The 72,089-nt window shown below is 43.1% G+C and overlaps 1 protein-coding gene across 1 annotated transcript; it reads right to left on the bottom strand.

Moving 5' to 3' along the window:
* Positions 1–36,208: 36,208 nt before the first annotated feature.
* On the bottom strand, positions 36,209–63,197 carry LOC138645949 (cytochrome P450 2W1-like). The gene is made up of 9 exons (XM_069735427.1): positions 62,993–63,197; positions 59,363–59,525; positions 58,574–58,723; positions 58,091–58,248; positions 56,778–56,951; positions 56,245–56,392; positions 55,950–56,134; positions 39,161–39,302; positions 36,209–38,659 (listed from the first exon to the last, which is right to left on the bottom strand). Exons 1-9 carry the CDS (start codon positions 63,170–63,172, stop codon positions 38,472–38,474), a joined length of 1,488 nt encoding a protein of 495 aa, XP_069591528.1. The 5' UTR covers positions 63,173–63,197; the 3' UTR covers positions 36,209–38,471.
* Positions 63,198–72,089: the final 8,892 nt, after the last annotated feature.

Raw genomic sequence — 72,089 nt, 5'->3', positions numbered from 1 at the left:
CTTTTGAACCATAAACAGCGGCAGAGGCGCCTGACCTGGGCTACAGAGAAGCAGCACTGGACTGTTGCTAAGTGGTCCCAAGTACTTTTTTCTGATGAAAGCAAATTTTGCATGTCATTCGGAAATCAAGGTGCCAGAGTCTGGAGGAAGACTGGGGAGAAGGAAATGCCAAAATGCCTGAAGTCCAGTGTCAAGTACCCACAGTCAGTGATGGTGTGGGGTGCCATGTCAGCTGCTGGTGTTGGTCCACTGTGTTTCATCAAGGGCAGGGTCAATGCAGCTAGCTATCAGGAGATTTTGGAGCACTTCATGCTTCCATCGGCTGAAATGCTTTATGGAGATGAAGATTTCATTTTTCAGCACGACCTGGCACCTGCTCACAGTGCCAAAACCACTGGTAAATGGTTTACTGACCATGGTATTACTGTGCTCAATTGGCCTGCCAACTCTCCTGACCTGAACCCCATAGAGAATCTGTGGGATATTGTGAAGAGAAAGTTGAGAGACGCAAGACCCAACACTCTGGATGAGCTTAAGGCCGCTATTGAAGCATCCTGGGCCTCCATAACATCTCAGCAGTGTCACAGGCTGATTGCCTCCATGCCACGCCGCATTGAAGCAGTCATTTCTGCCAAAGGATTCCCGACCAAGTATTGAGTGCATAACTGAACATTATTATTTGTTGGTTTTTTTGTTTGTTATTAAAAAACACTTTTATTTGATTGGATGGGTGAAATATGCTAATTTATTGAGACAGGTTTTTTGGGTTATCAGGAGTTGTATGCCAAAATCATCAGTATTAAAACAATAAAAGACCTGACAAATTTCAGTTGGTGGATAATGAATCTATAATATATGAAAGTTTAATTGTAATCATTATATTATGGTAAATAATGAAATTTAACACTATATGCTAATTTTTTGAGAAGGACCTGTATATGACAAATGCGTCGTAAAATGCAGTATAACGCATACCGGCGCATGTCCATGCGCCTCCCATGTTAAAGATAGGGGCGCATGACGCATGCGTCGGTATGCATCGACGACGCTGCGCCCAGTAACGCAAATGTGAACGTAGCCTAAGCAGTGCGCTAGATTCACCTGCTCCCCGTTCCACCATCACCAGCCGCCGCTGCGTCTTCTACATCCTCTGCACTGATGCTGAATCACTGAGATGGTCATTCCAGAACCTTCCCAAACTCATTTTTTTTTTTTTTTACAGACAGGGCAAATAAGTGTCCTGTTTTTTTCCGGACTGTCCAGGAATTTCTGGATGGTTGCCAACCCTGTTCTGTTCTCAAATCTTGGGAATCGTTCATATACAAGAACAGAATCGATTTCTCTTTGAACTTTTTCTGAAAGTGTATAAAACACGTTTGCTCCTTGTTGGCAGATCTGGTTACTGATTCCACAAATTTACAGCCCATTCATGAAAAAGCTGCGTACACTGACTCTGAACAGCGGCACAATGTAATTCATGAATGTAACCGAGTATGCCAAAGCTTCATGAATGTAACCGAGTATGCCAAAGCGGAATGTGCTCCCGTTTTTTGCTACCCAATCTTAGAACAACATGATGTAGGAGCAGAGACCCTGATTTCGGTGATGTTTTTTTGCTTTTTTTAAAGAATGTTTTTGTTAAAGTTTTTCAGATTACAAAAACACATAATGTGTATAAACAAAGGAAACAGAGTAATAAATGGTTGATTTGACTAAAGAGAAACCTTTCTATATATAAACTTTATGATATAAGTCAATGACGTAATATAAATTACTGTGAAATAGGTTAATGAACAACAAAGTAAACTTTAACAGTAGCATCAAATTAAGTGCCAATAACAACAAGTGCCCATGTTTCCTCCTCTCTCCCATCAAGGAGAATTATAGTGATTGTGGAGGAAATAGTAATAGAGGAGCTCCTCCTTGTGGTGTTCGGCTTTGTTTCTCCATGTCACAGACATCACCTGTAGTGGAAAACTAAGGTAACATTATCGGCGGATCTTCTATCAACAGCCTTTGTTGAAACCATGAAGTTGGTCCAAACCTTTCTGGCGAGGATTTGCGAATGTGTTGACGTAAATGTTCTATAAAACTCTCCCAAATAGCAAAGAAATGTTGAATTCTTTGTTCCTTTCGAAGAGACACCTCAAACCAGTCCATCTTCATCAAAAAGGCAAGTTTTTCCAAAAACAATTTGTATGGAGGGGGTTGCAGACTAAGCCATGTGTGAAGAATTGTTTTGGATCCTGCCGCTGCTACCATGTGTAAAAGTTTCCATACACGAGGATTGCATCAATATGTCTCAGCATCCAGATATCCGAAAATGGCCCACATGGGACCAAAGGGAAAAAGGTAGAACCAAACTGATTATGGGCATATACGTTTAGTAACATGTAATTGTGGTCAGCAATGTCTACAGCTAACATAATAAATCTGCCATGACGTTCAACTAATTTGTCCTGTGTCGTGCAGGGAAGACCCTTGCGAAATGGGATAGCCACCTCTCTAGTTTTTGAAGAATAATCTGCCGAGTAGCAGGCGTCAGTGTTGACAAAGTGTGTTACGAAGGCACTCTCTAGTTAGCACTATCAGCCAATTATTTCTTATTCCCCTAAGACCCAGCTGCTAGAACATACATTATAATGATCAGCAACCATCGTTTTGTTGAATGTAAGCAGACAATTGACATCTTCCAGTATCCGTTGTTTCAGATGCTGCGCATCTCATATCTTCACAGCATAGACAATTGCCTTCAGATGACCCCAAAGCATCTGAAACAACGGATACTGGAAGTCTGTGTTAGCATTTTTTCTGCGGTGTTGCTATCAAGTCGCCCGCCTAGGCAGTGGGGTACTTGGTACCGGGTCCGGTTGCAGTTAACAGGGATTTCACAGTGGCTGCGACCCGGTCTGTGGCCCTGGGCGCTCAAGCTGATGGGGAAAGGTCTTTTAAGGGTTGGTGAATAAAGTTTGTGTTTATGACGCCACCCGTGGTATTCAGTCAGTAGGGACCGACGCTGCTTAAAGGGGTCCACTGGAGTGAAGTTATGGCAGCTAGGTGGTACAACTTCCCACAGGTGAAGTAGGTTCCCAGGGCTCCGGGTGTGTAGGTGAAGATGGTGAACGGTGTGGTATAGAACGGGGACACAGGTTTGCAGTCTTTACCTGGTTTACTAGTTGGTAGCATGTAACAGTCCATGGTACCAGCAACAGGTGATGATATGGTCCGGCCGGCCTAGAGGCAATAGTGGATCCCTCTTCCAGATGAGGTCCGTAAGCCTTCCTACTCGCGCTTGTATGCGAGGTCCCTGCTGCCTGTAGCTTGCCGGCAAAGTCCTCTCTATTCTGTCCTGGGACAGATACCTGTATGATGGGCAGTGTGAGCCTTTTTACAGGGTCTCTATCACGATCTGGGCTCATAGAGTACTGTGGGCAATCACATACAGTTCTATGCCCTCCGGTTCTGCCGTGTGACCTGGAGTACAATACCACCTCGGGCTCCCGATGCCTGGTTCCTGTGCTTTGGCTCTGAGGGTGCCCGATCACAGTTTCCCTCTGAGCCCCTTTCCTCTCCTGTCCTTCTTTCCTCTGATGCTTCACTGACAGTCAACCCCTCGGGTTATATTCCTTTCCCGGAGCTGCAGCTCAGTCCTGGCTGCACGGCTTCACACTCTCTCACTCTCCTTCCTCTCACCTCACTGTCTGCTACAAATACTGATGTAAAATGCTGATCAAATACTGAACATGTGAATGTGGCCTTAAAACGATAAACAATTTGATGGGAGTACTTCTTTAAAAACAATCATACATATCTGTATCCCTTTATCTATAATGGGATGTGTTTAGATTCCATTAGGATATCTGCCAAATAATGGAAACTTTAATTGAAATTAAACAGCCCCCATTATAGTTAAGTCATATTATTTTCCATGACTGTCCTTGTGCCTGACATGCAGAATATAGGACGTCAGGGCTGAATATCGCTATTTATCCCTTGTATTGTGTAAATGGTCCACAAACAATGACTGTTTCATACCTAACTTTGAAAACACACTCTCTACTATTAAGCCACACCCCTAGAGTTCATCACTATTTTTTACTTTTGTGAGTATGTTTTTGGTGAAAAAGAGGGGGTACTTTAGGGATCCTTTTACCTTAGTCTCTAACTCATTCATTTACTTGGGTGCTGAGGGTTCATCAGGGTGATGGTGGGGGTGTGGTTAGCTTCATTTGCCTATAGCACCAAAATAATGTACCTTGTCCCGGACCTGGCTGTGAGTGACAGCTCAGCCGCCCTATGGACAGCAGGGGTGTATCGGGCTGTTAGTTATGAGTTTCAGATTTCTGCAAGTTTTTTCCATCCCGGATAATTGCCAGGCTATTTAGCTGGCTGACAATGTCAGATCATTGACAATTGTAGCTTCAAGCTCAGTGGCGTGTTGATGCTGTGCACGGTATTTTGTTATTCTGATCTATCATTGCCGGACCAAGGATTTGCCTTCGACTACCCGTTTGAATAATCCCTTTGCCTTTAAAGTATTCTGACTTTAGTTACCAGACCATGGACTTTGCCCCTGACTATCTGTTTGTCTTATCCCTCAGTCTTTGACATACCTGTCTGGCTTTTGCCCTTGAACCTCTTGACCACTCTGCTTCGCGGCTTTTCAATGAGTAGTGAGTAGTGTCACAGGATGAAAGAGAGTGAAGTGATAATGGGTCCGATCATTATTGGGGGTTTTGTTTTCTTGTGTAATGGGTTTACCATCTAGGTCTACAACTTGAATAAAGGTACCGTCACACATAGCGACGCTGCAGCGATACCGACAACGATCCGGATCGCTGCAGCGTCGCTGTTTGGTCGCTGGAGAGCTGTCACACAGACCGCTCTCCAGCGACCAACGATCCCGAGGTCCCCGGTAACCAGGGTAAACATCGGGTAACTAAGCGCAGGGCCGCGCTTAGTAACCCGATGTTTACCCTGGTTACCATCCTAAAAAGTAAAAAAAACAAACGCTACATACTTACCTACCGCTGTCTGTCCTCGGCGCTCTGCTTCTCTGGTCTGGCTGTGAGCTCCGGGCAGCCAGAAAGCAGAGCGGTGACGTCACCGCTCTGCTTTCCGGCTGACCGACGCTCACAGCCAGAGCAGGAGGAGAGCAGAGCACAGCGCTGGAGGACAGACGGCTGTAGGTAAGTATGTACTGTTTGTTTTTTTACTTTTAGGATGGTAACCAGGGTAAACATCGGGTTACTAAGCGCGGCCCTGCGCTTAGTTACCCGATGTTTACCCTGGTTACCAGCAAAGACATCGCTGAATCGGTGTCACACACGCCGATTCAGCGATGTCTACGGGGAGTCCAGCGACGAAACAAAGTTCTGGACTTTCTTCCCCGACCAGCGATCTCCCAGCAGGGGCCTGATCGCTGCTGCCTGTCACACTGGACGATATCGCTAGCGAGGACGCTGCAACGTCACGGATCGCTAGCGATATCGTCTAGTGTGACAGTACCTTTAATCCTGTGGCCTTCAGGGTACAGACTTCAGATTTCTGTAGGACACTGCAATCTGCTACAGGGTCCACCAGACACTCTATTGTGGTAAAGGGCATATCAGAGAGGGTAAAGTGAACAAAGGCATCACACCCCTAGTTTCAGAGATGACTGGTAAAACTGGAAGCCCTTCATGTCAATTGATCCTTTCCTGCAGTTTTTTCTTTGAGGCCTTACTCTTGCTTCTAGAAGTGGCCCAGTTCATCACAATTGTAGCACCCCACCTTACTGATGTCCACCCTTCCAAGGAACACCGTTTTTTGCCCAATCTTTCCCATTGTTTGTTTATATGCATTTTAAACACTATTACCTTCTGGAATTTATTTTCCTCCACCTCTTGAACATTCCTTTGAATTGAACTAGCCAAACTCAGTGTTGGGACTGACATCTCATGCCAATCAGCATGATAAAAAATTAATGAGTCTCCTTATTCAATCCAGACACCAAGATCAACATTTTTCCCATTGGTCCTTCAGGCTCGCTACTTTCTCCTCAACTGCCTGCCTAGATCTCACAAAGTAATCCTCAACTGTTTACTTCGCCTTTTGATGAATATTTGTCACCCTTACCCAGGACTGGGGAGCGAAAACCTCTCCAACTTTGCTTTGAATATTCCAATGCTTTTTGAGACAAGTTTTTTTGCTCAGTTGGGTTAGATGGCAGAATGAGTCTTGGGAAGATGGCAGAAGCATCAATCTGACCATCTATTGTTTTAATTTTCTGTCACAAGTCTCTCCATGTGGGGTGGTAACTGACTAATGTTATGCAGCTCATTTGCAAACGCATGTGAATTGCTCTTTGGTTGGTGATCTATGAGAGAAATCCCTTCACTTTCCCAGGTGTCCACAGAACATGTTGGGTGATTCTCCTAACTGGCTAACCATTTATACAAGGCATAGATTGTTCTCTGACAGGATAGGCAGAGGCCTAAGTTGACAATTGTGTCTCAGTCATCCTGTCTATCTCAGATTGTTCTCTGACAGGATAGGCAGAGGCCTAAGGTGACAATTATGTCTCAGTCATCCTGTCTATCTCTATCTATCAAATAGCAAAGAAATGTTGAATTCTTTGTTCCTTTCGAAGAGACACCTCAAACCAGTCCATCTTCATCAAAAAGGCAAGTTTTTCCAAAAACAATTTGTATGGAGGGGGTTGCAGACTAAGCCATGTGTGAAGAATTGTTTTGGATCCTGCCGCTGCTACCATGTGTAAAAGTTTCCATACACGAGGATTGCATCAATATGTCTCAGCATCCAGATATCCGAAAATGGCCCACATGGGACCAAAGGGAAAAAGGTAGAACCAAACTGATTATGGGCATATACGTTTAGTAACATGTAATTGTGGTCAGCAATGTCTACAGCTAACATAATAAATCTGCCATGACGTTCAACTAATTTGTCCTGTGTCGTGCAGGGAAGACCCTTGCGAAATGGGATAGCCACCTCTCTAGTTTTTGAAGAATAATCTGCCGAGTAGCAGGCGTCAGTGTTGACAAAGTGTGTTACGAAGGCACTCTCTAGTTAGCACTATCAGCCAATTATTTCTTATTCCCCTAAGACCCAGCTGCTAGAACATACATTATAATGATCAGCAACCATCGTTTTGTTGAATGTAAGCAGACAATTGACATCTTCCAGTATCCGTTGTTTCAGATGCTGCGCATCTCATATCTTCACAGCATAGACAATTGCCTTCAGATGACCCCAAAGCATCTGAAACAACGGATACTGGAAGCCTGTGTTAGCATTTTTTCTGCGGTGTTGCTATCAAGTCGCCCGCCTAGGCAGTGGGGTACTTGGTACCGGGTCCGGTTGCAATTAACAGGGATTTCACAGTGGCTGCGACCCGGTCTGTGGCCCTGGGCGCTCAAGCTGATGGGGAAAGGTCTTTTAAGGGTTGGTGAATAAAGTTTGTGTTTATGACGCCACCCGTGGTATTCAGTCAGTAGGGACCGACGCTGCTTAAAGGGGTCCACTGGAGTGAAGTTATGGCAGCTAGGTGGTACAACTTCCCACAGGTGAAGTAGGTTCCCAGGGCTCCGGGTGTGTAGGTGAAGATGGTGAACGGTGTGGTATAGAACGGGGACACAGGTTTGCAGTCTTTACCTGGTTTACTAGTTGGTAGCATGTAACAGTCCATGGTACCAGCAACAGGTGATGATATGGTCCGGCCGGCCTAGAGGCAATAGTGGATCCCTCTTCCAGATGAGGTCCGTAAGCCTTCCTACTCGCGCTTGTATGCAAGGTCCCTGCTGCCTGTAGCTTGCCGGCAAAGTCCTCTCTATTCTGTCCTGGGACAGTTACCTGTATGATGGGCAGTGTGAGCCTTTTTACAGGGTCTCTATCACGATCTGGGCTCATAGAGTACTGTGGGCAATCACATACAGTTCTATGCCCTCCGGTTCTGCCGTGTGACCTGGAGTTCAATACCACCTCGGGCTCCCGATGCCTGGTTCCTGTGCTTTGGCTCTGAGGGTGCCCGATCACAGTTTCCCTCTGAGCCCCTTTCCTCTCCTGTCCTTCTTTCCTCTGATGCTTCACTGACAGTCAACCCCTCGGGTTATATTCCTTTCCCGGAGCTGCAGCTCAGTCCTGGCTGCACGGCTTCACACTCTCTCACTCTCCTTCCTCTCACCTCACTGTCTGCTACAAATACTGATGTAAAATGCTGATCAAATACTGAACATGTGAATGTGGCCTTAAAACGATAAACAATTTGATGGGAGTACTTCTTTAAAAACAATCATACATATCTGTATCCCTTTATCTATAATGGGATGTGTTTAGATTCCATTAGGATATCTGCCAAATAATGGAAACTTTAATTGAAATTAAATAGCCCCCATTATAGTTAAGTCATATTATTTTCCATGACTGTCCTTGTGCCTGACATGCAGAATATAGGACGTCAGGGCTGAATATCGCTATTTATCCCTTGTATTGTGTAAATGGTCCACAAACAATGACTGTTTCATACCTAACTTTGAAAACACACTCTCTACTATTAAGCCACACCCCTAGAGTTCATCACTATTTTTTACTTTTGTGAGTATGTTTTTGGTGAAAAAGAGGGGGTACTTTAGGGATCCTTTTACCTTAGTCTCTAACTCATTCATTTACTTGGGTGCTGAGGGTTCATCAGGGTGATGGTGGGGGTGTGGTTAGCTTCATTTGCCTATAGCACCAAAATAATGTACCTTGTCCCGGACCTGGCTGTGAGTGACAGCTCAGCCGCCCTATGGACAGCAGGGGTGTATCGGGCTGTTAGTTATGAGTTTCAGATTTCTGCAAGTTTTTTCCATCCCGGATAATTGCCAGGCTATTTAGCTGGCTGACAATGTCAGATCATTGACAATTGTAGCTTCAAGCTCAGTGGCGTGTTGATGCTGTGCACGGTATTTTGTTATTCTGATCTATCATTGCCGGACCAAGGATTTGCCTTCGACTACCCGTTTGAATAATCCCTTTGCCTTTAAAGTATTCTGACTTTAGTTACCAGACCATGGACTTTGCCCCTGACTATCTGTTTGTCTTATCCCTCAGTCTTTGACATACCTGTCTGGCTTTTGCCCTTGAACCTCTTGACCACTCTGCTTCGCGGCTTTTCCATGAGTAGTGAGTAGTGTCACAGGATGAAAGAGAGTGAAGTGATAATGGGTCCGATCATTATTGGGGGTTTTGTTTTCTTGTGTAATGGGTTTACCATCTAGGTCTACAACTTGAATAAAGGTACTGTCACACATAGCGACGCTGCAGCGATACCGACAACGATCCGGATCGCTGCAGCGTCGCTGTTTGGTCGCTGGAGAGCTGTCACACAGACCGCTCTCCAGCGACCAACGATCCCGAGGTCCCCGGTAACCAGGGTAAACATCGGGTAACTAAGCGCAGGGCCGCGCTTAGTAACCCGATGTTTACCCTGGTTACCATCCTAAAAAGTAAAAAAACAAACGCTACATACTTACCTACCGCTGTCTGTCCTCGGCGCTCTGCTTCTCTGGTCTGGCTGTGAGCTCCGGGCAGCCAGAAAGCAGAGCGGTGACGTCACCGCTCTGCTTTCCGGCTGACCGACGCTCACAGCCAGAGCAGGAGGAGAGCAGAGCACAGCGCTGGAGGACAGACGGCTGTAGGTAAGTATGTACTGTTTGTTTTTTTACTTTTAGGATGGTAACCAGGGTAAACATCGGGTTACTAAGCGCGGCCCTGCGCTTAGTTACCCGATGTTTACCCTGGTTACCAGCAAAGACATCGCTGAATCGGTGTCACACACGCCGATTCAGCGATGTCTACGGGGAGTCCAGCGACGAAATAAAGTTCTGGACTTTCTTCCCCGACCAGCGATCTCCCAGCAGGGGCCTGATCGCTGCTGCCTGTCACACTGGACGATATCGCTAGCGAGGACGCTGCAACGTCACGGATCGCTAGCGATATCGTCTAGTGTGACAGTACCTTTAATCCTGTGGCCTTCAGGGTACAGACTTCAGATTTCTGTAGGACACTGCAATCTGCTACAGGGTCCACCAGACACTCTATTGTGGTAAAGGGCATATCAGAGAGGGTAAAGTGAACAAAGGCATCACACCCCTAGTTTCAGAGATGACTGGTAAAACTGGAAGCCCTTCATGTCAATTGATCCTTTCCTGCAGTTTTTTTCTTTGAGGCCTTACTCTTGCTTCTAGAAGTGGCCCAGTTCATCACAATTGTAGCACCCCACCTTACTGATGTCCACCCTTCCAAGGAACACCGTTTTTTGCCCAATCTTTCCCATTGTTTGTTTATATGCATTTTAAACACTATTACCTTCTGGAATTTATTTTCCTCCACCTCTTGAACATTCCTTTGAATTGAACTAGCCAAACTCAGTGTTGGGACTGACGTCTCATGCCAATCAGCATGATAAAAAATTAATGAGTCTCCTTATTCAATCCAGACACCAAGATCAACATTTTTCCCATTGGTCCTTCAGGCTCGCTACTTTCTCCTCAACTGCCTGCCTAGATCTCACAAAGTAATCCTCAACTGTTTACTTCGCCTTTTGATGAATATTTGTCACCCTTACCCAGGACTGGGGAGCGAAAACCTCTCCAACTTTGCTTTGAATATTCCAATGCTTTTTGAGACAAGTTTTTTTGCTCAGTTGGGTTAGATGGCAGAATGAGTCTTGGGAAGATGGCAGAAGCATCAATCTGACCATCTATTGTTTTAATTTTCTGTCACAAGTCTCTCCATGTGGGGTGGTAACTGACTAATGTTATGCAGCTCATTTGCAAACGCATGTGGATTGCTCTTTGGTTGGTGATCTATGAGAGAAATCCCTTCACTTTCCCAGGTGTCCACAGAACATGTTGGGTGATTCTCCTAACTGGCTAACCATTTATACAAGGCATAGATTGTTCTCTGACAGGATAGGCAGAGGCCTAAGTTGACAATTGTGTCTCAGTCATCCTGTCTATCTCAGATTGTTCTCTGACAGGATAGGCAGAGGCCTAAGGTAACAATTATGTCTCAGTCATCCTGTCTATCTCAGATTGTTCTCTGACAGGATAGGCAGAGGCCTAAGGTAACAATTGTGTCTCAGTCATCCTGTCTATGTCTTTTTGTTTGTTTGTTTTCAGGTGATCCAAAATTCTTCTTCCACTCCATAATAAACTCTCCCTCCCCCAGGAATAGATATCTCTCGCCAAATACCTGGGGTATGATGGGAAGAGAAAAATTCAGGGACTGCAGCCTTCATTTTTTTTACAAGTAGGGCAAAAAAATGCCAGTTTTTACGGACTGTCCTGTTATTTCTGGACTCTTGGAAGCTTTTATCGGTGGATGTGGAGATAGCCTGTTGCCTAGAGATCACATGGGATCTGGTAGAGAAGAACTTGTGTGGAGGCTTGAATATCTGTGTCTGTTTGCACATAAAAGTGCCATGGTCAGGGGCCTAATGGTTAGTTTGCGGCTGTCCTGAAAGCTTATATAAGGGAGATAGGGCTGAATATGTGTAAATTTCGGTACCACTCATTCCATAGGTTCTGGAGACACAGATGATTGTGGTGAGCGCTGCACTCGAGCTCTCCCACAATCATATTACACAAGGGAAATGTGTTTACTGCAGGCGTGCAAGTGACCCTCTACAGCTGTCAGTAATAGAGGGGGTCCTGTTTTGGATAATAAACCAACATGATCACAGCTGTTCCAAATTAAAAGAAAATTAGTTTATTACAATTAGAGTTTGTTCACCCAACCATATAATATGGCCAAGAACTATCCAATGTTTTATCAGATAGCACTAGGCACAATGTTATACCATGGGGCAAAACAGATCTGTAATTTTTTTCTCATCCTAATTCGGCATGAGAAAAAAAAAATCACAGCAATGCCAACTGGTCACCTCTTGATGGGCACCATCAAGAATGTTCGTGAAGTGACCAGATAAAGTCCATTATCATCCTTCAGCTTGGTTCAGCTGGACGTGGTTCTTCTTTAGCACATGATGTTCATGAAAGAGTCACAAAAGCATTTTTTTACTAAGCAGATATTCTACTTCTTGTTCAAATTGATTTTCATTGGAAATGTTTTAATTATTATACAAAATGGAGATAAAGAACATGAAGGAAAAGAAAAGGAAAAATATGGGGAAACAAGGGAAAATAAAGGAAAATGGGAGAAACAACTATCTCAAAGAAATAACAGTTCTTCTATCTCTGATACATGTACCAACAGATATTAAGATCAAGAATAAGACAATGGAATTATCATTTCTTTCGCAGTATCTCACCATTTTGATAGTTTCATTGTCACATATTATGTAAGCTAGGTAACTATGTTCCTGATCAGGGCAGCCAAAAGGAATTTCAGGGCCCCATATTGACAAAATTTTCAGGTTCCCTTGAGACTCCGCCCTGGCTCCATCCAAGTTCCGCCTTCATCCCTCAAACTTTCCACTGTGCCATCGCCCACCCTTGGAAAAACTCTTCGCCCCCCTCCCCCCCGTTCTCATCAATCACACAGTAACAGTTCCCATGGAACCATATCACATACATAACCATCAGCTTTTGTTTTGACCAACAGATTTTTTAAGCCTGCCACCACGACAAGGTAGACTCTTTTGGCAGGGCCCTACTCTACTCTACTCTAACCTATTGAACATTTCTTAAAATATCCAATACTCTTTTTAGGTATGTATATATATATATATATATATATATATATATATATATTTTTTTTTTTTTAAGGGACACACAGTAACAGTTCCCATGGAACCGTATAACATACAGTCATGGACAAAAATTTTGAGAATGAGACAAATATTAATTTTTCCAAATTCTACTGCTTCATTTTTTCTAATGGCAATTTGCATATACTCCTGAATGTCAGAGTGATCAGCTTAACAGCAATTACTGTACTTACAAAGTCAATATTTGTCCAGAAAATGAACTTTAACCCTCAAAACACATTTCATCATCATTGCAGTCCTGCCTTAAAAGGAGCAGCTAACATCGTTTTAGTGATTGATCCATTAACACAGGTGTGGGTGTTGATGAGGACAGGGCTGGCGATCAATCAGTCATGATTAAGTAAGAATGACATCACTGGACACTTTAAAAGGAGGCTGGTGCTTGGTATCATTGTTTCTCTTCAGTTAACCATGGTTATCTCTAAAGAAACACGTGCAGCCATCATTGCACTGCACAAAAATGGCCTATCAGGGAAGAGTATCACAGCTACAAAGATTGCACCTCAGTCAACAATCTATCGCATCATCAAGAACTTCAAGGAGAGAGCTTCCATTGTTGTCAAAAAGGCTCCAGGGCGCCCAAGAAAGACCAGCAAGCGCCAGGACCGTATCTTAAAACTGTTTCAGCTGTGAGATCGAACTACCAGCACTGCCGAGCTTGCTCAGGAATGGCAGCAGGCTGGTGTGAGTGCTTCTGCACGCACTGTAAGGCGGAGACTCTTTGAGCAAGGCCTGGTTTCAAGGAGGGCAGCAAAGGAGCCACTTCTCTCCAGAAAAAACATCAGGGACCGACTGATATTCTGCAAAAGGTACAGGGAGTGGACTGCTGAGGACTGGGGCAAAGTCATTTTCTCTGATGAATCCCCTTTTCGATTGTTTGGGACATCTAGAAAACAGCTTATTCGGGGAAGAAGAGGTGAGCGCTACCACCAGTCTTGTCTCATGCCAACTGTAAAGCATCCTGAAACCATTCATGTGTGGGGTTGCTTCTCAGCCAAGGGAATTGGCTCACTCACAGTCTTGCCTAAAAACACAGCCATGAATAAAGAATGCTACCAGAATGTCCTCCAAGAGCAACTTCTCCCAACTGTCCAAGAGCAGTTTGGCACCTAACAATGCCTTTTCCAGCATGATGGAGCACCTTGCCATAAAGCAAAGGTGATAACTAAATGGCTCATGGAACAAAACATAGAGATTTTGGGTCCATGGCCTGGAAACTCCCCAGATCTTAATCCCATTGAGAACTTGTGGTCAATCATCAAGAGACGGGTGGACAAACAAAAACCAACAAATTCTGGCAAAATGCAAGCATTGATTATGCAAGAATGGACTGCTATCAGTCAGGATTTGGTCCAGAAGTTGATTGAGAGCATGCCAGGGAGCATTGCAGAGGTCTTGAAGAAGAAGGGTCAACACTGCAAATATTGACTTGCTGCATTAACTAATAATAATCTTTATTTTTATATAGCGCTAACATATTACGCAGCGCTTTACACACATTATCATCACTGTCCCCCGATGGGGCTCACAATCTAAAATCCCTATCAGTATGTCTTTGGAATGTGGGAGGAAACCGGAGTGCCCGGAGGAAACCCACGCAAACACGGAGAGAACACTCTTTGCAGATGTTGTCCTGGGTGGGATTAGAACCCAGGACCCCAGCGCTGCAAGGCTGCAGTGCTAACCACTGCGCCACCGTGCCGCCCGTAACTAACTCATTCTAACTGTCAATATAACCTATTGGTACTCATAATATGATTTGCAATTATATTTCTGTATGTGATATAAACATCAGACAAACACTAATAAAAACCAGAGGGCAGCAGATCATGTGAAAATATAATTTTGGTGTCATTCTCAAAAATTTTGGCCATGACTGTATATAACTATCAGCTTTTGTTTTGACCAAAAGATTTTCTAAGCCTGCCACCACGACAAGTTAGACTCTTTTGGCAGGGCCCTACTCTACTCTACTCTAACCTATTAAACATTTCTTAAAATATACAATACTCTTTCTAGGTATATTTTTATGTATTTTTCATTAAGGGAATGTGCTACATACATTTTTTAAACCAATTGAAATCAGAATGTGATAATCTTTTTTAGAATCTGTACTTCTGATTGCAGATTCTGTTTCCTGTAAGCTGCCTGTTTGGAGATAAGGACATTGGGCATATACATGGATATATATATATATATATATATATATATATATATATATATATATATATATGTGGCACCCCTAGGGGTATTTGCCACAAAAATAGTTACTGACACTAGACACAAATACTAAAATAGCAAAACTGCACTACCACCTCCGGCCAGAAGGGGGAGCTCCAGAGACTCCCCTTAATCCATTCTGGTCTGAGAGAAGAAATGGCAGTTGGGCTAAGGAGCTGATAGTGAGAGGTCATACAGTTGAATTTCTAACAGCCCTATGACGGTTTCCAGGCCCAAATCACCGGCCTGAGGAGAAGAGGGACAGAGAAAAGGGACATTGTGAGAACCGGGTAGCATTAATCACTACCCAGAACAGGCGCAAAGACGGATACCGGATCCGTGGCTGTATTCATTATATATAATACAGCAACCGGAAAAACATGAGGTGATATCAGCTTCACTAGGGCCGGACGCAGCAACAGACACAGAGTTCAGCGGTACTCCCGGAGGGGGTAAGCCGATAAAAGGACTCGGGTTGCCCGTCGAACCAGGACCCGGAGGGGACAGACTGGGCCGGCAGCCAGTTCACATACAGCAGCAGGGCCACACAGAAATTGCGCACAATAAGAGGTGAAGACCCCGGCAGGGTCAAAGTAACTCAGAGTTCCCATACAGACTCCGGTGACAGGACTGGTTGTAAATCCTTTTATGTTAAAGTAAACTGGTTAAACGTTTCAGTGCCTCAGTCTTTCATTTGGACAATAGCCATCTATCCAGGATTGGGATCATCGCCGCTGGGAGAACCTGCTGCTGATCAAGTAAGTGCCTGTCCCCTCACGATACCCCTTACACTGTGCATTGCCTGAGGCCACAGCACCGGGTCAAGCCACCCGTGACATCCCCCTCAAGAGACAGACCCCATTGGTCCGGTGCTGGGTACCCCGGTCTCCTGGGCGTCACAATTGGCGTCACGAACAGGATCTAGCCAGCCCGTATACCGGGTATTGTGTGCCGTGATTGGAGCCCAAAACTGTGAAAACTTGGATGAAAAATCTTGAAAATTGACTTTATTAAAGAAAAATCCATTCCCCATTGAAAACTATTGAAAGTGACTTTTCCCCATTGGTTATAATGGAGTAAAGATGGCCGCCATCCCCTGAGGTAATCACTTCATAACCGTTAGGCACGAGACTGTTAATTGAGCTACGCCATCACCTGAGCCCCAGTCTAACTGAAAAACTTCAGAATCCGCCATTATAGAGCGCGCGGCGGGCGGGAGCAGCAGGGGGCGTGTCATTGTGGGCGGCACCAAGCTGAGCGCTCTGACGTCAGAGCAAGGGGAAAACCGATCCTGCTGCACAGCGGAACGAATCTACACTATCCCGACGGAAGCGGAGGACCGGAAGGGTCCGGATTAACTAAGGGGGCACAGTATGTCGCAGCACGGAGACGTCGCAGCACCCGGCGACGCTAATGCAGCTGAAAGACAGAGTGTCGATAGAGAGTCCAGCAGCGCAGCGGTGCAAGGAGTGGCGCCCATCATGCCGGTGCTGATGCCATATACCCCAGGTGGCCCGTGGCTTCCAATGTATGAAGGTGAGCCTAATACCCTTGACAATTTCAGAGAAAAGATGCTGGCCCATTTTGACATGTTCCCCATGGGTGAAATTCAGCGTGTTAGTCTCCTGATGATGCAGTTAAGTGGCCATGCTAAGCGAGAAGTCACAGCATGGGCAGCTGATCTAAAATGCACTGTTGAACGCATATTTGCTGGATTAAAAGCTACATTTGAAACCACGGCCAGCAGCAAAGCTAAAATACGATTCTTTAATTGCAAACAAAAAGCTAATGAGGGCGTGAGAGACTTTGCCTTAAACCTGCAGGAAGCCCTTAAATCACTTACACTGGCTGAACCCATTTTTAACACCGGAGCGGATAAACTGCTAAGAGATCAATTTATTGAGGGACTCTACACCCCTTCTCACCGGCGGCATGTGAGCATGCTTGTTTTTAAGAACCCTGAATTGACATTTGCCCAATTAAAGGAGAGCGCTATACGTCTCCAGCTGGCAGAAGCACCTCGGGATCAGGATCCTGCGCAACCCATGGCAGAGGCACCTCAACAACAGGGAGTGCCAGTGACATCAGCTATGTCTGGGGCCATTGCTAAGCCCCTGGGGCCCAGTACTAATGAGGCTCTTCAACAAAAGCTTGACTCTTTAGCTGATGTTGTTGCTTCAATGGCTAAAACCATGCAGGAGATGAGAGGACACAAGATGGAGTTGGCAAACTGTAGAGAGGATGTTCCATGGATGAGACCCCGGAGATACCCGACATGGAGAGGACGACCCCGCGACTGCTACCAACCGGATGGACAGCCCATTTGCCGCCGTTGCCAGCAGCCAGGCCACTTTGCACGAGATTGTGATTTAAACGGGAATCCCCTGGGAATGCGGGCCGCTTCGCAGGAATGAACTTTCAAGGCCCAACACCCTGGCACGACAGGTACATCGGAGGACGACCCATTATCCCTATTGTGCTGGACGGAATTCCCCTCAACGCTTTGCTGGACACAGGTTCCCAGATTTCATCTATACCGTATATCCTTTATAAGAGGTACTGGGCTGATGCAGATATTGATAAAGGGCCCTCTGATGTTGAACTAGATACAGTGGGGCAAAAAAGTATTTAGTCAGTCAGCAATAGTGCAAGTTCCACCACTTAAAAAGATGAGAGGCATCTGTAATTTACATCATAGGTAGACCTCAACTATGGGAGACAAACTGAGAAAAAAAAATCCAGAAAATCACATTGTCTGTTTTTTTAACATTTTATTTGCATATTATGGTGGAAAATAAGTATTTGGTCAGAAACAAAATTTCATCTCAATACTTTGTAATATATCCTTTGTTGGCAATGACAGAGGTCAAAAGTTTTCTGTAAGTCTTCACAAGGTTGCCACACACTGTTGTTGGTATGTTGGCCCATTCCTCCATGCAGATCTCCTCTAGAGCAGTGATGTTTTTGGCTTTTCGCTTGGCAACACGGACTTTCAACTCCCTCCAAAGGTTTTCTATAGGGTTGAGATCTGGAGACTGGCTAGGCCACTCCAGGACCTTGAAATGCTTCTTACGAAGCCACTCCTTCTTTGCCCTGGCGGTGTGCTTTGGATCATTGTCATGTTGAAAGACCCAGCCACGTTTCATCTTCAATGCCCTTGCTGATGGAAGGAGGTTTGCACTCAAAATCTCACGATACATGGCCCCATTCATTCTTTCATGTACCCGGATCAGTCGTCCTGGCCCCTTTGCAGAGAAACAGCCCCAAAGCATGATGTTTCCACCACCATGCTTTACAGTAGGTATGGTGTTTGATGGATGCAACTCAGTATTCTTTTTCCTCCAAACATGACAAGTTGTGTTTCTACCAAACAGTTCCAGTTTGGTTTCATCAGACCATAGGACATTCTCTGAAAACTCCTCTGGATCATCCAAATGCTCTCTAGCAAACTTCAGACGGGCCCGGACATGTACTGGCTTAAGCAGTGGGACACGTCTGGCACTGCAGGATCTGAGTCCATGGTGGCGTAGTGTGTTACTTATGGTAGGCCTTGTTACATTGGTCCCAGCTCTCTGCAGTTCATTCACTAGGTCCCCCCGCGTGGTTCTGGGATTTTTGCTCACCGTTCTTGTGATCATTCTGACCCCACGGGGTGGGATTTTGCGTGGAGCCCCAGATCGAGGGAGATTATCAGTGGTCTTGTATGTCTTCCATTTTCTAATTATTGCTCCCACTGTTGATTTCTTCACTCCAAGCTGGTTGGCTATTGCAGATTCAGTCTTCCCAGCCTGGTGCAGGGCTACAATTTTGTTTCTGGTGTCCTTTGACAGCTCTTTGGTCTTCACCATAGTGGAGTTTGGAGTCAGACTGTTTGAGGGTGTGCACAGGTGTCTTTTTATACTGATAACAAGTTTAAACAGGTGCCATTACTACAGGTAATGAGTGGAGGAAAGAGGAGACTCTTAAAGAAGAAGTTACAGGTCTGTGAGAGCCAGGAATCTTGATTGTTTGTTTCTGACCAAATACTTATTTTCCACCATAATATGCAAATAAAATGTTAAAAAAACCGACAATATGATTTTCTGGATTTTTTTTTCTCAGCTTGTCTCCCATAGTTGAGGTCTACCTATGATGTAAACTACAGACGCCTCTCATCTTTTTAAGTGGTGGAACTTGCACTATTGCTGACTGACTAAATACTTTTTTGCCCCACTGTATATGGGCCAGTAATGGTAAGTTGGTACCGAAACTAGGATTCAGGGAGATGACCATAAAGATTGGTAAAGTAGAATTGAAGAAACAGGGTATAATTGTTGTTGATGTTGACCGGCGGAACTGTGAACCCACTGTATTGATAGGAATGAATGTGTTAGAGAACTGTTTTTCCGAAGTTATTTCTGTCTTACAGCAAATTGCTGAAACTGCCCAATCCTGCCAGCAGAGAGTTCTCCGAAGGGAAATAAAAGTATTGATGTTAAGGCAACAGGTAGAAGTTGCAGGTGGAGAAATCGGCAGTGTGAGGGTAAGTGATCCGACATCTATTGTAATCCCACCAAAAACAGAAATGCTGGTATGGTGTAGAGCATCCATTGGTACTAATTGACGAGATTATCAAGCCTTAATAGAACCAGTGTACACCGACAGCAGGCCCACTATACTCACAGCACGAGGGGTAGTCGAGGTACACCGAGAACGAGTGCCGGTACGACTTTTGAACTGTGGAGAGGAAGAGGTCACTTTGCCAAGGTATGCTACAGTGGCAAAGCTATATACTGTTGACAACAATGCCATCACAACCATTGAGCCCTTAAAACCAACCTGTCAGGTGGAAGGCAACGGCTCAGACGGAGAATTAGAGGATTGGTGCCAACAGCTACACGTGGGCATAAATTCAACACCTACCCATCAAAAACAAGGGGTGTATAGGCTAGTGACGGAATATGAACAAGTCTTCAGTAAACACCCATTGGACTTCGGACGGATAGAAGGGGTAGAACACACAATCCCCACCGGTGACCATCCCCCAATAAAAGAAAGATATAGACCCATACCGCCCGCTCACTATCAGTGTGCAAAAGATATGCTGAGGGAGATGAAACAGGCCGGGGTAATAAGAGACAGCTGTAGCCCCTGGGCGGCCCCTCTAGTGATTGTCAAAAAAAAGGACGGAACCATGAGAATGTGCGTAGACTACCGGAAGATTAATAACATCACCCATAAAGACGCCTACCCCTTGCCTAGGATAGAAGAGTCCTTAACTGCTTTGAAATCTGCTAATTATTTTTCCACCTTAGACTTAACAAGCGGGTATTGGCAAGTCCCTGTGGCTGAGAGAGATAAGGAAAAGACGGCATTCACCACACCAATGGGTCTATGTGAATTTAATCGCATGCCGTTCGGACTCTGCAACGCATCCGGTACCTTCCAGCAGCTGATGGAATGCTGCCTCGGACACAAGAACTTTGAGACCGTCCTCCTGTACCTAGATGATGTGATCGTCTACTCAAAGATTTACGAACAACACTTAATAGACCTGGCAGAAGTGTTCGAAGCCTTATCCAGGTATGGCATGAAAGTCAAGCCATCCAAATGTCACCTTCTCAAGCCAAAGGTACAGTACCTGGGACACATCGTGAGTTCGGAGGGAGTAGCACCAGATCCCGAGAAAATAAGCGCCATAAGGGATTGGCCAAGACCTACCAGCGCAAAACAAATGAGACAATTCCTGGGATTGGTGGGTTACTATCGCAGATTTATAAAAGGATTTACCAAGTTGGCAGCACCCTTGCAAGACACCTTGGTAGGGCAGACGAAGAAACCTTCAAACCGAAACCCTCCTTTTCAGTGGAACGACGAAAGGGAAGACTCCTTTGAACAACTAAAGAAGGCACTAACCGGAGAAGAGGTTCTGGCATACCCAGATTACCATCAACCTTTCATCCTGTACACCGATGCCAGTAATGTGGGACTAGGAGCGGTGCTGTCACAAAAGCAAGAAGGTCGGGAGAAAGTCATCGCCTTTGCAAGTAGAAAGCTCCGGCCTACTGAAAGAAATCCAGAAAATTATAGCTCCTTCAAATTGGAACTACTGGCAGTAGTTTGGGCTGTGACGGAACGTTTCAAACACTATCTGGCCGCTGCAGAATTTATTGTCTATACTGACAACAATCCGTTGACCCACCTGGACACAGCCAAATTAGGTGCGTTAGAACAGCGATGGATAGCCCGGTTATCTAATTACAACTTCAAGATCAAGTATCGAGCAGGTCGCAAGAATGGAAATGCCGATGCCCTATCCCGGATGCCACACTTGAGAGATGTAGAAGAAGAAACGGGGGAGCTTGAAGAAATTGAACTACCAGCCTTCCATCATCCCAAGGCAAAACATCATCAGTCAAGTACCTATCAGAAACAACAAGAGGTGAATTTTAATCCGTTAGCACACCATAGATGGGCTGACACCCAAGACAGCAATACGGCTGTGAAGTTGGTGAAGGAACTGTTAACTGAGCAAAGTGCATATCCCGATGAGGATGCCCCAGAAGAGACGCATCAACTCTGGAAAGAGAGAGGCAAAATGTTCCTGTATCAAGGGAAGCTCTGTAGAAGGTACACCAATCCGAAAACACATGAATTGGTTTAGCAGATTATCGTGCCTAAACAAGATGTCAAGATGGTCCTCGAAGCTTACCATAATGGTGCTGGTCACTTCGGTTGGAAAAAGTTAGAAGTACTTCTAAGAGAAAGATTTTATTGGGTCGGGATGAGAAAATCAATCGAACAGTGGTGCAGAAATTGTGGCCCGTGCAACCTCAGAAGAAACGATCAAAAGAACCAAAGAGCACCACTGCAGCCCATAATCACCAAACAACCACTTGAACTTGTAGCCATAGACCACGTGAAGTTAATACCAAGCCGGTCCGGCTATGTCTATGCCTTGACCATCGTGGACCATTATTCACGTTTCTTGGTAGTAGTACCCGTAAAAGATCTGACAGCAAAAACAGCAGCCAAAGCGTTCCAAACGTACTTTTGTAGACCCCATGGATATCCGGAACAGGTTCTCACCGACCAAGGTACAGCCTTTGAATCAGAGATCTTCAGAGAATTCTGTAATATGTATGGTTGCAAAAAGATCAGGACGACGGCCTATCATCCACAAACAAACGGCTTATGTGAGAAGATGAACCATATTGTAATAGACCTACTAAAGACTTTACCTGAGACAGAAAGGAATCAATGGCCAGAGAAATTGCCTGACTTGGTGGATCTGTATAATCATGTCCCGGTGAGCTCCACCAACTGCACCCCAGCTTATCTTATGCGTGCAAGACCCGGCCAATTACCAATCGATCTAGAAATGGGAATTCTGAAACCAGACGCAGAAGTTCAAGACTCCAATTGGGATATCATACGGCAAAAGCAGTGTCGCCAAGTGCAAGAGAGTGTGGAAAGAAGCCTTCAGCAAACTAGAGAAAGACAAGAGCGAACTTTCAACCAGAATGCTCTAGCGACCCCATTAAGACCGGGTGACCAAGTGCTCAAGAGAAATCGTCGAACCAATAAACTGGACAATCAGTGGGAAGCCGTACCCTACACAGTTTTACCAACAAGAGTGGATAATCCTAAAATGTGTCTCATTAGCAAAAACGGAGGCTTAACATCTGTACTAGTGTCAAGAGACAATCTTAAATTATGCCCGGAAGCATTGAAAGAGCCAGACGTTGTCCAGCCAGAACCAGAAGTTATTCAACCCATACAGGTTCAACCAGTAAAGGAAAAAGAAGAGGAAGTGTATCACACCTGTATAGGAGACTTTCCCAAAACCCTACTAACATACCATGGTGCAGTAGTGGTTCCCATGGTGGCCTTTTATCCAACACCGAACCCAATACCAGAAGTCCCAAGACAGGAAGAGGTTGACCCCGTACTACAGGAGGTTTCAGGCCAGGAAGAACAGATTCCTGAAAAGAGTAATCCCATTCACGGTGGACTTGCCAACTCCATAGTTATGGAATTATCTTTAGCAGAGCGGGCAGATACTACATCCGCAGTAGACAGTAGTACTCCACATGAAGAGATACCGCTATTACGTAGATCACAGCGTAGTACCCAGGGTCAATTACCGGCCAGGTATGCAGATTACCAACTATAAAGCTCATAATGTGAATTGTATATATGTTATGCCGTATATAGTTAAACAGAAAATGTAGTATAGTCATTGTTATCAGTCTGCAACGTTTAAGCCCAGTACCTACAGAGACTTGTCTGTATGAACTTCTTGCATATTCTTGAACTTGTTATCAGCCCGGAGGCACTAAATCAAAGCTCCGGAAAGACTGCTTTTTGAACTTTGCTTTTTGCTCTTTTTGAACTTTCTTTAGACTTTATATTGAGTACCTTCAAGGGTAGAACTGTATTAATGGACGCTATTTGAAGTGACTTTTTACAGAACTCTATTTTTGTTTCCTTGAGTGGTTTTTGTAACTTTTCATTTTTAAGACTCTGTACATATTAATTGTTATTTCAAAATGTTATCGTCCCACAGTCCCGGAGTACTGTTCTTAACTATGGGGGAATGTGGCACCCCTAGGGGTATTTGCCACAAAAATAGTTACTGACACTAGACACAAATACTAAAATAGCAAAACTGCACTACCACCTCCGGCCAGAAGGGGGAGCTCCAGAGACTCCCCTTAATCCATTCTGGTCTGAGAGAAGAAATGGCAGTTGGGCTAAGAAGCTGATAGTGAGAGGTCATACAGCTGAATTTCTAACAGCCCTATGACGGTTTCCAGGCCCAAATCACCGGCCTGAGGAGAAGAGGGACAGAGAAAAGGGACATTGTGAGAACCGGGTAGCATTAATCACTACCCAGAACAGGCGCAAAGACGGATACCGAATCCGTGGCTGTATTCATTATATATAATACAGCAACCGGAAAAACGTGAGGTGATATCAGCTTCACTAGGGCCGGACGCAGCAACAGACACAGAGTTCAGCGGTACTCCCGGAGGGGGTAAGCCGATAAAAGGACTCGGGTTGCCCGTCGAACCAGGACCCGGAGGGGACAGATTGGGCCGGCAGCCAGTTCACATACAGCAGCAGGGCCACACAGAAATTGCGCACAATAAGAGGTGAAGACCCCGGCAGGGTCAAAGTAACTCAGAGTTCCCATACAGACTCCGGTGACAGGACTGGTTGTAAATCCTTTTATGTTAAAGTAAACTGGTTAAACGTTTCAGTGCCTCAGTCTTTCATTTGGACAATAGCCATCTATCCAGGATCGGGATCATCGCCGCTGGGAGAACCTGCTGCTGATCAAGTAAGTGCCTGTCCCCTCACGATACCCCTTACACTGTGCATTGCCTGAGGCCACAGCACCGGGTCAAGCCACCCGTGACATCCCCCTCAAGAGACAGACCACATTGGTCCGGTGCTGGGTACCCCGGTCTCCTGGGCGTCACATATATATATATATATATATATATATATATATATATATATATCACTAGATTGTGGCCCGATTCTAACGCATCGGGTATTCTAGAATATGCATGTCCCCGTAGTATATGGACAATGATGATTCCAGAATTCGCGGCAGACTGTGCCCGTCGCTGATTGGTCGAGGCAACCTTTATGACATCATCATCGCCATGGCAACCATTATGACATCTACGTCGATACTGTGCCCGTCGCTGAATCAGAAACGCGGGATTTCTACGTCCTTTATGACATCATCGTCGCTGTGCCCGTCCCTGATTGGTCGAGGCCGCCAGGCCTCGACCAATCAGAGACGCGGGATTTCTACGTCGATACTGTGCCCATCGCTGATTGGTCGAGGCCTGGTGGCCTCGACCAATCAGAGACGCGGGATTTCCAGGACAGACAGACAGACAGAAAGACAGACAGACAGATGGAAAAACCCTTAGGCAATTATATATATAGATAAGACAGTATAGGGAACTCTATTTCCTTGGGAGAGTTTTCTATTTATGTTCTTATGTTTTAGTGGCATGCAGATGTCATTGTGTTGGAAGGGGGAAGAGGTGAGCTGTGGCACTACATACTGTGAGAATGGTGAATTCTGTTATCTCTCATTGTAATCCTGCCTGTTATGATAATGAGGTGACTACTAATAAGGGATCTCTTTGGGACATGTCAGTCCATTAGAAAAGCTGTTTCTGTTTATTGTTTTATGATATAAGGGGTGACAACCTTTAAAGTAAATTCTTGCAAAACTTTAAACTATGATTAAAAGGATTAGCAATTTTCTGGTTATTGTTGAGGAATGTGATTGAGATGATAGGGCTCTTACTAATATGGCCTTTCTTGAATTTCAGCACCAAACATGAAATATGGGAAATAGAAATACAGGCTATGCTGAATTTCTGCACTAAGTGCCTTTTAATCATCCCACAAACACATTGGTTAACAATAACCAGAGAGTCGTCACTGCCCAAAACATAAAAGCTTCAAATCATAACACATTCCCGCTAAATATTTTGCTAACTAAATCTAATTTTCATAAGAGTCATTTAGTTTAAATCCTTTGGTCAATTACATAACGTGAAAAATTACAGTGCCAATAACAAAAGAGATATTACCTGTATGCCCATATTAATAGGTCATACACATCTTGGCGGTGACCGATTCCCTTTAAAGCATAAACACACATATATTAATTCTTATCTATCTAATAGGATGACGACAGCTGTCCAGACCTGTATCCCACCACAAGTAACACTTCGGAGTAATCCCCGGAGTATGAAATCATCCTTCCTATGGTTACATTCAGGGGTGGACAGAGGCAGACATGTTATTGGTGCAACTGCACACAGGTGAATAGGTAAGGGTACCCATTTTCACCTCCAAAGCAGAGTTAATTGTGGGTTATGATGAGTTATTGGGCTGATTATTAGCATAAAGACGGAATATAACATTTCTCCACAACAGGACCATTAACATGAGGCATACAGTTAGGACTAGCTTAACATTTCTATTACCTGTATGCCCATATTAATAGCTCGTACACATCTTGGCAGTGACTGATTTCCTTTAAAGCATAAACATATATTAATTCTTATCTATCTAATAGGATGACGACAGCTGTCCAGACCTGCATCCCACCACAAGTAACACTCCGGAGTAATCCCTGGGTATGAAATCATCCTCAGTGAGTCAGTGACAAAGCAAGAGGCTACACGCCTCCCTTTGCTCTTAGGGTATTTACTCACCAAGGAGTACTGCTCAAACTGTTGGGGTGCAGCTATGGGACCCTATTTTCAGAGATGATGTCCTCCACCCAAGTCTCAAAAAGCTGAAAGGGTCTTCAGGAGAGGTGGGTAGTTGAGCTAGGCTATCAGACGGTCACCTCTGTAGCTGTAGTGTTATCCTTCCTATGGTTACATTTAGGGGTGGATAGGGGCGGACATGTTATTGGTGCAACTGCACACAGGTCAATAGGTAAGGGGACCCATTTCTACCTCCAAAGCAGAGTTAATTGTGGGTTATGATGAGTTTTTGGGCTGATTATTAGCATAAAGACGGAATATAACATTTCTCTACAACAGGACCATTAACATGAGGCATACAGTTAGGACTATCTTAACATTTCTATTACCTGTATGCCCATATTAATAGGTCATACACATCTTGGCGGTGACGGATTCCCTTTAAAGCATAAACACACATATATTAATTCTTATCTATCTAATAGGATGATGACAGCTGTCCAGACCTGCATCCCACCACAAGTAACACTCCGGAGTAATCCCTGGGTATGAAATCATCCTCAGTGAGTCAGTGACAAAGCAAGAGGCTACATGCCTCCCTTTGCTCTTAGGGTATTTACTCACCAAGGAGTACTGCTCAAACTGTTGGGGTGCAGCTATGGGACCCTATTTTCAGAGATGATGTCCTCCACCCAAGTCTCAAAAAGCTGAAAGGGTCTTCAGGAGAGGTGGGTAGTTGAGCTAGGCTATCAGACGGTCACCTCTGTAGCTGTAGTGTTATCCTTCCTATGGTTACATTTAGGGGTGGATAGGGGCAGACATGTTATTGGTGCAACTGCACACAGGTCAATAGGTAAGGGGACCCATTTCTACCTCCAAAGCAGAGTTAATTGTGGGTTATGATGAGTTTTTGGGCTGATTATTAGCCGGAATATAACATTTCTCCACAACAGGACCATTAACATGAGGCATACAGTTAGGACTAGCTTAACATATCTATTACATTTATGCCTATGTTAATAGGTCATACACATCTTGGGGGTGACAGATTCCCTTTAAAGCGTAAACACACATATATTAATTCTTATCTATCAAATAGGATGACGACAGCTGTCCAGACCTGCATCCCACCACAAGTAACACTCCGGAGTAATCCCCGGAGAATGAAATCACCCTCAGTGACAATGTAAGAGGCTACACGCCTCCCTCTGCTCTTAGGGTATTTACGCATCTAACAGTGCTGCTCAAACTGTTGGGGTGCAGCTGTGGGACCCTATTTTCAGAGATGATGTCCTCCACCCAAGTCTCAAAAAGCTGAAAGAGTCTTCAGAAGAGGTGGCTATTTGAGCTAGGCTATCAGACGGTCACCTCTGTAGCTGTAGTCATCCTTCCTATTGTTACATTCAGGGGTGGACAGGGGAGGACATGTTATTGGTGCAACTGCACACAGGGCAATAGGTAAGGGGACCCATTACCACCTCCAAAGCAGATGATATTGTGCGTTATGGTGAGTTATTGGGCTTCAAAGGGCTCATATATTGTTCTTGCATAGGGATCCTCTTCTGTCTGTGTCTGCCAGTGGCTCCAATGTCTAATTAATTTTCTGCAATGAGAATCACATCACATTAATAATTTCCAGGCAATCAAGCTCAATACAATCAATCCTATCACTACCATTATGGGCTTTAGCAAAGTTGAGAATATATTGTTTAACCCAACTCTGATAAACCCCATCCAGAAAAAGGGATTCCACCCCTCCTTGGATATATCTCTAGCTTTTTGTTGCAGCTCCTTTACTTTATCCATGTTTCTCTATTGAATCATGGGCATCTTTAATCTAGGAGCAGCATTCTGAATCCTGACCTATAACAGCACAAGTGCCCCCTTCAATTGCTAACAGGTAGTCAAGAGCCATTCTCTTCTGAAGGGCCACCATCCCCATTCGGTGACTTCAGAAGTAGAACTAGTGGGGGGGGGGAGGGGCGAAACCAACAATCAAAACTTTTGGTGAAATGACAAATAAGAGCTAATGTGGGTGGAGCCAACAACCATAATATTCTGTGACATCATATGACGCATCTAATGGGGGTGGAATCAACATTCTAAGACATACTGTAACAAGCAACAGCTCATGTGGGCCGAGCCAACAACCACCACATTCCTTGACCTTATATACTAGACATCAAACAATATGAATCCTACAAATATGGGGGAATATTTGAATAGTTTCACTACATATGGAGCTAATATGTATATACATCAGTGTTGTACAAGAATTTCCCAATATTGGTTGGATTTATATTTTGGATCTAGACTACACATTACTATAATGTCTCAATAACATCCAACAATTACATCATTATCTCCAGGTTACATGTGTTCATGTTACAGGATATAACTAGAATATCCCAGATTTGGATGATTCTATAACGACTCATGGCCTAAAAATCAAGAAGTCGTCATGTTCCAGTTATGGCTGAGGGGATTATCTCAATTATAACTAATCTATGGACCTGATGAGCAAGAAAGTCAGAAACCAATAAAATATGATGGATAATCGGGAAGTCATTGTCATTTCTGTACTTGAAGATAAATCCCGTCACATCCTATATATCTCTTTACTATTGGAAGAAATGCTGTAAAACTTGGACATCACCTAATCTGAGGGGTTCACTATTTGTTTTGGACGTGCTTGTATTATATAGAATACAGACTCCTTAATGAATAAAAAATAAATGAGAAATAGATGATAGAAGAAAATGTAGGACACAACAAGAGATGACATAGAGACGACTTACCTCTCTCTCCGCTGTCTGCAACTGTCAAATGGAATGTTGGTTCTGCGGCTCCTTACACAATGTGTGATGTCATAATGCAAGGGGGCGGAGCCAGAAACCACAACATTCCATGACATCATCAACAGGAGCAGCAGTTGTTATTTAAACGGACCAGGCAATACAACCAATTCATTACCATGTAGATGAAGTGAACTCTAATTATCCACCTTGACCTCTTAAAACTTTTTTACACTGTCATTATTGCCATACAATGTAATTACAGAGTAGTTTCTACTGATTTGAACAGTGATAAATCGACAATAATAACCCATTTATGCCAGTATTACAGAAGATTAGATTATATGGATGGTTGGATGGGGAGGTGGACATACTACTGTAGGGTAAATGGCCAGTAAATAGGAGAGGACACCATAGACAATGTTACTATAAATTCCAGGGTTACACAATTAATTTTCCCAAGGGGCTATATAAAAGACTGTGGCAGTTGTGGAGGGCAGAACCAATAGGCTGAAATTAATTCTGAAATATATATATATATTCCACTGGCGCTAGACACAAGGTTCTCTGGGGGTTCTAGCTGCCTGTTTGGGTGACAACAACCACCTGCTGTCGAGACGTAAAAATTAGAATAAAAATAGTAAAAGTCCAAAAAGGCACTCAGACACCAGTCACTATGCAAGAAGTGATAAAGCGAGTCCGCAAGAAAAAAGAACGTATGTCGTCACATAGACGTATTCCGAGGGCCAGTATACAGGAAAATACCGCGCGTGGAACCTCGCTGTGGGAAAGAATATTTAATATCACCGGAAGGTCGAAGATGTGGAAACAACTACTGTAGGTCCACACGATAAGGGTATAGATTAGGGCAGCGGTGCGCCAGTGGTGTCACCAAGAGTCCGGTGAAATTACAGGAGTACAAAGTGAACATGAAAAATTGCATATAATAACTCAGATAAAATATATATGAGGTCCCTAGGTCACCACAGTGAATTTTACCAATGATCTGGTACCTTAAGTGCCACTACTAAAAGTGGTATAAGAGCGGTATTATTCCTGTATACTGGCCCTTGGAATACGTCTATGTGAGCACATACGTTCTTTTTGCTTGCTGACTCGCTTTACCACTAGCTGCAAAGCGACTGGTTTCTGCGCGCTGTTTTGGACTTTTACTATTTTTATTGAAATGAATTCAGCTCAGTATTAATATTAACATGATAATTACAATTATTATTTTATATTAATAATTATTGCATAACTTAATATTGAGCATAATTAAGTATGCTGACACTCCTTCATACCAGATGAGCTCATGTACAGCTCCCCTCTATACCTCTATATACTGTAAGAGCTTCCTACATACAGTATGAGTCCTCACATAGCCCCTCTACATACATTGTTAGAACCCACATAGCTTCTATATATAGTATGAGCCCCTACATAGCTTCTCTATATTCAATATGAGCCCTCACATAGCCCTCTGTATATATTATGAGACCACACATACCCCCCTATATACATTATGAGCCAGAGGTGTATCTAGAAGTGATTAGAAAGGGTTCTCACCACTGCTTGATACTTGATCAAGCATCGCGGGGCTTGGTTACACTAGTTACTCGATCGATCGAGTATCACGGGTCCTCAAGTGCCATTCTCAAGTCCCCTCCCCACATGTTTCGCAGCTGTTAGACAGCTAATAAACATACGAGAATTGTCTGCCATACACAGTAATGCCATAGCCTTCTTGGCTACTGGTATCACTGTGATTGGACGGCCGCATTGCGCCATTGGGTCTTATATAAGACCCGATCATGCGATGCTCAGCACAATCTCCTCTGGAAGCATTTAATGGAGAGTTGATTTAGGAGGGAGAGCTTAGATTAGAGCAGGCATATCATGTCGGGTTTGAGAAAGAGATAGGAAAAGTCGGCAATTGAGTTTCCTGCTTTTAAGCTATCTAGTGCTGTATGAAATATTAATATATATACATATATGTGTCTCACTGACATATATACAGTATATATCCTTATACTATGTGTAGACATTTATCTTAGCTGTTCTATTCTAACCTGTCAGTGTGATTTTACTCTACACCGCACTGAATTACCGGCTTTTCTCTCTAACACCGCTGCGTATTTCTCGCAAGCCACACTGTTGGTCCGCGTGTAATCCGTATTTTTCTGGCCCCCATAGACTTTCATTGGCATATTTTTTGCGCAATACGGTGACAAACGCAGCATGCTGCGATTTTCTACGGCCGTAGAAGCCCGTATAATACGGATCAGTAAAATACGGATGATAGGAGCTGGGGCATAGAGAAGCATTGTACCGTATGCAATCCGTATTTTCAGCACCTCTCTTATGTCCGTAAAACACGCTAGTGTGTGGCCGGTCTAAAAGGAGCAGGTATCAGGTGAAGAAAAAACAAAAAAAGCCACAGAAAACTGCAGCTAGGTATATAGTTAATAAGCAGCAGCAGGCAGTAATGGAGCTTTGGGAGGGATGCAGTGGGAGCAATGGACGCACATACAGTGCCTGCAGGCCTTGCACTGATGTGGATATGCTGTGCCCTGCCTACCTAGCGCTGCAATCTCGGGACCCACGAATTAGCCCTAAAAAGGACTGTTGGTTTCTCAGGAGTTGTGGACTGAACAGTTGCGGACCTGCACTAACTATTAAAACCACGATTCTGACCCTATCTCAACAGCAGCTCTCCCTACACTCGCTGAATCCGGCGGCGCCAGGTCACTTATACTCGGGATGATGCTGTGCGGCCAAACCAATCAATGCACGACCCCAACAAAGATGGCTGCGGCGTTTCATGACCTGGCAGACAATACCTGCAGCGTGATTAGGTCTCTAAAGTCCGCCAAAAACGCTGGGTGGAGACCCCAGTTCCCGCCGAGTAATCCCGAAAATGCTCGGTAGTGATACTCGGGCGAGTTACGAGTAGTGGCGAGCACGTTCGCTCATCACTAACAGCTTTCAATTACACCATTAATTTTATCCTATAATATACTAAAAAAAAAATGGGTAAGGAATTTCCAGTTTGGTGAAATTGTTAAAAAAAAAACATAATTCGTCCATTTTTTCCATTGCTTTTTCCTTAGTTTTGTTTTTACAGCATTTACTACGTGCTGAAAATGACCTGGCAGTTTACTTTTCTGGTGGAAAAACAAACAAAACAGAACTTTGCAAAATAAATTTGATTTGTGTCGCCATTTTCTGAGATCTGTAACTGTTCTTTTTCTTTCGATGGACCTGTGTTGGGAGGTTTTTTTTTTTTGCATGGTGAGCTGCAGTATTTATTATGGGGTCCATATGATCTTTTGATCTCTTATTATTGGTTATTTGTGAGAGGTACGGCAACTTAAAAAATTGCAATCCTGGCTTCTGCATTGTCTTTATCCTTAGGACGTATACCGTAAGGGTTAAATGATTTTATAACTTGATAGAAAAAAACAAAGACAGAAACATAATGATTAAATACCCTGCAGTAAATAAACATCATAGTGCATGAAAATAATATACAGTACATAGATAACATGTTTTTTGATAAAAAAGAAAATGCAAAAGTATTTCCATCACTTCACGGTGACCATAATTGGGGCAGGTATGAACTGGGATATAAACTGGTGTGCATGCAGCCTGTAAGCGCACGTTCACACTGGCCACTGAATAGAAAAAAAACAAAGACAAACATAATGATTAAATATCTTCAAAATCAGAATTTTGCAGATGTAGCAACACCAAATATCTTTGTTTTCTTTTTTTTTTAATTGTAATGACTTGAATGTTTTTTTTTTCTAATATTTCTAAACTTTTATTTTTTACTTTATAATTTATTTTTAAGTTCTCAAATGTGACTTGAACGTTCAACTATTTGAACACTTGTACTATATGCTGCAGTGTTTCTGGGACACCGGCCAGGGCCTTGGGGTACTTGGTACCGGGTCCGTTCTCTATTAAAGGGGTGATCACAGTGGCTGCGACACGGTCCATGGCGCTGGGCGCCCAAGTGAAAGGGAAAGTCTTTAAATGGGTTTTGAGAATAAAGTTTGTTCGTGGCGCCACCTGTGGTATTCGGTCACAGATAACCGACGCTGCTTAAAGGGGTCCTCTGGGGTGATTTTATGGCAGCTAAGATGGTATAACTTCCCACAGGTGAAGTTTTGTTCCCAGGGCTCCCGGTGTGTAGACGGAGATGGTGAGTGGTGCAGTAAGAAACGGAGGACACAGGGTTGCAGTCTCTTTACCTGGTTTACTAAAGACTTCAGGCAACCACAGTCCAGGGCACCAGATCACAGGTACAGGCAGGGTCCGGCTGGCTTGGAAGCGAATCCAGAGTCCCCTTTACCAGGTGGAGTTAGAAGCCTTCCTACTAGCGCGGTGGTGTAGTCCCTTGCTGCCTGTGGCTTCTGTCAAGGTCCTCACTGTTCTCTCTGTCCTCCTTAACAGATAAGACACTAACCTGTATGACAGGTGGCTAGAGACTTTTTACAGGGTCTCTATCACGACCCGCGCTCTCTGCGCCACTGTGTCTTCAGGTGTTAGGACTTACCTGGTAAAAAGAATCCTCCTTGCCTCCAAGCGTGATATTACCCTCTCCGAGAGGAAGGCAACATCAATGTAATAACCGGTTTCCTGAGGTGTTATACTATCATTGTGTCAAGAGTGGGAGAAGAGTGTTGCATTGACAATCCAACACAATGGGCAGCACTTTGAATACGTTTTATGAGTGGTCATAAACTTGTAAATAACTCATGAAAGAATAAAGTTACGTTAAAACCAAGCACACCATTGTTTTTCTTGTGAAATTCTCAATAAGTTTGATGTGTCACGTGACCCTCTTCCCATTGAAGAAAATAATGTTGGATCCACAATGGCCGACTTCAAAATGGCCGCCATGGTCACCACCCATCTTGAAAAGTTTTCCCCCTCTAATACACTAATGTGCCACAAACAGGAAGTTGGTAAGTTTATATCACCAACCATTCCCATTTTTTGGGGGTGTATCCATATAAATGGCCCACCTGTACAGTGTGGATCACTATATGAGGACCATAATACTGTATGAAAAACAATGCGGTGCCCATAATACTGTATAAAGATATATATTATTCCCATAACATTGTATTGAAGATTATGTGGTTCTCATAATACTGCATGGAGGACTATGTGGTGCCCATAATACTGCATGGAGGACTATGTGGTGCCCATAATACTGTATGGAAGACTATGTGGTGCCCAAAATACTGTATGAAGGACTATGTGGTGCCCATAATACTGTATGGAGGACTATGTGGTGCCCATAATACTGTATGGAAGACTATGTGGTGCCAATAATACTGTATGGAAGACTATGTGGTGCCCATAATACTGTATGGAAAACTATGTGGTGCCCATAATACTGTGTGGAAGACTATGTGGTGCCCATAAAACTGTATGGAAGACTATGTGGTGCCCAAAATACTGTATGAAGGACTATGTGGTGCCCATAATACTCTATGAAGGACTATGTGGTGCCCATAATACTGTGTGGAAGACTATGTAGTGCCCATAATACTGTATGGAGGACTATGTGGTGCCCATAATACTGTATGGAAGACTATGTGTGCCCAAAATACTGTATGAAGGACTATGTGGTGCCCATAATACTCTATGAAGGACTATGTGGTGCCCATAATACTGTATGGAAGACTATGTGGTGCCCATAATACTGTGTGGAAGACTATGTGGTGCCCATAATACTGTGTGGAAGACTATGTGGTGCCCATAATACTGTGTGGAAGACTATGTGGTGCCCATAATACTGTATGGAAGACTATGTGGTGCCCAAAATACTGTATGAAGGACTATGTGGTGCCCATAATACTGTATGGAGGACTATGTGGTGCCCATAATACTGTATGGAAGACTATGTGGTGCCAATAGTACTGTATGGAAGACTATGTGGTGCCCATAATACTGTATGGAAAACTATGTGGTGCCCATAATACTGTGTGGAAGACTATGTGGTGCCCATAATACTGTATGGAAGACTATGTGGTGCCCAAAATACTGTATGAAGGACTATGTGGTGCTCATAATACTCTATGAAGGACTATGTGGTGCCCATAATACTGTGTGGAAGACTATGTAGTGCCCATAATACTGTATGGAGGACTATGTGGTGCCCATAATACTGTATGGAAGACTATGTGTGCCCAAAATACTGTATGAAGGACTATGTGGTGCCCATAATACTCTATGAAGGACTATGTGGTGCCCATAATAATGTGTGGAAGACTATGTGGTGCCCATAATACTGTATGGAGGAATATGTGGTGCCCATAATACTGTATGGAAGACTATGTGGTGCCCATAATACTGTGTGGAAGACTATGTGGTGCCCATAATACTGTGTGGAAGACTATGTGGTGCCCATAATACTGTATGGAGGACTATGTGGTGCCCATAACACTGTATGGAGGACTATGTGGTGCCCATAATACTGTATGGAGGACTATGTGTTGCCCATAATACTGTGTGGATGACTATGTGGTGCCCATACTTGTATATGGAGGACTATACTGTCCGCTCTAAAATCAAAAGTCTGCGGTTTCTCTGTATGACTGCAGACTTTTGGATCCCCCCAGGGCACGCACTGTGTGCTGCGAGGATTCACCAGTTTCTGAGCTATTGTAGAATTTACAATAGATATCACTCATGTAATGTAGGAAGAAAGTGAAATCTTTGACATTGTACTATACCTATATTTCTTATCAATTCATCATGAATCGTGATCTGTGTTAAAGTGGCCCACTGAGACTCTTTCGCCAGGGCCCGCAAAAACCTTAAGCCGGCCCTGTGTGCATGACACTTCAGGAATATCATTCATTTTCAGGTAATAGGAAATCCTTCAGGTTTTGTGACAAAACTTTGCAGAAAAAATGCAACAAAAATGCTAAATGTGCACATACCCGTTAAGTGACGGAAATTTCTGTTAAAATCTGCAGTCAAAATCGGCCATGGGTAGAGAGTGTAATCTGTATAAAAGCTACATGTCATACATTGAAATTTGTTTCCAGATTTTGATGCAGATTTGCTGCTGATCAATTGTAAAACGGTACTGAGCCGGGAATCCGATGGTTAATTTAAATTAAAAAAAGTATACGGAAATAAGAAACACAAATACTAGTAACTTCAGCATAATGTTTTTATTGAACCAGTAAGGGCAACGGTATATATCACATGCATAACTCTAATATATGTTATCTACATAGTCTATACACAGCTATAAATATTCATCTAAAAACATAATTTACAATTACTATAAGAAATAAAAAAAAGGTTTTACGTTCTATGTTTTAGAAATAGATTGTATCCATACTTGGAATTATCCAGTGCAGTTGTGCAATTTGTCATCAACAGCCAGACTGCTGTATGCTTATCAGAATGTTTCCCCCATAAAAACCAATTTAGATCAGCTCATAATTGGGAACAAATGTTCGTTAGAATGCTCAGTTGCTAATTATGGGCTCAATATAAAAATTCAAGCAAACGGAACATTCATGCCAGAATTAAAATCATTTTACACTGACTACACATCATCCCGTGTAAACAGGTTATGTGTTGCCAATGACAATAATATTCTATGTGCACAGAACAATTGAAATAACAATCATTCTGTGCTCTTAGGCCTCTATAAACAGGACGCTAAACAATCGCCTTTTAAAATGCACCTTAAAAAAGACACGTCAACAGGTAAAAAATGTCCAGTTATTGCTTCAATTTTATCTCGTTGCTCACCTGAGTATTTATTTGCTTATTTTTTTAATCCTCCATAGAGTTCCAGAGATATCCACCTTTTATTTAGGACAAATTTTTCTGATCTTTACAAGGGGTGTGGCAACAGGATTCTCAGGGGCGTGACACACAGGATTCTCAGGGGCGTAGCCTACAGGATTTTCAGGGGCGTGGCATACAGGATACTCATGGGCGTGGCACGCAGGATTCACAGGTGCGTGGCACACGGGATACTCAGGGGCGTGGCACACATTATTCTCAGGGGCGTGGTACACATGATTCTCAGGGGCGTGGCACACATGATTCTCAGGGGTGTGGCACACAGGATACACAGGGGCGTGACACAGGATACTCAGGGGCGTGGCACACAGGATACTCATGGGCGTGGCGCGCAGGATTCACAGGCGCGTGGCACACAGGATACTCAGGGGCATGGCACACATGATTCTCAGGGGCGTGGTACACATGATTCTCAGGGGTGTGACACACAGGATTCTCAGGGGCATGGCACACAGGATACTCAGGGGCGTGGCACACAGGATGCTCAGGGGCATGGCACACAGGATACTCAGGGGCGTGGCACACAGGATACTCAGGGGCATGGCACACAGGATACTCAGGGGCGTGGCACACAGGATTCACAGGCGCGTGGCACGCAGGATTCTCAGGGGCGTGGTCCACAGGATTCTCGGTGGTGTGGTCCACAGGATTCTCAGGGGTGTGTCTTTTGGCTACTCTGCATACATACCCTATCAAACACATCTCTTTGTAAAGAACATAAAAATTAGCACTGCATAAAAAAGGTCCTTATCTCTGGATCCATAAAAAAGAAAAACAATGGAAGTGGGAATAAAATAAGAGCAAAAACTGCCCATTTCTGACCTTGTCATAGGCCCCCTTTAAGTGTCTGTTCTTACTAAATCGGTCTTGGATGGATCCAGACAGTGGGGAACGAACTTTATTGTCGTATTCTGTAGAGATTTCTATAAATTTGATGGTAAAAATAGTATTCTTGCCGTTAAAAGTAATAGAAACCTTGACGGAGCCTCCAACTGAACAGACAGCATTGTGGGCATAAGCTAAGCGACCGTTCACTTTGTTCATTTATGATCAAGAGATAAAGGTGGCTCTTTATACACCACATCCGGAAACTATACCCTTCCTTAGATAAGACCAACATGGTCGGTCTCGTATAAGGTATTAGTGCCCGGCTCTGGTCCGGTACTCCAATAGATGAAAAGAAAAACGAAGCATGTACCCACCTCCATTCGGGACGATGAATCCAATAGATGCCACATGGCATACACTTGCACACTATATTTCAGCCTAATATTGAAAACTATTTTATATTATGGAAAATGGCGTGACTCATAAAAATTCACATACTACATCAATAAATAAATAGTGTAAGAAACTGATTCCAAATTATGGGTCATATTGTAACATGAGCAAATTATCTTGTGAATGGTCCAATGTATTATATATAGCACCCCTCGAAAAAATATCATCACTAGGACACAGTAAAACTCTTACAAGACAAGCGTCAGTTTAGTAAGTGTCCAGCGGTGGAGCATAGAGGTCCGTATGACCTTCATGACTACTACCGGATCGAACGGGCATCCCAAAGACCCAACTACCAAGTACACATTTTGGAAATGTCTAATGCCTGGGAGTTGCACAAAGTTTATAACTCTTGGTTCTCATGGTGAAGACCACTTCTGGAGTGAGGTCCAAGTCATTCGTACTCATTCCTGGAGGAGGTGTGAATGTGAACTTCTGCAGCAATCCAGTGATGAAAATAAATAACTCCATTCTGGCGAGGCTTTCTCCAGCACACACTCTGCGCCCTGTGGAAACAGAAAAATAGTCAGTTTATGGGGTTTGTAAACCACAACAGAACAGGATCCTCAACAAAAGGAGCTTTCTGCACACTACTTTTTTTTTGCCAAAAATGAGATCTAGAAAACTTTGATAGGTCTAAAAATGTTCTGACTTTTGGAGTTCTCACGCCAGTTTTGCCCGGCTCTACCAAAATTGATGGAGCTAGGGCAGAATGGGACTGTGACATCACGTTTTGTCTAATTCATAACAAGCAGTGGGGCACATTAGGCCTGAAATTTTACTCCGAGTAAGATATATTGCACTTTTCAGATGTGCCAGTTTCATTAAGATTTCTTCAGACTCCAGCATGCCCCCTCAATAAGACCGGCATGAACAATGCCAACGTTTCGTCAGGGAATTGGAGCTTTCATCAGAAAAAAAGTTTTCTGACTCTTATAAAGGTATATTTGGAAATTATTTAGCAAAACTTTAGTAGCAACAGTAGTAAGTTATTGTGATCTACTCACCTTTGGAGAAAGGATAAAATGCATCTTTCTTCAAAAACTTTCCATCAGCATCCAAGAAATGATTAGGGTTGAACTGTCTGGGTGTCTCCCATTGGGTTTCATCAAGGTGAACAGAAGCCCAGAGTGGAATCACTGTGGTTCCCTAATATATAGAATGACAGATGTATTACAAGTACTTTACACTTCTTCTAAATATAATAATCGCTAATGGGATTCCATCTATTCCCTCTATGCTAACTGTATTTAATATAGGTGGCCATAAATGTCTTTCTTCTATTTTTCATGGGCACCATGGAAATTTGAACTCCTCTTGAAAAATGTTTTAGATTTGTTTTACTCACTTATATAGCACCATTAATTTCCACAGAGCTGTACACACATTAGCATCACTGTCTACATTGGGGCTATCAATCTACATTCCCTATCGGTATGTTTTTGAAGTGTGGAAGAAAACCCACGTAGTGTCTTTGCAGATGTTGTTCTTGGTGGGATTTGAACCCAGGACCCCAAAGGAACAGTGCTAACTAGAGTTGAGCGACCTTGACCTTTTTAGAGTCGAGCCGGGTTTCGCGAAACCCGACTATCTCAAAAGTCGGGTCGAGTGAAATCGGCCGATTATGACGTAAAGTCGGGATCGACCGAAACACGAAACCCAATGCAAGTCAATGGGGCAGCATAGTCGGCAGTGAGTGGGGGCCAGGAAAACACCTAGAGTGCCCATTTTAATGTCAAAACCATCCATTCTTCTTAATGAAGCTTGTCAAGCGTAATTTACCTTATAATAATTGGAAGGCATTTGAAATTGGGGGTCATTTGGCTAAAGTTGTGTGGGGTAGGGCTGGTTCAAGTAATTAGTGGGCCCAGGAAATCTGGACCACGTCACGGCAGTGGAGCAGGGAGAGGTAAGTATTTCAACTTTGCAAGTGCTGTGATCCTGAGCAAGCAGGGGGGGCCCACTTGTTGGCATTGGCACTGGCACAGGGCCCCTCAAAGTACAGCGGTGTGTTTGCACGGCGGGGGCGCCTCCCACCGGCAGCAACACTTTTGCGTACTATGAGAGGCCCTGTGCCAGTGACGTCGCCAACTAGTATTCCTCCCCCCACCTGATGAAGGAACCTGCACTTTCATCTGCACCTTCCTCTTTGTCCCCGTGTAAGGTGGTATGGTATGCGGGAAGAGCAACCTGACTTTCAGCAGGGTCACAATGTTGTTGTGTAGCATGCACGGGGAATGTTGCGTTATGGGTCAATGTACCAGCAGACTCATCTATCACTGGCTGGGCAATGGGCACGATGAAGTGGAAACACAGATATAGGCCCAAAGAATAAAGTGGGCTAAATGCAGTTCAAAATTGGTAACACAGGAATAACCAGGGGGCATTGCAGCGGAGGACAACTGGAATGAGAGGCTGACACAGAGAGTAGGGCCAAATCAGTAAGTAATCGAAATGCAGTTCAAAATTGGCAACCGTAGTAAACAGGCGGCACAGCTTTGTTCAGTGGAGGAGAACAGCAAGGAGTGGCAGACACCGATAGTAGGCCCCAACCCAACTAGTAGGCCAAATGCAGTCTAACATTAACAACTACTTAACGAGCGCCTGAAAATGGAATTTCAGGACCGGAAACCAGGAGAACAGCAAGGAGTGGCAGACACCGATAGTAGGCCCCAAACCAACTAGTACGCCAAATGCAGTTGTTCCATTTAACCACAATTTAATGAGAGCCTGAAGATAGAAGCTCAGGAAAGGCAACCTGGGGAACACCTTGGAGTGTAACACACCATCTCTCTCCACCCCATACCCATTTTGTAGGCCTAATGCAGTGTACTTTTCTACAACTACTAAACGAGAGTCGGAAGACCGAAGCAATGGCAAGGAAACCTGGGGAACACCTTGGAGTGTAACACACCATCTCTCTCCACCCCATACCCAATTTGTAGGCCTAATGCAGTGTAAATTCCAAGAACTACTAAACGAGAGCCGGAAGATCGAAGCTCAGGAAAGGCAACCTGGGGAACACCTTGGAGTGTAACACACCCTCTCGCTACACCCCATACCCAATTTGAAGGCCTAATGCAGTGTAGTTTCCAAGAACTACTAAACGAGAGCCGGAAGATCGAAGCTCAGGAAAGGCAACCTGGGGAACACCTTGGAGTGTAACACACCCTCTCGCTACACCCCATACCCAATTTGAAGGCCTAATGCAGCGTAGTTTCCAACAACTACTAAACGAGAGCTGGAAGATCGAAGCTCAGGAAAGGCAACCTGGGGAACACCTTGGAGTGTAACAAACCCTCTCTCTACACCCCATACCCAATTTGTAGGCCTAATGCAGCGTAGTTTCCGACAACTACTAAACGAGAGCATGAAGATCGAAGCTCAGGAAAGGCAACCTGGGGAACACCTTGGAGTGTAACACACCCTCTCTCTACACCCCATACCCAATTTGAAGGCCTAATGCAGTGTAGTTTCCAAGAACTACTAAACGAGAGCCGGAAGATCGAAGCTCAGGAAAGGCAACCTGGGGAACACCTTGGAGTGGAACACACCATCTCTCTACACCCCATACCCAATTTGAAGGCCTAATGCAGCGTAGTTTCCAACAACTACTAAACGAGAGCCGGAAGATCGAAGCTCAGGAAAGGCAACCTGGGGAACACCTTGGAGTGTAACACACCCTCTCTCTACACCCCATACCCAATTTGAAGGCCTAATGCAGCGTAGTTTCCAACAACTACTAAACGAGAGCCGGAAGATCGAAGCTCAGGAAAGGCAACCTGGGGAACACCTTGGAGTGTAACACACCCTCTCTCTCCACCCCATACCCATTTTGTAGGCCTAATGCAGTGTACTTTTCTACAACTACTAAACGAGAGTCGGAAGACCGAAGCAATGGCAAGGAAACCTGGGGAACACCTTGGAGTGTAACACACCATCTCTCTCCACCCCATACCCAATTTGTAGGCCTAATGCAGTGTAGTTTCCAAGAACTACTAAACGAGAGCCGGAAGATCGAAGCTCAGGAAAGGCAACCTGGGGAACACCTTGGAGTGTAACACACCCTCTCTCTACACCCCATACCCAATTTGAAGGCCTAATGCAGTGTAGTTTCCAAGAACTACTAAACGAGAGCCGGAAGATCGAAGCTCAGGAAAGGCAACCTGGGGAACACCTTGGAGTGGAACACACCCTCTCGCTACACCCCATACCCAATTTGAAGGCCTAATGCAGCGTAGTTTCCAACAACTACTAAACGAGAGCCGGAAGATCGAAGCTCAGGAAAGGCAACCTGGGGAACACCTTGGAGTGTAACAAACCCTCTCTCTACACCCCATACCCAATTTGTAGGCCTAATGCAGCGTAGTTTCCGACAACTACTAAACGAGAGCATGAAGATCGAAGCTCAGGAAAGGCAACCTGGGGAACACCTTGGAGTGTAACAAACCCTCTCTCTCCACCCCATACCCAATTTGTAGGCCTAATGCAGTGTAGTTTCCAAGAACTACTAAACGAGAGCCGGAAGATCGAAGCTCAGGAAAGGCAACCTGGGGAACACCTTGGAGTGTAACACACCCTCTCGCTACACCCCATACCCAATTTGAAGGCCTAATGCAGCGTAGTTTCCAACAACTACTAAACGAGAGCCGGAAGATCGAAGCTCAGGAAAGGCAACCTGGGGAACACCTTGGAGTGTAACAAACCCTCTCTCTACACCCCATACCCAATTTGTAGGCCTAATGCAGCGTAGTTTCCGACAACTACTAATCGAGAGCATGAAGATCGAAGCTCAGGAAAGGCAACCTGGGGAACACCTTGGAGTGTAACACACCCTCTCTCTACACCCCATACCCAATTTGAAGGCCTAATGCAGTGTAGTTTCCAAGAACTACTAAACGAGAGCCGGAAGATCGAAGCTCAGGAAAGGCAACCTGGGGAACACCTTGGAGTGGAACACACCATCTCTCTACACCCCATACCCAATTTGAAGGCCTAATGCAGCGTAGTTTCCAACAACTACTAAACGAGAGCCGGAAGATCGAAGCTCAGGAAAGGCAACCTGGGGAACACCTTGGAGTGGAACACACCATCTCTCTACACCCCATACCCAATTTGAAGGCCTAATGCAGCGTAGTTTCCAACAACTACTAAACGAGAGCCGGAAGATCGAAGCTCAGGAAAGGCAACCTGGGGAACACCTTGGAGTGTAACACAACGTCTCTCTACACCACGGAAGGGCTGATTCTTAGGAAGGAAGGCTGTTGGAAATAAGCATTGCGCGTCCGAGGGTGATTATATTCTTATTAGGTATATACTCACCCTCGGACGCGCCCTGCTTCTTTATTTGGAATGAATGTTTATTTGCAATGTGGTGTTGACTTTCTCTATTATTTTGGTAATTAATGATTTTATTATTTTCATTGTTTTGCATCTTCTCGGCAATAATATAAAGAAGACGCGACAGGAAAACACTCGGTGGATGCCATATGTGTGTTTTCAATTTAAAAAACCTTTCAGTTAACTACTTGCAGGAGAAAGTAATTGTAGCTGGTGGCCATTTTTAGTACTGTACCAGATTTTAGTTGTGTGTTTTTTTTTAATGTTAAAATGTCTGCATTTGATATCTCTCCAGTATTTTCTTTTTTGTAAGCAAAATACTTATTTTTATATTTTCTGATGTTGGTTCCAGGGGTACACGGGCAGCAGTGCCCTGGTCAGTGTAGTAGTAGTTGAAAGAATGGACCGCAGACAGGCATCGAAGGCCTAAAATAAAAAAATTGGGCTGGCTGTAGGCAATTTTAAATTGGTTCCAGGGGTACACGGGCAGCAGTGGTGTGGTCAGTGGAGGCCTAGTGGAAGGAGTGACCGCAGACAGGCATCGAAGGCCTAAAATAATAACACATGGCTGTAGGCAATTTTAAATTGGTTCCAGGGGTACACGGGCAGCAGTGACCTGGTCAGTGTAGTAGTAGTTGAAAGAATGGACCGCAGACAGGCATCGAAGGCCTAAAATAATAACACATGGCTGTAGGCAATTTTAAATTGGTTCCAGGGGTACACGGACAGCAGTGGTGTGGTCAGTGGAGGCCTAGTGGAAGGAGTGACCGCAGACAGGCATCGAAGGCCTAAAATAATAACACATGGCTGTAGGCAATTTTAAATTGGTTCCAGGGGTACACGGACAGGAGTGGTGTGGTCAGTGGAGGCCTAGTGGAAGGAGTGACCGCAGACAGGCATCGAAGGCCTAAAATAATAACACATGGCTGTAGGCAATTTTAAATTGGTTCCAGGGGTACACGGGCAGCAGTGGTGTGGTCAGTGGAGGCCTAGTGGAAGGAGTGACCGCAGACAGGCATCGAAGGCCTAAAATAATAACACATGGCTGTAGGCAATTTTAAATTGGTTCCAGGGGTACACGGGCAGCAGTGACCTGGTCAGTGTAGTAGTAGTTGAAAGAATGGACTGCAGACAGGCATCGAAGGCCTAAAATAAAAAAATTGGGCTGGCTGTAGGCAATTTTAAATTGGTTCCAGGGGTACACGGGCAGCAGTGGTGTGGTCAGTGGAGGCCTAGTGGAAGGAGTGACCGCAGACAGGCATCGAAGGCCTAAAATAATAACACATGGCTGTAGGCAATTTTAAATTGGTTCCAGGGGTACACGGGCAGCAGTGGTGTGGTCAGTGGAGGCCTAGTGGAAGGAGTGACCGCAGACAGGCATCGAAGGCCTAAAATAATAACACATGGCTGTAGGCAATTTTAAATTGGTTCCAGGGGTACACGGGCAGCAGTGACCTGGTCAGTGTAGTAGTAGTTGAAAGAATGGACTGCAGACAGGCATCGAAGGCCTAAAATAAAAAAATAGGGCTGGCTGTAGGCAATTTTAAATTGGTTCCAGGGGTACACGGGCAGCAGTGGTGTGGTCAGTGGAGGCCTAGTGGAAGGAGTGACCGCAGACAGGCATCGAAGGCCTAAAATAATAACACATGGCTGTAGGCAATTTTAAATTGGTTCCAGGGGTACACGGGCAGCAGTGACCTGGTCAGTGTAGTAGTAGTTGAAAGAATGGACCGCAGACAGGCATCAAAGGCCTAAAATAATAACACATGGCTGTAGGCAATTTTAAATTGGTTCCAGGGGTACACGGACAGCAGTGGTGTGGTCAGTGGAGGCCTAGTGGAAGGAGTGACCACAGACAGGCATCGAAGGCCTAACATAACAAAAATGTCAATACAATGGTATTGTCAGTGGCAGGCATTGAAGGATGTCAGCGCATAGACTAAACATTGGTGGAGCTGTGAGATAATTTTGCAAGTGGTAGAGCACTGTTTGAGCTGGGGTGGGGGGAAACTGTCTTGTGGCCGGCGGTACAGGCCCAGGGCCCCTCATATTACAACGGTGTGTCTGACGTTGGGTGCGCACCACCACCGCCAGAGACACTTTATTGTACTAGGAGGGACCCAGTGGCAGTGCCGTCGACCAAAAGCGGGCTCACCCACCTCTTCAGACAAACTGCACTCTCACGGGTGCTGTCGCCAAGTGTCGATACCACGGCCCCGTGTGGGGAGTTTGGCCATTTAGTGAGGTGTAAACATGTCGTATGCTGGACAATCAGGTGCTGAAAATTACGAGATTGGAAAAGGCATTCAGAATAGTCCACAGGCAAGACCTTTTCATAGGAAAGCTAGGTGTCAGCCGGGCAAGGTGGGGCAAAAGATTTCGAAATCCAGTTGTTGTTCATTTTAATGAAGGTTAGATCATCTACATTTTGGGTAGCCAGACGAGTCCTTTTTTCTGTTAGTATTGAACCTGCAGCACTGAATACTCTTTCTGATAGGACACTAGCTGCCGGGCAAGCAAGCTCCTGCAATGCATATTCTGCCAATTCTGGCCAGGTGTCTAATTTTGATGCCCAGTAATCAAATGGGAATGACGGTTGAGGGAGAACATCGATAAGGGATGAAAAATAGTTTGTAACCATACTGGACAAATGTTGTCTCCTGTCACTTTGAATTGATGCTGCAGTACCTGTCCTGTCTGCGGTCATAGCAAAATCACTCCACAACCTGGTCAGAAAACCCCTCTGGCCAACGCCACTTCTGATTTCTGCCCCTCTAACTCCTCTGGTCTGCTGGCCCCTGCAGCTCGTGTGAGAAAGATCACGGGCGCTGTGTGCAGGGAATGCCAGAAGCAAACGGTCAACAAGAGTTGATTGTTTGGTTGCTAATATTAGTTCCAAGTTCTCATGTGGCATTATATTTTGCAATTTGCCTTTATAGCGAGGATCAAGGAGGCAGGCCAACCAGTAATCGTCATCATTCATCATTTTAGTTATGCGTGTGTCCCTTTTGAGGATACGTAAGGCATAATCCGCCATGTGGGCCAAAGTTCCAGTTCTCAAATCTGCGGTTGTGCTTGGTTGAGGGGCAGTTTCAGGCAAATCCACGTCACTTGTGTCCCTCAAAAAACCAGAACCCGGCCTTGCCGCGCCACCAATTTCCAGTGGCCCCGGAAAAGCTTCCTCATTAAAAATATAATCATCCCCATCATCCTCCTCGTCCTCCTCCTCCTCTTCGCCCGCTACCTCGTCCTGTACACTGCCCTGGCCAGACAATGGCTGACTGTCATCAAGGCTTTCCTCTTCCTCAGCTGCAGACGCCTGATCCTTTATGTGTGTCAAACTTTGCATCAGCAGACGCATTAGGGGGATGCTCATGCTTATTATGGCGTTGTCTGCACTAACCAGCCGTGTGCATTCCTCAAAACACTGAAGGACTTGACACATGTCTTGAATCTTCGACCACTGCACACCTGACAACTCCATGTCTGCCATCCTACTGCCTGCCCGTGTATGTGTATCCTCCCACAAAAACATAACAGCCCGCCTCTGTTCACACAGTCTCTGAAGCATGTGCAGTGTTGAGTTCCACCTTGTTGCAACGTCTATGATTAGGCGATGCTGGGGAAGGTTCAAAGAACGCTGATAGGTCTGCATACGGCTGGAGTGTACGGGCGAACGGCGGATATGTGAGCAAAGTCCACGCACTTTGAGGAGCAGGTCGGATAACCCCGGATAACTTTTCAGGAAGCACTGCACCACCAGGTTTAAGGTGTGAGCCAGGCAAGGAATGTGTTTCAGTTGGGAAAGGGAGATGGCAGCCATGAAATTCCTTCCGTTATCACTCACTACCTTGCCTGCCTCAAGATCTACAGTGCCCAGCCACGACTGCGTTTCTTTCTGCAAGAACTCGGACAGAACTTCCGCGGTGTGTCTGTTGTCGCCCAAACACTTCATAGCCAATACAGCCTGCTGACGTTTGCCAGTAGCTGCCCCATAATGGGAGACCTGGTGTGCAACAGTGGCAGCTGCGGATGGAGTGGTTGTGCGACTGCGGTCTGTGGACGAGCTCTCGCTTCTGCAGGAGGACGAAGAGGAGGAGGAGGGGGTGCAAACGGCTACAGCCAATTGTTTCCTAGACCGTGGGCTAGGCAGAACTGTCCCAAACTTGCTGTCCCCTGTGGACCCTGCATCCACCACATTTAACCAGTGTGCCGTGATGGACACGTAACGTCCCTGGCCATGCCTACTGGTCCATGCATCTGTTGTCAGGTGCACCTTTGTGCTCACAGATTGCCTGAGTGCATGGACGATGCGCTCTTTAACATGCTGGTGGAGGGCTGGGATGGCTTTTCTGGAAAAAAAGTGTCGACTGGGTAGCTCGTAGCGTGGTACAGCGTAGTCCATCAGGGCTTTGAAAGCTTCGCTTTCAACTAACCGGTAGGGCATCATCTCTAACGAGATTAGTCTAGCTATGTGTGCGTTCAAACCCTGTGTACGCGGATGCGAGGCTAAGTACTTCCTTTTTCTAACCATAGTCTCATGTAGGGTGAGCTGGACTGGAGAGCTGGAGATCGTGGAACTAGCGGGGGTGCCGGTGGACATGGCAGACTGAGAGACGGTGGGAGATGGTATTGTTGCCACCGGTGCCCTAGATGCAGTGTTTCCTACTACGAAACTGGTGATTCCCTGACCCTGACGGCTTTGGCCTGGCAAAGAAACCTGCACAGATACTGCAGGTGGTGCGGAAAATGGTGGCCCTACACTGCCGGAAGGGATGTTGCGTTGCTGACTAGCTTCATTGGCCGAGGGTGCTACAACCTTAAGGGACGTTTGGTAGTTAGTCCAGGCTTGCAAATGCATGGTGGTTAAATGTCTATGCATGCAACTTGTATTGAGACTTTTCAGATTCTGTCCTCTGCTTAAGGTAGTTGAACATTTTTGACAGATGACTTTGCGCTGATCAATTGGATGTTGTTTAAAAAAATGCCAGACTGCACTCTTTCTAGCATCGGATACCTTTTCAGGCATTGCAGACTGAGCTTTAACCGGATGGCCACGCTGTCCTCCAACAGGTTTTAGCTTTGCCACGCGTTTTGGGCAAGATACGGGCCCGGCAGATGGAACCTGTTGCGATGTTGATGCCTGCTGCGGCCCCTCCTCCTCCGCTTCAAAACTGCTGCTGCCTGCACCCTGTTCCCCTAATGGCTGCCAATCGGGGTCAAGAACTGGGTCATCTATTACCTCTTCTTGTAGCTCGTGTGCAACTTCGTCTGTGTCACCGTGGCGGTCAGTGGTATAGCGTTCGTGATGGGGCAACATAGTCTCATCAGGGTCTGATTCTTGATCAGCACCCTGCGATGGCAATGTTGTGGTCTGAGTCAAAGGACCAGGATAGTAGTCTGGCTGTGGCTGTGCATCAGTGCACTCCATGTCAGATTCAACTTGTAATGGGCATGGACTGTTAACTGCTTCACTTTCTAAGCCAGGGACGGTATGTGTAAAGAGCTCCATGGAGTAACCCGTTGTGTCGCCTGCTGCATTCTTCTCTGTTGTTGTTTTTGCTGAAGAGGACAAGGAAGCGACTTGTCCCTGACCGTGAACATCCACTAACGACGCGCTGCTTTGACATTTACCAGTTTCACGAGAGGAGGCAAAAGAGCTAGAGGCTGAGTCAGCAAGATAAGCCAAAACTTGCTCTTGCTGCTCCGGCTTTAAAAGCGGTTTTCCTACTCCCAGAAAAGGGAGCGTTCGAGGCCTTGTGTAGCCAGACGACGAACCTGGCTCCACAGCTCCAGACTTAGGTGCAATATTTTTTTTCCCACGACCAGCTGATGCTCCACCACTACCACTACCCTCATTACCAGCTGACAATGAACGCCCCCGGCCACGACCTCTTCCACCAGACTTCCTCATTGTTTTAAAAACGTTAACAAACGAACGGTATTTGTTGCTGTCACACAACTTACACGGTGAGCTATAACTTCAGTATGATTTAGCTACCCCTTTACAGGTGGGTGAGACCACAACGAAAATCAGCCACAATGTTACACACTCTGTTGTTGTTGGCAACAAATGAGATGGCACACACGCAGGACTGTCACTGAAGCGCAAATGTAAATATTTATCTCCCACTGATTTGTGTTTGTTTTTTTTAAAAGGGAGACTTCAGAAAAAAAAAAAATTAAAAAAAAATTATTTTTTACAGAAGAATTTATAAAACAAATAAAATGAAATGATTGTTTCAGGGAGAATTTAGGAAAAAAAAAAAAAAAAAAAGGCTTTGTAGGGCCCACTGAGTGAGAGAGGACGCACACAGGAGTCAGGAGTGGCACACAAGCCCAGAGGCCAATATTAATCTCCCACCGATTGATTTAGTTATTTTTTTTGGTAGATTTTGGAACCCAAATCAAGCAAAAAAATTAATAGGCTTTCTATGGCCCACAATTGGGGAGAGAGAGAGAGATGGCACACCCAGGAGTCAAGACTGGCACACAAGCAGAAGGGGCAATATGAATCTCCCACAGATTTTTTTTTTTTTTTTTTTTCAGGTAGACTTGAGAGAAAAAAAAATACCAAAAAAATGATTTTTTTCAGGAATAATTTAGAAACCAAAGAAAATAAAATGATTGTTTCAGGGAGAATTTAGAAAACAAATAAAACAAAAAATAGGCTTTCTAGGGCCCACTGAGTGACAGATGACGCACACAGGAGTCAGGAGTGGCACACAAGCCCAGAGGCCAATATTAATCTCCCACTGATTGATTTAGTGATTTTTTTCAGGTAGATTTTGGAACCCAAATCAAGCAAAAAAATTAATAGGCTTTCTATGGCCCACAATTGGGGAGAGAGAGAGAGATGGCACACCCAGGAGTCAAGACTGGCACACAAGCAGAAGGGGCAATATGAATCTCCCACAGATTTTTTTTTTTTTTTTTTTTTTCAGGGAGACTTGAGAGAAAAAAAAATACCAAAAAAATGATTTTTTTCAGGAATAATTTAGAAACCAAAGAAAATAAAATGATTGTTTCAGGGAGAATTTAGAAAACAAATAAAACAAAAAATAGGCTTTCTAGGGCCCACTGAGTGACAGATGACGCACACAGGAGTCAGGAGTGGCACACAAGCCCAGAGGCCAATATTAATCTCCCACTGATTGATTTAGTGATTTTTTTTGGTAGATTTTGGAACCCAAATCAAGCAAAAAAATTAATAGGCTTTCTATGGCCCACAATTGGGGAGAGAGAGAGAGATGGCACACCCAGGAGTCAAGACTGGCACACAAGCAGAAGGGGCAATATGAATCTCCCACAGATTTTTTATTTTTTTTTTCAGGGAGACTTGAGAGAAAAAAAAATACCAAAAAAATGATTTTTTTCAGGAATAATTTAGAAACCAAAGAAAATAAAATGATTGTTTCAGGGAGAATTTAGAAAACAAATAATACAAAAAATAGGCTTTCTAGGGCCCACTGAGTGACAGATGACGCACACAGGAGTCAGGAGTGGCACACAAGCCCAGAGGCCAATATTAATCTCCCACTGATTGATTTAGTGATTTTTTTCAGGTAGATTTTGGAACCCAAATCAAGCAAAAAAATTAATAGGCTTTCTATGGCCCACAATTGGGGAGAGAGAGAGAGATGGCACACCCAGGAGTCAAGACTGGCACACAAGCAGAAGGGGCAATATGAATCTCCCACAGATTTTTTTTTTTTTTTTTCAGGGAGACTTGAGAGAAAAAAAATACCAAAAAAATGATTTTTTTCAGGAATAATTTAGAAACCAAAGAAAATAAAATGATTGTTTCAGGGAGAATTTAGAAAACAAATAAAACAAAAAATAGGCTTTCTAGGGCCCACTGAGTGACAGATGACGCACACAGGAGTCAGGAGTGGCACACAAGCCCAGAGGCCAATATTAATCTCCCACTGATTGATTTAGTGATTTTTTTCAGGTAGATTTTGGAACCCAAATCAAGCAAAAAAATTAATAGGCTTTCTATGGCCCACAATTGGGGAGAGAGAGAGAGATGGCACACCCAGGAGTCAAGACTGGCACACAAGCAGAAGGGGCAATATGAATCTCCCACAGATTTTTTTTTTTTTTTTTTTTCAGGGAGACTTGAGAGAAAAAAAAATACCAAAAAAATGATTTTTTTCAGGAATAATTTAGAAACCAAAGAAAATAAAATGATTGTTTCAGGGAGAATTTAGAAAACAAATAAAACAAAAAATAGGCTTTCTAGGGCCCACTGAGTGACAGATGACGCACACAGGAGTCAGGAGTGGCACACAAGCCCAGAGGCCAATATTAATCTCCCACTGATTGATTTAGTGATTTTTTTCGGTAGATTTTGGAACACAAATCAAGCAAAAAAATTAATAGGCTTTCTATGGCCCACAATTGGGGAGAGAGAGAGAGATGGCACACCCAGGAGTCAAGACTGGCACACAAGCAGAAGGGGCAATATGAATCTCCCACAGATTTTTTTTTTTTTTTTTTCAGGGAGACTTGAGAGAAAAAAAAATACAAAAAAAAAGATTTTTTTTCAGGAATAATTTAGAAACCAAAGAAAATAAAATGATTGTTTCAGGGAGAATTTAGAAAACAAATAAAACAAAAAATAGGCTTTCTAGGGCCCACTGAGTGACAGATGACGCACACAGGAGTCAGGAGTGGCACACAAGCCCAGAGGCCAATATTAATCTCCCACTGATTGATTTAGTGATTTTTTTCAGGTAGATTTTGGAACCCAAATCAAGCAAAAAAATTAATAGGCTTTCTATGGCCCACAATTGGGGAGAGAGAGAGAGATGGCACACCCAGGAGTCAAGACTGGCACACAAGCAGAAGGGGCAATATGAATCTCCCACAGATTTTTTTTTTTTTTTTCAGGGAGACTTGAGAGAAAAAAAAATACCAAAAAAATGATTTTTTTCAGGAATAATTTAGAAACCAAAGAAAATAAAATGATTGTTTCAGGGAGAATTTAGAAAACAAATAAAACAAAAAATAGGCTTTCTAGGGCCCACTGAGTGACAGATGACGCACACAGGAGTCAGGAGTGGCACACAAGCCCAGAGGCCAATATTAATCTCCCACTGATTGATTTAGTGATTTTTTTCAGGAAGATTTTGGAACCCAAATCAAGCAAAAAGATTAATAGGCTTTCTATGGCCCACTGAGTGAGAGATGGCACACACAGGAGTAAGGAGTGGCACACAAGCCCTGAGGCCAATATTTTTCTCCCACTGATTGATTGATTGATTTTTTCAGGTAGAATTAGGAACCCAAATCAACCCAAAAAATAAATAGGCTTTCTATGGCCCACTATTTGTGAGAGAGATGGCACGCTCAGGACTGGCACACAAGCCCAGAGGCCAATATTAATCTCCCACTTTTTTTTTTTTCCAGGGAAAATTTATAAACCCAATAAAAAAAATAATAATAAATAGGCTTTCTATGGCCCACTATCTGAGAGAGAGAGATGGCACGCTTAGGACTGGCACACAAGCCCAAAGGCCAATATTAATCTCCCACTGATTGATTGATTGATTTTTTCAGGTAGAATTATGAACCCAAATCAACCAAAAAAATAAATAGGCTTTCTATGGCCCACTATTTGTGAGAGAGATGGCACGCTCAGGACTGGCACACAAGCCCAGAGGCCAATATTAATCTCCCACTTTTTTTTTTTTTCCAGGGAAAATTTATAAACCCAATAAAATAATAAAAAAATAGGCTTTCTATGGCCCACTATCTGAGAGAGAGAGAGATGGCACGCTTAGGACTGGCACACAAGCCCAAAGGCCAATATTAATCTCCCACTGATTGATTTATTGATTTTTTCAGGTAGAATTTAGAACCCAAATCAAGCAAAAAAATTAATAGGCTTTCTATGGCCCACTGAGTGAGAGATGGCACACACAGGAGTAAGGAGTGGCACACAAGCCCTGAGGCCAATATTTTTCTCCCACTGATTGATGTTGTGATTTTTTCTGGTAGATTTTGGAACCCAAATCAAGCAAAAAAATAAATAGGCTTTCTATGGCCCACTGAGTGAGAGATGACACAGACAGAGATGGCACTCTAGCAGAAATGTCAATCTTAATCTCCCACAAAAAAAAAAAAAAAAAAAAAAGGAACTGTCCTTCAATTACTATCTCCCTGCAGTAATCTCAGCCAGGTATGGCAGGCAGCAATAAGGAGTGGACTGATGCACAAATTAAATAAAAAGTGTGGACAAACAAACAAGATAGCTGTGCAGAAAGGAAGGAACAAGAGGATTTGTGCTTTGAAAAAAGCAGTTGCTTTGCACAGCGGCGTACACACAGCAATGCAGCTATCAGGGAGCCTTCTAGGGCAGCCCAATGAGCTACAGCGCTGAGGGAAAAAAAAAAAAGAAGGAGCTTCCACTGTCCCTGCACACCGAAGGTGGTGTTGGGCAGTGGAAATCGCTACAGCACAAGCGGTTTTGTGGTTAATGGACCCTGCCTAACGCTATCCCTGCTTCTGACGAAGCGGCAGCAACCTCTCCCTAAGCTCAGATCAGCAGCAGTAAGATGGCGGTCGGCGGGAACTCCCCTTTATAGCCCCTGTGACGCCGCAGACAGCAAGCCAATCACTGCAATGCCCTTCTCTAAGATGGTGGGGACCAGGACCTATGTCATCACGCTGCCCACACTCTGCGTTTACCTTCATTGGCTGAGAAATGGCGCTTTTCGCGTCATTGAAACGCGACTTTGGCGTGAAAGTCGCGTACCGCATGGCCGACCACGCACAGGGGTCGGATCGGGTTTCATGAAACTCGACTTCGCCAAAAGTCGGCGACTTTTGAAAATGTTCGACCCGTTTCGCTCAACCCTAGTGCTAACTATTAAACCATCCTCATAAGCTCTGCAGACACATTGTACTCCTAATACCAGTGGCAAACATACAGTGTCTCTCATACCAGTAGTAGACATACTGTACATCGCCACTCTTACCAGTGGCAAACACACTGTACTTTTCATACCAGTGGCAGACATACAGTGCACATCATACCAGTGGCAGGCATACAGTGCACCTCATAACAGTGACAACATACAGTGCCCCTCATAACAGTGGCAGACATACAGTGCACCTCATAACAGTGGCAACATACAGTGCCCCTCATAACAGTGAAAGATGCACATTACCCATCATGCCAGTGCCAAACACACTGTACTCCTCATAACAGTGGCAGACATGCAGTTTCCCTCATAACAGTGATAGACATACAGTACCACTCATTCCAGTCCACTGTACTTCTCATACCAGGGCCAATATACAGTTTCCATTATATCAGTGGCAGACACACTGTACTCCTCGTACCAGTGGCAGATGTACAATTTTCCTCATAACCATGGCAGACATACAATGTCTTTCATATTATGGCAGACATACAGTGCCCATCATACCAGTGGCAGGCATACAGTGCACCTCATACCAGTGAAAACATAAAGTGCCCCTCATAACAGTGGCAGACATACAGTGCCCCTCATACCAGTGGCAACATACAGTTCCCCTCATAACAGTGGTGAACATACAGTGTCCCTCATACCAGTGGCAACATACAGTACCCCTCATAACAGTGGAAGACGTACAGTGCCCCTCATGCCAGTGGCAAACATCTTTACTCCTCATAACAGTGGCAGACATACAGTGTCCCTCATACCATGGCAGACATACAGTTTCCTTTATACCAGTGGCAAACACACTGTACTCCTCATACCAGTGGCAGATGTACAGTTTTTCCCATAACCATAGCAGATATACAATGTATTTCACATTACGGCAGACGTACATTTACCCTCATACCACTGGTAGACACACTCTACATTTCATACCAGTGGCAGACATACAGTGTCCCTCATACCAGTGGCAACATACAGTACTCCTCATAACAGCGACAGACGTACAGTGCCCCTCATGCCAGTGGCAAACACCATTACTCCTCATAACAGTGGCAGACATACAGGGTTCCTCATACCAGTGCAGACATACAGTTTCCTTTATACTAGTGGCAAACACACTGTACTCCTCATACCAGTGGCAGACGTACAGTTTTTCCCATAACCATAGCAGACATACAATGTCCTTTATATTACGGCAGACGTACATTTACCCTCATACCATTGGTAGACACACTCTACATCTCATACCAGTGGCAGACATACAGTGCCCCTCATACCAGTGGCAGACACACAGTGCCCCTCATAACAGTGGCAAGTAACATACAGTGCCCCATGCTGGCATTGACTGTTATAGATCTGAAGTGTACAGTACAGCACTAAATATACAGTAATAATACCACCATAAATAAAGGTTTAGAGATCAACTACAGTTATAATCCGGGTTCCTTGAATAGTGAAACAATTTGGAAAACGCTTACATTAGGTTTTGTAACACAGTATTTATTGCCAGGAAAAGCATTACCTTTGGTATAAAATAGTCTCGGAAATGAACATCGGTGGAGGTAGAATGTGGCAAATACTGGAAAATGCTAGCAAATCGCTGAACTTCATGAATTAAGGCCAAGCAGTATGGAAGGACTTTCTGGTCATCCCATCTAGGTGGACGCTCAAACCCAATCACATTTTCAATTTCATACTGAGCTTTTCCTGGAAAACATAAAATGTGATATTCTTTTCATCTGTTGGCTTAACCTGCACTCGATCCTGTGGCATGACGTGACCAAATCTTTAGTGGGTCATCCTGTACTACCACTTACTCTGTATCTGAGGATATTTCATCATGAGCAGAATAGCCCACTGTATCGTAGTGGACGTGGTCTCTGTCCCACCAAGCATAAAATCAAATGCGGTTGCCAAGAAATTCCTTTCTGTGAAGAGTTTCTCTTTTTCATCTTCTACAATTTCCTAAAAGACGCAAAGACATAAAATAGTGATATTACACTATTACACCATGACCTACATCTACAGGGGTCGGAGATAAAGGACATTTTTTCTTCTGCTTCTTCTTGGCTTAGGAATCAGGTGAGCTTTCCTTATTATTGGTTAACATTAACAGTAATCTCGGCATACATGCTCATACAGGAAAGGTTTACTTTACGTGACCTCACCCATCTGACTCCTAAACCCAAAAAGAGCAGATATTTAAATTAATAAAATACAAGTTATTACATATTCACTCTTTTTCCACAAAACTATATAATAAACGTTTCAGCTCATCTCGCTTTATGCCAAGATGCCATTAAATTGGACTGCAATTTTATGGTGACGGGTTATCTTTAAAGCTCTTTACCCTTTCATCCTTCTGCACAAATGCTTCGGCAAATGTCCTGAAAGAATCTTCACCTTTAACTTCTTTCGATTCGTTAAAGAGATCCTTCAAAATTTCATTTAATTGATCAACCCGGTTCCTAACAAGTCGAGGTTCTTTGAAGAAAAATTTCAGCTTCGGGAAGACATTGTATATCTAGAATAGGAAAATATCCAATGATATGGCTAAATATCATAACTCTATGAATACTGTAGAGCATAAGGCTAAATTGCAGATACAGTTCTGTAATAAAGGGTTGGAGGGACTTAAAAGGTTGGCTCACGAACAAAACACATTTTAATCAACAGATCTTGGAATGATAATAATCTCCACATTGTCATGTGTTAATAAATGTTCCTGTGCTGAGATAATATTATAAATGTGCAACTGCTATCTACTGTGTAATGGGTCTGCCTGACCATGCCAACCACTGGCACATATCACAAGGAAGAATAATTGTTTATGTAAACGACACAGCAGTAGCTTGCAGCTGCTGCTTTCTGTGAGGTAAAACATTTCCCTGCCTGTCTTATCACAGGAGTGAGTCTTTCTGTTGTGTGTCAAGCTCTCTGAAATCATCATAAATCAAGTCAGTGAAGTAGAAGCCTTTAAGCTCATGTCATGAACTTTATTAATTATGAAGTCTGAAAGCTGGAGTCGTGGCAGAAACCCTCTCTCCTGGGATAAAGCAGGCAGGGAAATGTTTTACCTCTCCTAAAGCCTCAACTATGTCATCTGTTTAATCCACTTAATCTTCACTTCCTGGTCAAGAATTATGGTCAGTGCCAACCATGTTCCTGTATGGTCAGATACAGCCATTACACAGCACATTTATAACATTATCTTAGTACGGGAACATTTTTGTAAAGAAATCCATCTTGATTCTAAGATCTATTGATTAAAATGTGCTTTGTTTATGGGACAACCCTTTTACGTCATTGGCTTGTGCAACTGAACCAACCCACAAAGAGTCACCACCCCAGAAAATGTATGCTTTAAGTTTAGTATAAGCGCCAAATTCCTCCCAATCACTCCTGCGCTCCACACCACCCCCATCCTAGTCAGTGCTTCCATTCAGTAGTATGAATATTGATCTAATTATACGAGAACCCTATGTGCTTAGCCTTCAGAATAAGTCCATCCTCTGGCTGTGTATACTACATATTTGCATCTATATATCCATATCTCACACCTCTTTCTATGGTGTTACCCCACTTCATGACCTCAGTTCTATCTTTACCTGGTGTATAATTTATTTACTAATCACTATTTTCGGTAATATTGATGTACATTACCTTTGCTGGCGGAGTGCCAGTGTTGATAACAATCTCATCCATGATGGTAATCATCTTCTGAAATGTTGGGTGATCATAGTCAAATCGTCTCCCAAATAACATCCCAAAAGTTATGTTAGGGGCAGCAAGATAAAGTATTTTCTTATCAAAAGGTTTACCTGGAATATACCATGTGAAATAACATTACCGCACAGACATATAAAATACATTCTCAAAATGCACAGAAAAAAACCCCAAATATATGGCTTAGCAAAAGCACTGCTTAGACCATGTAATTGTCCCAGTAAATTCCTGACTGTGGGCAATGAGTTAATTATAACCACAGTGATTTAGGGTCAATGCTTCTAGTCATTTATGGTCAGCACATGCCAACAAAACTCAAGGATTGGTAGATCACCACTGAAGAACATGGGACCCCCATGTAAAGTGTGTATGCAGGAGAAGGGTCTCAACAGTGTCCTGTGTAAAACTGATGCCACTCACCATTATAAGACTGAATTTCTGTACTTAGAAACTGTAGCTCATCGATAATTCTGCCTTCAATGGGTTTCTTCCCCATCCCAAGATCTCTTAATATGGAAAGCATAAATCTTCGAGTTATTTTCCATATTTCTCCATTGGAGAAGACCACTCCTAGAAGAGAAGAAATGATAACATATGCAGTTGAGTCACATCTTTTGCCAGATACCTAATTTCCTCTTCAACTTCTTGGATACCTGGCCTAAAGGTCAATCCTTATAACTAATCTGTGACCCTTGGACAGAGGAAGCCTTGTATTTTATTAGTGGATTATTTTCAATAAAGGGATTTTCCAACTCGAGAGAAATTTCTGCAGTCAGTTTATTTGCCAAATTGTGACAGTGCGCAAAATGCATAATGTTAGGATTCTGCTGTATCACTTGACAAATTGTGACAGTGTGCAATGTGCATACTGTCAGGATTCTTCTGTATCACATAATCACTAAAATGCGATTTTCATACTTAGAGTCACATGCCTACTAGATTCTCATCCTCTCAATGTTCTTAGTAGCACTATACTTTACTATGGAAGAAAATATGGGCACTATGTGTTGCCTTTATGGTACGTGCACCTTGTTCCCATCACCGGTTCTCGGATGTGGGACCAATCTGACTTTATTATGCAGAGGACTAGACTGCAAGGAGCACAATCGTAGCACAAAGCCTCCGCAGCCATGTTTGCTAATGCTGGAGATTGTACTTATAAACTCCAAACTCAAGTAATTCTAGGCAAAAATAACTTCACAGGCTTACCATGATTCATCTGAAAGTCATCAGCAATAGGCAATGAACCACGATTTCCAAAATCATAACTGGCTGTGACAAGAGCCGCTTTATTGGCTTCGTACCCAACCAGAACCACCGCTTTTACAGGGCCCAAATGGAAGGTGAAGAACGAACCATATTTCTTTGCAAGCTGTAAAAGAATAATATATTATTGAAACCCATCTAATCACAACCAAATACAATCTGTTGTTCCACTGCAGACATGGACATTTTACTCGAAAGCCTCAATCGGTCAAGACTTCATAGTACTTGGCATTCTAGCTTCCAGTATGGATGCCCCCGAACCGTACAACTCCAATATTCCCCCTTTAACTTCTAGTTGGCCAACAAAGTTATCCCTGTGCACCCCTGTCCCCCTAAAAGAATACTCAAGACTCGAGGCTGGATAAAATTGTCAGCAGACAAAATACAAATGACCTTTAGGGAAATATCTTTTTAACTAATTAACAAACATATCTATATACAGATAAAAAAACAGCGGGTTCCTAGAACCTTTATGGACCTGGCATCCACTATTAATCCAAAACCATGAAGGTTTTGCCCCAGCTGTCACCATCTGCTTCAGAGCACTATATGCCATCACGTGTGGCAATGGCCACCTTATTGCTCCAAAAAGAACTCCCACTAAATTTTTTGTAAAACTTCTAAAAATAAAGTGTCGTATCATACACTAATCCTAGCTAGGCTTTCTTTCAAAGAAAAATTGAAAAATTATTTGCAGGAAAATCTAATATAAATTCAATATAAAAAATGAAACATAAGCCAGCTCACTAGTCTTCACCACAGGTGCTCGGAACTCCGCTGCCGACAAGCGTAGTATTCCATAGAAAAAAAAAGGGGGTTGAGTTCCAGCTCCTTAAAATAAATCTTTTATTGATGCCTTTAAAAACATATTGTACAAGGTGTACATCCTCCCTCCAGTATGTGCCGATGGACAGCAGAGACACGGCGACGCGTTTCGATCAAACGATCTTTGTCAAAGCCATACTGTGATCTGACTGATCACCTTTGTTATAAGAAACATTATCTAATCAGATCTCATCTACTAGTCAGATGACCTTTAGACAGGTCCTACAATAAAATCAATGCACACATATAGACAATGCATAAAAATTCATTTCATGATTAACAATAATGCAGCATTACTTCGTTGCGCTTAATCAATCCTGTGGGGAATCAGGTATTTAAATGAAAAATCCAAAATGCTTCTCTCGTAAGGAGACGTTGCCTGATGTCTCCACCCCGCAGTGATGCATTAACATGTTCTATCCCCTGGACCTGGAGGTGCGTAGTACTACGGGCATGGTGCATAATAAAGTGCTTCGCTGCTGCTGATATATTTCTATTTGTATTGTGATTATTTTTTATATCATATAAGTGTTCTCTTATTCGTGTTTTTAGCTTTCTGGCCGTATATCCCACATATGATAGATTACATTTTTTGCAGTCAATTTTATATACAATATTGGTGGAATTACAATTAATATATTGTTTTATGTCAAATTTTACTGTTCCATCCGCATTGTAAAAACTTTTTGAGACACCAGCATGTTGACAAGTCATACAATTATTTGTTCCACACTTAAAAAAACCCAAATAATTTAACCAGGTTCTTGTACATTTGTTCCCTTCAGTGGAAAACATGCTAGGGGCTATTTTGTTTCCAATTGTTGGTGCTCTTCTTGAGACTACATTTATCCCTGCATCCAATATGTTACAGAGTTGTTGATCCTCATATAAAATGGGCAGGTTTTTATGTATAATACTTCTGATTTTGACAAATTGTGGGCTATACTGAAAACATATATATGTTTTTTTTTCCATTTCTGAGTTACTATTATTTTTCGTATTAGACATTACTAGTTCTTTTCTATTTTTTCTGTCCACAATTCCCCTAGCCCGATTTATTGTCCATTGAGGATATTTTCTATCTTTTAATTTATTGGTTACTCGTCCAAATTCGCCCATTAAGTTTGTTTCTAGACTACATTTTCATTTAATTCTTGTAAGCTCACCTACTGGGACAGATTTGATAGTGTGTTTACAATGACTGCTTTGAGCATGCAAGATGGTGTTACCTATTAGTGGTTTATGATATGTCTTGGTTATTATATTTTTACCCACCTGTCCCATAAGTTCCAAATCCAAAAAAGAAACACTGGTCAAATAATGCTTATATGTAAATCTAATATTGTATTCATTGGAATTGAGATAATTAATGAAGTGTTGTATGGCAGACACACAGCCCCCCTATATAATGAGGGTGTCGTCTATGTATCTGCCATACCACACCACATCCTCCAAAAATGGGTACTACGCACCTCCAGGTCCAGGGGATAGAACATGTTAATGCATCACCGCGGGGTGGAGACATCAGGCGACGTCTCCTTACGAGAGAAGCATTTTGGATTTTTCATTTAAATAACCGATTTCCCACAGGATTGAATAAGCGCAACGAAGTAATGCTGCATTATTGTTAATCATGAAATGAATTTTTATGCATTGTCTATATGTGTGCATTGATTTTATTGTAGGACCTGTCTAAAGGTCATGTGACTAGTTGATGGGATCTGATTGGATAATGTTTCTTATAACAAAGGTGATCAGTCAGATCACAGTATGGCTTTGACAAAGAACGTTTGATCGAAACGCGTCGCCGTGTCTCTGCTGTCCATCGGCACATACTGGAGGGAGGATGTACACCTTGTACAATATGTTTTTAAAGGCATCAATAAAAGATTTATTTCAAGGAGCTGGAACTCAACCCCCCTTTTTTTTTCTATAAATTCAATATAACTGAATTAAACATTTTTTAATTGTTCCTAACGGTTAGACCGCTACCGAACAACCATTGATGGCTTAAGCTAAAGATAAGATGTCATTTTCCAATGTTCCAGGTTCCCCCTTTAACATCTAAAAACTAACCCAACAATATCTCTTTTGTTAGTTGGACAGTTATATAAAAAAAATAAGCTTCATTGTAATTTTGTTTTTACCTGGATTTCATTAAATAACCATAAGGAATGAATGGATTGTAAAATATTGCCTATGAGTACCTACATAAGTCCGTACAGGGATTGTTTCATGCTTATTAATGGGTAAAATTGCAAAGTGCTTGTAAAAACATGGAATTTTTAAAACTTAGTTTTTAATAAAAATCTTCTCAAGAATGGAGGGAATTTTAATTCTATAGCTTAATACTCTTTGCCAAGGTTTTCGGCCACCTCAAAGTGGTTGGTTTCCCAGGCGGGGAGTGTGCGCTTGAGAGTTCTGCTCTGAAGGTAACCTTATGGCTGGATCGGCAACTTTGTAATGTATCTACAAAGAAAAATCTGCTTCTTTCTCCGATTGGGTGGATCTTTCATTCAATTTATAGGTAAAATCTGTATTCAGTGAAGACACATTTTCACATTACGAAAAAAAAGAAGATGACAGTTGGCACTTATAAGATTCTATGGAGAGGGAGGAGCTAGAGACCGACGCAGACCTTCTGCTGCAATTTATTGTCCACTGTCCATAAAGTTTCCATGAATTGGGACAGAATTAGGGCTGATTTTGAGCTTAATGGTCAAAACTAAAATGATTGTTTTACCTTACCTCCATAAAAGTGATGTCTTGTCTTCTGATATTCAGCATGTGCAGGTTACCAATGATGGGGAGCGGGGTCGGTCCCGGTGGGAAATTATACATCTTTCTTTTTGTAAAGCTCAGTAGGATCTTCACAACCATCATGACGACGGTGGAAAGAAGGAAAAGCGTTACTGCTCCCGACGCCATGGTGCATCTACTGGTTGTAGAAGTCGTTCTTAGGCATTTAGGAAAGTTACCCAGACTTAAATATTGTCCATCTGTAGCTGAACTCCTCCCCGAGCAAACAGCACTTCTGGACCTGATGTGTAATTCTAATGAAGAGATAAAGCCAGGAGAATCAATTGGTTGGAAAAGTTTCAGACACTTGATAAATGAACAATATTTCTCAACATGTATACTCAGCTTATAATTGCCAATACCAATACCAAGGGTCAAATAATACAGTGCTTAAAGGGGTATAATAATAATAATAATAATAATTTTTATTTATATAGCGCCAACATATTCCGCAGCGCTTTACAAATTATAGAGGGGACTTGTACAGACAATAGACATTACAGCATAACAGAAATACAGTTCAAAACAGATACCAGGAGGAGTGAGGGCCCTGCTCGCAAGCTTACAAACTATGGGGGGTATTCCCATCTCCAAGATCCTATCCCAATATATAGTAGGTATAATAATAATAATATTAGCAAATACCTCCAATTACAAATGTAGTATAGTTTTTCTGATTCACTATGTCTTTTTCCTTGTGAACAACTAGAAAGAGGAAAGGAATAAGCCACCATCATGGAGTATAATCCTTAAAAAAATTGATTTTTGTTAAACATACCACTTAAAATAAATATAAATAATAAAGGGCTGCTGAACACCAAAGTGCAGGGGCAAAGGATTACCAATAAAGTGCAATGTGCATATGACTATTCAGTCAACAGGTAAGTTAATAAATTGAAATACAAAAAGTCACATATAAATTAGCAGCAAATAACAGAAAGTGCAGTGTGCAAATGCAAAGCTTGAAAGTGGCAATGCACAAATAATTACAGTGACAAAAAGCAAGCGCCTAATCATAGTTTAATCATAAAGCAAAAATATAACATAGATGAATCAATTAAGAATACAAAAAGTTAAACGAATTTAAAAAAATACAAAAAGTTGCTACATGCAGTAAATAAAGTGATTGATGTGTCAGTGGCACTGCAGAGATCACGTAGTATTAGCAGCAAAGGAAGAAAGTGCAATGTGCTAGCAAAGTATGACCGAATAGTAATATATTCCTGTAAGTCAATAGCAGCTAGAGACAAGCCTATCCATAAAACGAGCACAAAATAAGGTAGGTAAACTTACTGGATTGAATGCGGTAACCGAGATGTCCCTGCAGCCCCAACGCACGTTTCGTTAGAACTTCTTCCGGAGAGGTGTGGCAGCCCCTCATAAGGTATAATGCAGCCGCCCCATAGAATATATTGTAGTCCCTTTATAGGGTATAATGCAGCCCCCCATAGAATATAATGTAGTCCCCTCATAGGGTGTAATGCAGCACCCTCATAGAATAATAAATAATCTTTATTTTTATATAGCGCTAACCTATTCCGCAGCGCTTTACAGTTTGCACACATTATCGTCGCTGTCCCCGGTGGGGCTCACAATTTAGATTCCCTATCAGTATGTCTTTGGAATGTGAGAGGAAACCAGAGTACCCGGAGGAAACCCACGCAAACACGGGGAGAACATACAACTCCCCGTGTATGTCCTTGGTGGGTTTTGAACCCAGGACTCCAGCGCTTGCAAGGCTGCAGTGCTATCTACTGAGCGACCGTGCTGTCCCCTCATAGGGTATAATGCAGCCACCCATAGAATATAATGCAGCCAACTCACAGGGTCTAATGCAGCCCCCTCATAAGGTATAATGCAGCTCCCCATAGAATATAATGTAGCCCCCTCATAGGGTATAATGCAGCCCCCTCATGCAATATAATGTAGCTCCCAGAAAATATAATGCAGCCTTCCCATAGGGTATAATGCAGCCCCCCATAAAATATAATGTAGCCCACTCATGGGGTATAATGCAGCCCCCCATAGAATATAATGTAGACACCTCAGGGTATAATGCAGCCTCCCCCAATAGAATATAATGTACCCCCTCATAGGATATAATGCAGCCCTCCCATAGAATATGATGCAGACCCTTATAGAGTATAATGTAGAAGAATGGTGCCCATAGAATTATACAGGTTTGCACCATAGAGAAAAGCAACAGAAGACCCCTGTAGGATAATAAATAGTGATGAGCAAATATACTCGTTACTCGAGATTTCCCGAGCACGCTCGGGTGTCCTCCGAGTATTTGTAAGTACTCGGAGATTTAGTTTTAAGTGCTGCAGCTGGATGATTTACATCTATTAGCCAGCATAAGTACATGTGGGGGATTCCCTAGCAACCAGGCAACCCCCACATGTACTTATGCTGGCTATCAGATGTAAATCATTCCGCTGCGGCAATAAAAACGAAATCTCCGAGTACTTACAAATACTCGGAGGAAATCTCGAGTACCGAGTATATTCGCTCATCACTATTTATTATCCTACAGGTGTCTTCTGTTGCTTTTTCTCTATAATAAACCTATTATAAAATACCTAAGGCAACAAATACCCTGTTTCCACCCTATGAATGTAAGCGCGGCCATTCTTGGTGCATATAGAGTACCATCTAAGTAAAGGAATCGGCTTTTATCCTCTTTGGCCAGACGTACAGTCTATCTTGTAGATTTTGAGCTTGCGAGCAGGGACCTCACCCCTAATGTCACTGTTTAAATTGTCTTAACCTGTATTGAATCTATTGTCTGTACATGTCCCCACTTAATTGTCAAGTGCTGCGGAATATGTTGGCGCTATAAAAATATTAATTTTTATTATTAATTATTATTATCTATGCCTGACACGCGCGCTGACTGGCAGCGTTGTCTGTGCCTGGGAGATAAAAATCTGCTGACCAGTGAGCTGGCACTGTATTTCTGTTTGCAAAAAAACAAGGTCAATTCTGACAAGTTAACCCATTAAGGGTATGTGCCCACGCTGCAGATTTTCCTGCGGATTCTTCCGCAGCGGATTTGGAAAATCCGCAGTGCAAAACCACTGCGGTTTTCACTGCGGACTTTCTTGCGGTTTGTTCTGCAGATTCTTCTGCGGGTTTTCACCAGCACTTTCCTATTGGTGCTGGTTGAAACCCGCTGCGGAATCCGCACAAACAATTGACATGCTGCAGAAAATAATCCGCAGCGTTTCCGCGCGGCTTTTTCCGCAGCATGTGCACAGCGGTTTTTTTTTCCCATAGGTTTACATTGTACTGTAAACTTTGGGAAAACTGCTGCGGATCCGCAGCGGCCAAATCCGCTGCGGATCCGCAGCAAAATCCGCAGCGTGTGAACACAGCCTAAAGCCTGGTATATTTTCCATCTTCGGAACCTAGTGTTCTTTTTTAGTTTATCTGGTTTCTTAATCAATTCAGTGTAAGATTTATAATGTTTTGTGCAGTGTAAAAATTTGGGCACCCTTGGTCAAAATTACTGTTTTTGTGAACAGTTAAGCAAGTTGAAGATTAAATGATCTCTAAACTTTAGGCCTAACATTAATGATGACACATTTCCTTTGTATTGTAGGCAAAAAACAATATTGTAATTTTTTAACATTTTAAAAATTATAAAAAGGAAAATGGGTTGATAGAAAAGTTTGTGCACCCTGCATGATTAGTACTTAGTAGCACCCTCTTTTCAAGTATCGGAGCTTGTAAATGCTTTTGGTGGACAGCCAAGAGTATCTCAATTGCTTGAGGGATTTTCATCCATTCTTCCTTTAGGGTATGTGCACACGTTGCAGATTGGCCTGCAGATTTTTCTGCACTAAATCTGCAGCTTTTGGCAGAAAACGCAGGTGCATGTTTGATGCGTTTTTTGCGCATTTTAATGCGTTTTTTGATGCGTTTTTGTAAGCTAAATAAAGATGTATTATTGAGCAAAAAAAAAAATAATTGTGATGTAATTACTTGTTCGACCTCCTCTTTTACATTTGTCCAACCCACATTCCATTACACACAGATAGATAGACAGATATAAATATAGATAGATAGATATAAAGATAGATAGATAGATAGATAGATGTAAATATAGATAGACAGATAGATAGATCTATATATATATGAATAGAATAGTAAAACCAAAAACACTCAGTTTGAAAAAATGTTGCAGTAATCCGCAAGTGCTAGTAAAAGATGTAAAAAACAGGGTATTTGGTTGATACGTTTTTTGCAAAAAATGTATACTAAGCTGCTCTACCAATCTTCACGGTATACCCTTATCAGAGCAGTCCTAACTAATGTATGCAATCCCTATCTGATGTATTTAAAAACCTGATCATCTGTATATAACCTGTGTGAACAGGGTTCAGAGAGGAAAAATCCATGTGTGCATACAGGGTAGAACAGCTTTTGTGCAGATAGCCCAAGAGGAGTGGTGGAACTCCCCAGTCTTGTAGACACAAGAGAACAATTATGGAAACAGGAACACATGGGCTACTTGCACAGTGAACAAGTCTGTATGATCATGTTCACACACCACCAAGAAACCTGAAGACACAAAAGAGAATAGTAAAACCAAAAACACTCAGTTTGAAAAAATGTTGCAGTAATCCGCAAGTGCTAGTAAAAGATGTAAAAAACAGGGTATTTGGTTGATACGTTTTTTGCAAAAAATGTATACTAAGCTGCTCTACCAATCTTCACGGTATACCCTTATCAGAGCAGTCCTAACTAATGTATGCAATCCCTATCTGATGTATTTAAAAACCTGATCATCTGTATATAACCTGTGTGAACAGGGTTCAGAGAGGAAAAATCCATGTGTGCATACAGGGTAGAACAGCTTTTGTGCAGATAGCCCAAGAGGAGTGGTGGAACTCCCCAGTCTTGTAGACACAAGAGAACAATTATGGAAACAGGAACACATGGGCTACTTGCACAGTGAACAAGTCTGTATGATCATGTTCACACACCACCAAGAAACCTGAAGACACAAAAGAGAATAGTAAAACCAAAAACACTCAGTTTGAAAAAATGTTGCAGTAATCCGCAAGTGCTAGTAAAAGATGTAAAAAACAGGGTATTTGGTTGATACGTTTTTTGCAAAAAATGTATACTAAGCTGCTCTACCAATCTTCACGGTATACCCTTATCAGAGCAGTCCTAACTAATGTATGCAATCCCTATCTGATGTATTTAAAAACCTGATCATCTGTATATAACCTGTAGACTTGTAAGACTTGTTCACTGTGCAAGTAGCCCATGTGTTCCTGTTTCCATAATTGTTCTCTTGTGTCTACAAGACTGGGGAGTTCCACCACTCCTCTTGGGCTATCTGCACAAAAGCTGTTCTACCCTGTATGCACACATGGATTTTTCCTCTCTGAACCCTGTTCACACAGGTTATATACAGATGATCAGGTTTTTAAATACATCAGATAGGGATTGCATACATTAGTTAGGACTGCTCTGATAAGGGTATACCGTGAAGATTGGTAGAGCAGCTTAGTATACATTTTTTGCAAAAAACGTATCAACCAAATACCCTGTTTTTTACATCTTTTACTAGCACTTGCGGATTACTGCAACATTTTTTCAAACTGAGTGTTTTTGGTTTTACTATTCTCTTTTGTGTCTTCAGGTTTCTTGGTGGTGTGTGAACATGATCATACAGACTTGTTCACTGTGCAAGTAGCCCATGTGTTCCTGTTTCCATAATTGTTCTCTTGTGTCTACAAGACTGGGGAGTTCCACCACTCCTCTTGGGCTATCTGCACAAAAGCTGTTCTACCCTGTATGCACACATGGATTTTTCCTCTCTGAACCCTGTTCACACAGGTTATATACAGATGATCAGGTTTTTAAATACATCAGATAGGGATTGCATACATTAGTTAGGACTGCTCTGATAAGGGTATACCGTGAAGATTGGTAGAGCAGCTTAGTATACATTTTTTGCAAAAAACGTATCAACCAAATACCCTGTTTTTTACATCTTTTACTAGCACTTGCGGATTACTGCAACATTTTTTCAAACTGAGTGTTTTTGGTTTTACTATTCTCTTTTGTGTCTTCAGGTTTCTTGGTGGTGTGTGAACATGATCATACAGACTTGTTCACTGTGCAAGTAGCCCATGTGTTCCTGTTTCCATAATTGTTCTCTTGTGTCTACAAGACTGGGGAGTTCCACCACTCCTCTTGGGCTATCTGCACAAAAGCTGTTCTACCCTGTATGCACACATGGATTTTTCCTCTCTGAACCCTGTTCACACAGGTTATATACAGATGATCAGGTTTTTAAATACATCAGATAGGGATTGCATACATTAGTTAGGACTGCTCTGATAAGGGTATACCGTGAAGATTGGTAGAGCAGCTTAGTATACATTTTTTGCAAAAAACGTATCAACCAAATACCCTGTTTTTTACATCTTTTACTAGCACTTGCGGATTACTGCAACATTTTTTCAAACTGAGTGTTTTTGGTTTTACTATTCTCTTTTGTGTCTTCAGGTTTCTTGGTGGTGTGTGAACATGATCATACAGACTTGTTCACTGTGCAAGTAGCCCATGTGTTCCTGTTTCCATAATTGTTCTCTTGTGTCTACAAGACTGGGGAGTTCCACCACTCCTCTTGGGCTATCTGCACAAAAGCTGTTCTACCCTGTATGCACACATGGATTTTTCCTCTCTGAACCCTGTTCACACAGGTTATATACAGATGATCAGGTTTTTAAATACATCAGATAGGGATTGCATACATTAGTTAGGACTGCTCTGATAAGGGTATACCGTGAAGATTGGTAGAGCAGCTTAGTATACATTTTTTGCAAAAAACGTATCAACCAAATACCCTGTTTTTTACATCTTTTACTAGCACTTGCGGATTACTGCAACATTTTTTCAAACTGAGTGTTTTTGGTTTTACTATTCTCTTTTGTGTCTTCAGGTTTCTTGGTGGTGTGTGAACATGATCATACAGACTTGTTCACTGTGCAAGTAGCCCATGTGTTCCTGTTTCCATAATTGTTCTCTTGTGTCTACAAGACTGGGGAGTTCCACCACTCCTCTTGGGCTATCTGCACAAAAGCTGTTCTACCCTGTATGCACACATGGATTTTTCCTCTCTGAACCCTGTTCACACAGGTTATATACAGATGATCAGGTTTTTAAATACATCAGATAGGGATTGCATACATTAGTTAGGACTGCTCTGATAAGGGTATACCGTGAAGATTGGTAGAGCAGCTTAGTATACATTTTTTGCAAAAAACGTATCAACCAAATACCCTGTTTTTTACATCTTTTACTAGCACTTGCGGATTACTGCAACATTTTTTCAAACTGAGTGTTTTTGGTTTTACTATTCTCTTTTGTGTCTTCAGGTTTCTTGGTGGTGTGTGAACATGATCATACAGACTTGTTCACTGTGCAAGTAGCCCATGTGTTCCTGTTTCCATATATATGAATAGATAGATCTATGTATCTATCTATAGATATATCTATGGATAGATGTAGATAGATATATGGATAGTTAGGCTACTTTCACACATCAGTTTTTTTCCGTCAGGCAGGATCAGGCGAATTTTTAAAAAAATGGATCTGTTGCAAATAGTGAAAAACTGATGCAACTGATCCGTTTTTTTTTTTAGAGAGAGAGAATGGAAAATGTGCATGATTTGAATGGAAAAATGCATGAAAAACCAGATTCGGAGGCAGGATTCATCATTTCATATCTCAGCTTCATACATTTTTCGCCGGATCAGTCGCTGGGCGTTTTTTCGCCGGACAGAAAAAACCTTCCTCTGTACGTTTTCTCCGTCCGCTGGAAACAACTTTTTGACGGATCCGGCAAAAAACTGATGAAAGTGTGGCCAACAGTCGCAATCCGGCGCTAATACAACTCTATGAGAAAAAAATGGATCTGGCGGAAAAAAACGTATCTGTTTTTTTTCAAAACTCGCCGGATTGTGCCTGACGGCAAAAGCCTGATGTGTGAAAGTAGCCAGATAGATATATGGATAGATATATCTATGTATCTATATATATATATCTATAAATATATCTATAGATAGATATATCCATAGTTACTGTACATCTATAGATATATCCATAGATATATAACATATAATAGCAAGGTTGATGTTGATTAGCGAACATGTTTAATTTAAAAAAAAACAGAAAAAAAATGGTGTGGGTTTCCGCGCACTTTTCTGCACCAGCGTTTGAAAGCCAGCGGCCAGGGACCAATATTTGTAGCCTGGGAAGGGGGTAATACCCATGGTCCCTTCCCAGGCTATGAATGTCAGCTCGCAGCTGTCTGCGTAGCCTTTACTGGCTATTAAAATAGGGGGACCTCCCAAAAAAATGACGTGGGGTCCCCCTATATTTTATAGCGCGATGGGTCCAGTGGGCTTGAATGACAGGATAGATATGTCTGTCTTCCTGTAAAGACTGGTTGAGATCTGTACCCCTGTATTTAGTTATATTGGTGTTTTGACTAACTGCACTGGTGTGTTCTCACGAACCAGGTAGGTCCCCTCGGCTGCGGTATGACCTGCGGCAAAGAGATGTATAGGATTAACATATGTGAAGATGTGTGTAGCATGCTGCGTTAGAGGTGGGGAGGGTGGGGATATATTTGTAATTTTTTTGTTCACGCAGTCACCCCGGATATTGTATATGTTTTTACCTGAGAGCTGACACAAGGTAGTGGGTAGAATCCGGGCTTGGTCCCGGTTTTTAATATTTTATGTTCACACATGTTGTATTTTGTCTTCAGGTTCCAGAGGGAAGGGGCGTGTGATTAGAGGGAGGGGGGGTGTTTTCCTCCTACCTGCCTATTTAGGTCTGCGTCACTCTCCTGCACCTTAGACCCGTGGAAGCGCTATTGTAGGCGTGAAACGGCCATCGTCACATCCTGCTCACCTCCTTCCCTGTTTGTTGTCCTGAGCCGTGAAGATGACGGTGTCTTTTTATATTTTCTAATAAAGGATTCAGACCACACCTGGACCGGTGAGTGTTGCCG

This window comes from Ranitomeya imitator, chromosome 7 (assembly GCF_032444005.1).
Source record: "Ranitomeya imitator isolate aRanImi1 chromosome 7, aRanImi1.pri, whole genome shotgun sequence".
NCBI classification, from domain to species: domain Eukaryota; kingdom Metazoa; phylum Chordata; class Amphibia; order Anura; family Dendrobatidae; genus Ranitomeya; species Ranitomeya imitator.
The sequence above is the reverse complement of the archived record's forward strand: the minus strand, read 5'-3'. Positions and strand labels throughout refer to the sequence as shown.

Coding starts and splice junctions, on each gene's coding strand:
- LOC138645949 (XM_069735427.1), bottom strand. CDS start 63,172: ATGGCGTCGGGAGCAGTAACGCTTTTCCTTCTTTCCACCGTCGTCATG. Junction 58,249..58,573: donor AGAAATTCAGTCTTATAATG/GTGAGTGGCATC, acceptor GGTATATTCCAG/GTAAACCTTTTGATAAGAAA. Junction 56,952..58,090: donor CTGGCACTCCGCCAGCAAAG/GTAATGTACATC, acceptor TTCCTATTCTAG/ATATACAATGTCTTCCCGAA.